This window comes from Pithys albifrons, chromosome 31 (assembly GCF_047495875.1).
Source record: "Pithys albifrons albifrons isolate INPA30051 chromosome 31, PitAlb_v1, whole genome shotgun sequence".
Taxonomy (NCBI): Eukaryota; Metazoa; Chordata; class Aves; order Passeriformes; family Thamnophilidae; genus Pithys; species Pithys albifrons.
The window spans coordinates 1,320,933-1,384,748 of NC_092488.1; the positions used below are offsets into that span (position 1 = coordinate 1,320,933).

Sequence of the window (63,816 nt, forward strand, 5' to 3'; positions counted from 1 at the left end):
GAAAAGTGACACTGATGATGAGTTTAAGGCACAGTGTGGTGGTTGGAGAGATTTCCTTAAAGTAAAATGATTGAAGATTCAGAGCTTTCTCATGAACTGAGAAATTAATTTCTGTGTCCCACTGCCCACACAGAAACCTTGGAGCAAAAGATAGAAAGGACATAAAGAACACGCAGCCCCCGACTTCCAATGTTTCATTTAAACTTCCCTGTTTTAATGCCTTTAGTGATCTGCAGCTGTGAACAGCTGTGAAACCTGCCCTCACCTGCCAGAGATTGCTCCTTTCCCACAGCCCTGTGAGCAGCTCCCTGGGCCAGCTGAGAGCTGACCCTGGCAGGCAGCAGAGTCCCTGCCCCAGCACAGCGCCCTGGGCTGCAGGACCCTGCTCTGCACCAGTCCTGGCCACCCCTGGCTGCACCCCCCAGCTCCAAAGCTATTCCAAAGTGCCCCCTAATAGCCCTCTCCTGACACATCCCAGCAGCTGGGGCTGTGCCAGCCTTAGGAGATGCCTCCAGGAGCTGCCCCTGCACTGCCCTGCACCCACAGACTCACCGTATCCAGCACTGCAAAGATTTCTCCTCCAAGAGCTCTCAGTCATCCTGCCAATCCTGAGCACATTTAAGCTCTGTCTGTGCCCCACTCGTGTCCCTGAGATGCCCTGTCAGTGCCCAGATCCCTTCTGGGCTGTGCACAGGAGCTGCTCCTGGGCAGAGCTGTCTCTCTGCAGCACTGCCCGCTTGCCAGGATCTCCCTGTGTGCCAGGAGCCCGGCCCAGCTCAGCAGCACAGCAACAGCCCCTGGCATTTAATGACCCTCTGGGGGCACTGATGTTGTTTACATTAGACTCAGTCCATATGAGTAAGTTTAAACAACTTCTCAAGAAGTCAAAGTGAGATTGAAACACTGAACCATCTTGTAGTCCTAATGGGTCCCACTGAGGAACAGGACTGAGAAAGTGTCCCCAGATTCCAGTTAGAGCAGAAAACTGACACAGTAATGACAAGTATGGACAAAAGAAAGATGGCTCTGATACTGAGGAAACTTGGACGTGTTTCACAATCTAAAGGACTGAACCCTGACACCCAGCCCCTGGGAAGTAGGATCCTGTTCCTGCCTCATTCCTCAGGGCTCTTCCTGGGGCACTGGGATGTGGGGATGTGAAATGCCAAGGGCAGGAGGATGGGGTGGCACCTCCCAGGCTGCTGAACAGGGACAAGGAGGCAATGAGGCCCCAGGGCTGCAATGGTCACTTGTCTTCTCATGCCATCAGGGGCACACACAGCAGCCATGGCCAAAGGCCTGCACAAGTTGGCTCTGTCAGGGCCTTTCAGCTTCTGCACATCCCTGTCTCCTCTCCAGCCCAGGCTGTCCTATGGTGTCCATGCCCTGCCCCTTTCCCTGCAGGCTGTTGTCATCCCCCTGACTGCCCCACCTGGCTGGCACCTTCCTGCACTGACATCTCTCCCTCCTCCCTGGCTCTTCCATAAAGCCTTGGGCTGATCCAGGCTCCTTCTGGGGGATGTGTTTCACCACACCTTGACCTTGGAAAGAAATTCCTTTCTCCCTGTTTCCAGTCTGCACCTCCTCCATTGTCCTTGGTGACCTTTTTTCTTTCTCATTCTATTTCCAACTGCAAAGGGAAAAAAAGCTCCACCATCTCTGAAACCACCACTGTGTCACTGCTGAACCTCATGGAATGAAGGGTCCATTTTGGCTTTGTGGGGCCTCATGGAATGAAAAGAAACCTGAGATACTGTGGAAATTCATGGAATCAGGGGACCATAGTGACATTGGGCAAGCCCATGGAACCAAAGGTGTCTTGAGACTTTGTGGAATCTCATTGTGTCACAGAAAATATGGAAGGCTTAGACAAAGTTTATTAGAGAAGGCACCTCATTGAGCTATGAGGTGCAGAAAGGACCCCATTGCTTTCTAAACCCTTCTTAGAGAGGAGCCTGAGTGTGACAGGGTCCAATCTTAGACTCAGGTTTACTTTGGGGTTAAAATTTAGGGAATTATAGAGATGTGATTGAATCACTTTCTCCTGCAGGTTTTAATGATGGCATATCAGATGTACTTATATCTAATGTATTATTTATTATGATAAATGGACAGAGAAAGAAACAGATAAGTGAACAGATTAAAGATCTAAATCAGAATTATTTACTACACTGTGGAAAGGCTAAAAACCTCCTAGTATAGTATATTATAGCCTAAAATAGTGCAGTGCACTGTATCAAAAGAATTCTTTTAAAGCAGTTGTATCAAAGCCAGCAAAAAGAAACAATCATTCAGCAGGGATTGTTGTAATTTACCACACAGATAAAGAGGGCAGATCTCTGTCCCTCCCTTAACCCCTGGGCGGTGAACATGAAGAACCCTCCTTCTTCATGGGAGAAGCTCCACACACTTCAAGGCAGTCTGTGGAAGGATGTGCCATATGAAAGTTGGACTGGGCTTTTCTAGTTACACAGTGAGGGATTGCAGGTCCTGTATTTCCAGGCCAGTGAGCAGCTTATCTGTCAGCTCCTGTTTCAAAAAGCAGGATGTGTATTTGCAGTTTGGTGAACCAGGCTGGTTTTAGCAGAATTCAACACCAAACCAGCACCTTGGTGCCAGCAGTAACTCAGCACAGAGAGCCTGCACTGTTTGCATTCTCTGAGCAGATTCTGGGCCTGATCAGGGTACAACATCCCGTCACTGTCCATAAGGCTCTGCAGAGCCACAGTGGCACCTTGATGCCATGAGGTTCCAAAATGTCCTGGGGTTGATCTGGTTCCAGGAGGCCCCACAAAAGACAAAGGCCCCTTGGTTCAATGAGATTCTGAAAAGTCTCAGTGTTCCCTGTGTTCCCTGAGGCCCTGCAGTGTCATGGTGGCCCCGTATCTCCAAGAGGTTCCAAAGTGTCTCTGTGTACACTTCCAGAGAGTCCTCCACCTCCCTGGGTAACCCACTGCAATACGTAAACACTCTCTTGGGGTTGAAAGAAATTTGTTTTAATATCTGATCTGAACTGCATCCAATGCAATTTATGGACATTTCCTCTCTTCCTCTCACTAGGTGCTTGGTAGAATAGACCGACCCCCACCTCACTAAAACCTTCTTTTCAGTCTTTGTAGAGAGCAATGAGGCTCCTCCCTGAGCCTCCTCTTCTCCATTCTCAAAAGCACCAGTTCTGTCAGCCGTTCTGTTTCGCAGTGACAGGCCCAGAACTGGACACAGCACTCCTGGTGGGGCCTCACCAGTGCCCAGTGTAGAGGCACAATCACTTTCCTGACCATGTGGGCCACACTGTTCTCAATAAAGGCCAGGATGCCATTGGCCTTCTTGCCCACCTGGGCACACTCTGGCTCATATCCAGCCACTGTCAAGCAGCACCTGCAAGTCCATTCCTGCTGAGCAGCTCTCAAGCCACTCTGCCCTCAGCCTGGAGCATTCCATGAGGTTGTTGTGACCCAAGGGCAGGATCTGGCACTTGGCCTTATTGATGCAGCCAGTCCAGGTCCCTCTGCAGAGCCTTCCTGACCTCCAGCAGATCCACAATCACCCCCACCTTGGTGCTGTCTATGATCTTACTGAGGGTGCACTGGATCCCGTTGGCCAAATCATCAAGAATGATGTTAAAAAGGACCAGCCCCAACACTGAGCCCTGGAGAACCCCACTAGTGACCAGCCCCACCTGGATTTAGTTCCATCCCCCACCACTCTCTGGGCCATCAGCCAGTTTTTCACCCAGCAAAGAGTTCCCTCATCCAAGTCATGAACAGCCAGTTTCTGCAGGAGATGCTGTGGGAGGTGGTGCCAAAGGCTTTACTGAATCGTAGAGAGACGCATCCACAGCCGTTCCCTCATCTCCTGAGTGGGTCATTCTGTCATGGAAGGAGATCAGGGTGGTCAGGCAGGACCTGCCTTTCCCAAACCCAGACTGTCTAGGCCTTGTCCTCTGGTTCTTCTGCAAATGCCATGTGATGACACTCAAGGTGATCTGCTCCATGGCCTTCCCTGGCATCAAGGACAGGCTGACTGCCTTGGAGTTGCCCAGATCCTCCTTCACACACTTCCTGTGGTTGGGCATCACATTTGCTGATTTTGAGTCAGCTGAGACTTCTGCAGTTCATCAGGACTGCTGGGCAATGAGTGGAAGAGACTTGGCCAGTTCTTTCTCCAGCTCCCTCAGTACTCTGGGGTGCATCCCCTCTGGGCACAGGGAGTTGTATTGGTGTCATTAGGACAGGTCACTGCCCATTTCTGCCTGGATTATGGGGGCTTCACTCAGCTCCCCATCACCAACTTCCAGCCCTGGGATCGGGGTATCCTGAGGATGACTGGGTTTGGTGTTAAAGACTGAGCAAAGAAGTCACTAACACCTTCAGCCTCTCCCTCCTCCCCTTACACTGTGCTGCCTCTGCATCCAGAAAAGGATAGAGACTCTCCTGAGCCCTCCTTTTGCTGTCCAGGGATTTAGAGGCACGTTTTTTGTTGGTTTTAAGTGCAGTGAACAAATTCAGTTCCTGCTTGTCTTTGGCCTTTCAAGTTTTTCCCCTCCATAACTTCATCACATCCTCGTAGTCCCTTTCAACTTTCCTGGCCCTTCTTTCAGAGGTGGTCCACTCTCTTTTAGCCTTTGAGTTACAGCCTAAGTTCTCTGTTTAACCAGGTAGGTCTTTTCTACACCTGCTTTTCTGAGGACCATTTGGCACAGCCTGCTCATGGAGCTTTGAGATTTCCTTCTTTAAGCACCTCCAGCCTGCCAGAACTGTTTTTTCCTTCGGGACTGACTCCCAAGGAACTCCTTCAAACATTCTCCCAGACAGGCCAAAGTCTGCCCTCCAGCAGTCCAAGGCATCAGTTCTGCTGTCCCCTCCTTCCTTCACCCACAATGGAAAACACCACTATTTCATGGTGTCTGTACCCAGACAGCCCCAACCACCACATCACCCACCAGTCTCAGAATCACAGAATTTTGGGGTGTGAAGGGCCCTTAAAGAGTATTTAATTCCAGCCCCCTGCCATGGACAGGGACACCTTCCACTGGACTGGGCTTCGCATCCAACCTGGCCTTGAAGAACTTCCAGAGATGGGGCAGCCAGAACTTCTCTGCACAACCTGTACCAGGGCCTCACCACCCTAACCATGAGGAATTTCTTCCTAATATCTCATTTAACCCTCCCCTCTATCAATGTGAAGCCATTTCTCCTTGTCCTGTCACTCCAGGCCCATGTAAATAGTCTCTCTCCATCGTTCTTGTTGGGTCCCTTCAGGTCTGGAAGGGCACAATTAGGTCACCCCAAAGCCTTCTCTTCTCCATGTTGAACAATCCCAGTTCTCTCAGCCTTTCCTCATGGCAGAGCTGCTCCATCCCTTTGATGATCTTGGTGTCTCCTCTGGACTCTCTCCAACAGCTCCATGTCCTTGCTGTGCTGGGACCCCAGAGCTGGAGGCAGCTCTGCAGGTGGGGCAACATCCACCCATGTGTGTTCCTGCAAGTGCAGTGTGGAACCTCATGGAACCAAAGGGACATTGTGACACCACAGAACCTCATGGAACCAAAGGGACATTGTGACACCACAGAACCTCATGGAACTAAACGGACATTGTGACAACACAGAACCTCATGGAACCAAAGGGCCATTGTGACACCACAGAACCTCATGGAACCAAAGAGACATTGTGACACCACAGAACCTCATGGAACCAAAGGGACATTGTGACACCACAGAACCTCATGGAACCAAAGGGACATTGTGACACCACAGAACCTCATGGAACCAAAGGGGACATTGTGACACTTCAGATTCTCATCGAACCAAAGGAAATCTGGACCATTTCTGAACGTCAAGGAGTCAATGGGCCACTGTGACACTTGAGGCCTCACCAAACCAAATGGACACAGGGACACCGTGGAACCTCTTGGAGATATGGGGCCACCATGACACTGCAGGGCCTCAGGGAACACAGGGAACACTGAGACTTTTCAGAATCTCATTGAACCAAGAGGCCTTTTTCTTTTGTGGGGCCTCCTGGAACCAGATCAACCCCAGGACATTTTGGAACCTCATGGCATCAAGGTGCCACTGTGGCTCTGCAGAGCCTTATGGACAGTGACGGGATGTTGTACCCTGATCAGGCCCAGAATCTGCTCAGAGAATGCAAACAGTGCAGGCTCTCTGTGCTGAGTTACTGCTGGCACCAAGGTGCTGGTTTGGTGTTGAATTCTGCTAAAACCAGCCTGGTTCACCAAACTGCAAATACACATCCTGCTTTTTGAAACAGGAGCTGACAGATAAGCTGCTCAGTGGCCTGGAAATACAGGACCTGCAATCCCTCACTGTGTAACTTTAAATCCCAGCCCAACTCTCATATGGCACATCCTTCCACAGACTGCCTTGAAGTGTGTGGAGCTTCTCCCATGAAGAAGGAGGGTTCTTCATGGTCACTGTCAAGGGGTTAAGGGAAGAAGAGAGATGCCCCTTCTTTAATTGAGTGGTGAGAAATGTCATTTTCTATTTAATGATTTTTTTCTTTTGCTGGCTCTGTTACAACTGCTTTAAAATAATTGCTTTGATACAGAGCAGTGCAATTTTTTATGCTATAAAATACTCTACTGGTAGGGTTTTAGTTTTCCACAGTGTAGTAAATATTGAAGTAAATGATTAAGAATTTTCATCTGTTCACTTGTCTGTTGTTTTGTCTATTCATTTCTCATAAGAAATAGTTATTTTGATACAGGTGTATCTGATTTGCCATCATTAAAACCTGCAGGAGAATGTGATTTGATCAGACTTCTTTAATTCCTTAAATTTCAACCACAGAGTAAACCTGAGGCTAAGATTGGATCCTGTCACACTCAGGCTGCTTTCTCAGAAGGAGTGTGGAAAGCAAGGGGGCCTTTTCTGCACCTCTCAGCTCAATGAGACAGCTTCTCTAATAAACTCTGTCTGATACTTCTATTTCCCCCATGACACCACGAGATTCCACAGTGTCCCAAGACTCCTTTCATTCCATGAGCTTCCACAATGTCCCAGAATTCCTTTGGTTCTACGACCTCCTGCAGTGTCACAATGACCCTTGGATTCCATGAGGTTGCACACAGTGACAATGATCCCTTTGGATCAATAAGACTCTGCAGTGTCACACTGGGCCGTTCATCCCATGAGGTTCCACAGTGTCACACTGGTCCTTTATGCTCCACAAGGCCCTGTCCTGTGACAATGGCCCCTTAAATCCATGAGATTTCACAGTGACCCTGTGACTCCAAGAGGTTCTGCAGTGTCACAATGGTGGTTTCAGCAATAGTGAAGCTTTTATTTTAATAATACAAAATAGAAAGAAAAAGAAATAAGGTCACCAAGGGCATCCAAGAAGGTCCAGACTGGACAGATGGAGAAAGGAATTTCACTCCCAAAACAAGTCCACTGACACAAAACATCACCAAGGACTCTATATCAGTTGAAAGCTTTGTATTCCAAAGAAGAGCCAGTGAGGAGGGAGAGATGTCAGTGCAGGAAGGTGCCAGCCAGGTGGGGCAGTCAGGGGGATGACAACAGCCTGCAGGGAAAGGGGCAGGGCATGGACACTGTAGGACAGCCTGGGCTGGAGAGGAGACAGGGATGTGCAGAAGCTGAAAGGCCCTGACAGAGCCAAACTTGTGCAGGCCTTTGGCCATGGCTGCTGTGTGTGCCACTGATGGCATGAGGAGACAAGTGAGCCTTGCAGCCCTGGGGCCTCATTGCCTCCTTGTCCCTCTTCAGCAGCCTGGGAGGTGCCACCCCATCGTCCTGCCCTTGGCATTTCACATCCCCACATCCCAGTGCCCCAGGAAGAGCCCTGAGGAATGAGAGGGAGGGACAGGATCTCCCTTTCCAGAGACTGGGTGGCATGGCTGTGACATTTCCTTAACGTGGTCAAGGCTTAGACCTCTGGATTAGTGAAACACATCCAGGTTTATTCAGCATTAGAGCCAACTTTACTTTGCCTGTCCCCAGCTGTCAGCACTACCTCCAGTTTTCTGCTCTAACTGGAGCCTGGGGACATTTTCTCCTTTGTTTCCCTCAGTGAGACCCATTCAAACTACAAGAAACTTTGGAGTTGCAACACGACTTTGAATTCCTGTGAGGTTTCCTCAAGTTCCACTCAGGGCCTGATGTTCAGGGAGTCAGGACCAAACTCCCCCCAGAGTTTGTTGTTTTGATGCTGAGCTGGGCAGGGCTCCTGGCACCCAGGGAGCTCCTGGCAAGCGGGCAGTGCTGCAGAGAGACAGCTCTGCCCAGGAGCAGCTCCTGTGCACAGCCCAGCAGGGCTCAGGGCACTGCCTGCAGACACCCAGGGCACAGGAGAGCAGTGAGAGGCAAGTTAAGCACAGTTTGGAAGAAGACAGAGGAGAGCTTGCTTATATCTCACTAGAGGAGAAATTATCACTCTGAAACAGTCAAACTTTAAGGAGGATAAACTTCAGTTCCTGGAGGGATCTCCTAAACTGGCACATCCCACAGCTTTTAGGACCTTTCTGGAGGACTCTCCCAGTTCCTCCAGTACAGAGGAGGTGGCCACACAGCAGAGCTGGGTTTGCCTCCTGCACCATCCGAGGGACAGAGCAAGGCAATCCCTGTCCCCATTGTGTGCTGCAGGTCTGTGAAGGTGGGTGTGCAGCCAGGGGTGCCCAGGGCTGTGGTGCAGAGCAGGGTCCTGCAGCCCAGGGTGCTGTGCTGGGGCAGGGACTCTGCTGCCTGCCAGGGTCAGCTCTCAGCCAGCCCGGGGAGCTGCTCACAGGTCTGGGGAGAAGCTGTGGGAGGAAGGAGCAGCTCTGAGCAGGGCAGGGTCCTGCTGCTGAGAGGGTGCTGTGTGGGTCAGGGCTGCTCACAACTCCAGATCCACCTGGGAATGGCTCTGGATGACACTTCCTGAGAAGATGGTTAAACAGGGATTATTGTAATAAGGTGCTTTCCTGAGTGTGTTTTCAATTTACTCCTTGGAGCAGGGTGAGATTGTTGGGGGATGAGAGACGCACAATAGGACGTGGAAGGGACACACAAGGACCATCAGCACAATGTTTGAGCATGTACTGAGACTGCTGATGTGTAACTCTGAGTCAGTCTGTCTTCTGGGATCCTCCTGAAGTGCCTCAGCTATGGACAGCACCAGGATCACCTTTCCTGGGCCCATCAGGGTTGTTGTGACCTGCCCTTTCCCACCTGCAAAGAGAACATGCCCCAGGCAGTGCCCTGCAGACAGGCAGGTTTCTGTAGGGCTGGGGTGAGTGCACAGAGGGTGGGATGGGACTGGGAGTGCTGAGAGGGAAAAGGCACCTGCCAGGAGGAAAATGTCCAGGCAGCAGGGATATGATCAGGGAATGAAGGGGAGCTAAAAGGAGAACTGCTGTGGGAAGGAGGGCACTGTTGGTGTCTGTGAGGTGGCACAGCTGGGTCAGGGTAACACTGTCCTCAGTGCCTGCTGTCTCTGCCCTGGCCTCTCAGAGAAGGCACCACAATATTTTTCCTTCTTTCTCCACTACTCTGATACTGTTCTTGTCTTGTTCTCTCAGTGAGGCTCTGGGATTTGCAGCATCTGAGTCAGGCACTGCCCTTGTGATTCCTGTCATGCAGGTGTGTCCTTAGGAATGCAATGTTAAAGCTTTCCTCTAACCTGTGGGCTGTGGGCAGTGTGTGTGACAGGGGAATGAGCTGACTCTCCCTTAATGAGCCACCATCCCCAGGGCACTCAGGGATCTCCTTGTCCTGTCCTTCCAAGCACTGAGCTGCCCTCCTGGATGCAAATCTCTCCTACAGCATATTTGTGCTACCAGAATTCCCCATGGAGAAGCACAGAGATGTTATAACTGAGGAAACACTGTTGGGTTTGTCAAATGAACTGTGTCTTTGGCAGAACTGATTCTTCCCCAAAGACCTTAAGAAAGGCTGAGACATTCAGTGATCCCTCTGCTCTCAGCAGGGTCTGGTTTCTTCTCAGGGTTACATGGAGGAGGTGATTGTCCTCTGATCCCCAAAGGTGCAAACACAGGGCAATGGGGAAGAAGACTGTCCAGTTCTTTACCTTGCCCTGAGCTACAGGAATCCCTTTACCTCCCAGACCTGGCTGTGGCTCATTCTGTGTACAGCAGAAATGCTGGGGATTTCTGACCTCAGAGAAGCAGGCATGGAAAGTGGCCAGGAAAAGTATTCCCTAAATCCCCTTCCTGCCATCCCTGTCCTTTAGAACTGAGAGTGTAGATGCTAATAAGTTTTCTGCATTAGGAATGATTCCATCTGACAAATCCAGAATATGCCACATGTCCCCAAAGGCACCGCAGTGGGGCAGGGATGGCTTCTCCAGAGCCCACACACACAGGCCTGGCTGCTCTTGGCACACTCAGACAGCCAAAAGGGAGCTCAAGTCAGGGACTGAGATGAGGCTTTTCCTCAGAGAAGGAACAAGGGTGGTTGAGACAAAGGGGGACAGTCTACAGGAAATGGCACCAGTTTAGCTCGAAGCAGCCTGTCCTGACTTGTCCCTGCCTTTTTCTCCATCAACAGATAACCATACCCTGAGGCAGCAAATGTCCAACAGCAGCTCCATCAGCCACTTCCTCCTGCTGCCATTGGCAGACACGCGGCAGCTGCAGCTCCTGCTCTTGTGGCTCTTCCTGGGCACCTTCCTGGCTGCCCTCCTGGGCAACGGCCTCATCATCAGCGCCGTAGCCTCTGACCACCACCTGCACACCCCCATGCACTTCTTCCTGCTCAACCTGTCCCTCATAGACCTGGGCTCCATCTGCACCACTGTCCCCAAGGCCATGCACAACTCCCTCTGGAACATCAGAACCATCTCTTATAAGGGATGTGTTGCACAGTTCTTTCTGATGTTCCTCTTAGTTGGAGTAGAGTATTCCCTTCTCACCATCATGTGCTACGACCGCTACGTTGCCATCTGCAAACCCCTGCACTACGGGACCCTCCTGGGCAGCAGAGCTTGTGCCCACATGGCAGCAGCTGCCTGGGCCAGTGGGTTTCTTTATGGTTTCCTGCACACGGCCAATACATTTTCCCTGCCCTTATGCCATGGCAATGTCCTGGGCCAGTTCTTCTGTGAAGTGCCCCAGATCCTCAAGCTCTCCTGCTCACACTCCTACCTGAGAGAACTTCGTCTTCTTGTGGGTAGTGGGGTTTCTTTTCTGGGATGTTTCATTTTCATAGTTTTCTCCTATGTGCAGATCTTCAGGGCTGTGCTGAGGATCCCCTCTGAGCAGGGACGGCACAAAGCCTTTTCCACGTGCCTCCCTCACCTGGCTGTGGTCTCCCTGTTTCTCACCACTGCCTTATTTGCCTACCTAAAGCCCCTTTCTGTCTCCTCCCCAGCCCTGGACCTGGTCCTGGCAGTTCTGTACTCGGTGCTGCCTCCAACACTCAACCCCTTCATCTACAGCCTGAGGAACCAAGAACTCAAGGATGCTGTGAAGAAAAAGATCACTGGATGCTTTTCAGCAACCAGACACTGCTTGCTTTCCTCTGTCAATGGCCTGTAGTTTATGTCATGAGAGATGAATCTAACCTCATTTATCATTGTTTTTTCCCTTTCTAATATTATTGTCTTCAATGATATTTCATTATTAACTTCATTCTACTATTTAGCTCCCCCATTTTCTGTAACCCAGTGTTGTTAGAGTAAAATCAAAAGTGAGCAATTCAGATCTATAGAACACCCTGTGAGACTGAGCTATCAGCCAGAGGCAGCAAGGAGCTCAGCTGCTGCTGGCTGATAGGGAGGTGGTTTACTCCACAAGAAATCCCATAGTAGGAATTCACAGGACTCTGCAAAAACACCAAAACAGCCATGATAAATAATATAAACATGGGACTTGTGAGAGATAGGTTTTAACCAATTGAAGTATCTGGAGTGGTGGTGTGTAAACTGTTTTAGCCAATAAGCTGTAGTCCTAACCCTATATAAACTGTGTGCTTTGTGTAATAAAAGGACTTCACTATAAACTTCATAAGCTTGTTGGTGAAGTCCTTTCTCTCCACCGTTTATAAATTGTTTATTTTAACCCAGCCCAGGGACTGCCCTGAGCATCCCATCATAGGGGCTGTTCCCCACCCTGGATGCTCCTGACCTGGGCTGGGGCTGCACAGGGGGCTGTGGGACCAACTGTGGGGCACTGGGGCACAAAGGGGCCACAGAGTCACTGCCAGGGGGTGGGAGCAAGGCCAGGCACAGACAAGGAATTCCTGGGCATGGCCTGAGCTGTGCACGTGGGACTGTGGGAAAGGCAAAGCTCCCCTGGAGTTGGTGGCTGCAGGAAAAGTCAAGAGCCAAAAGAGCCTCAGTGGCTGTACTGGAGACCAAGGCTGAAGGAGGGAAATGCTGGGCTGCTGTAGGATGGGGAGGGGGATTTAATTCCAGCAGACACTGCTGTGGTGCTGAGGGACTCCATGGCTTCTCTGCCTGAGTCTTTACTGGAAAGGTCTCTCAGGCCTCTGTGCTCAGGGAAAGCTTGAGGGAGGAGGAGAGCCCATCTTGGCAGGAACCTCCTGCAATGCCAGAGGACAAATGGCAGTGTGTGCCCCTGCAGGGGCCTCCCCTGGCCATGGCACAGGCTGGGAGCTGCCTGGCTGGGAGCAGCCCTGTAAGGCAGCTGTGGGTGGGCAGGAGCTGGGCAGGAGGCAGCCGTGTGCCCTGGCAGCAAGGGAGGCCAGGAGCACCCTGGGCTGTGTGACCAGCACAGCAAGGACGTGGGTCATCCAGGTTGCTGAGGCTGAGGAAAGCTGAGGAAACTGCTGTGGTGTTTAGAAATATTACTGTGTTTATTTTTTCTCTGGGCATTGAAGGGACTGTGCCTCTAAGCATCACCAGTTCCCAACCTCCCAAAGAACACAAACCTGATGAGTTTTGGTTCCTACTTCAGTGGCACTTGGATCTCCCTCCATGCTCAGAGCACAGAGCTGCCTTTTCTCACAAAGTTCTTGGAAATGAAGAGACTGAGGACACAGGACAGGCTGTGGGGATCAGTTGCAGAGCATTGCCACGGACTGGGGGTACTTGTGACCCCAGTGCAGGACCTGGCACTTGGTCTTGTTCAACCACATCCAGGTGGCCTGGGCCCATTGATCCAGCCTGTCCAGAGCCCTCTGCAGAGCCTTCCTGCCCTCCAGCAGGTCAGCAATCCCCCTCAGCCTGGTGTGATCTGCAAACTGACTAAGGGTGCACTCAATGCCCTTGTCAAGGTCGTTTATAACAATAATTGAACTAAGCTGACCCCAACACTGAGCCCTGGGAACACCCCTCGATGTAACTTGATTCCCCCCCACTCCCTTGGCTTGATCATCCAGCCAGATTTTTACCCAGTAAAGAGATGCTGCAGAAAATGTTTGATTAAGTTCCTGGAACCCCAGAATATTTGGGATTAAAGCATTGCTGATGCCGAGGAAAATTCTTAACCCCTCAACAAACACACTCCTCCAGGTGCCACCCTTGTCTCTTGGGAAACACAAAGGGATTGGATGGGAGTGTTTCACTGACAACAAGGAGAATTTTGGATGGGTACCTTTACACACACAGATATTGATGTGTCCACTCATCTCTGCCTGTGAGTGTGTGTGAATTGAGTGTGGTGTGAATGTTGTTATTGTGACTCTGCAGTTGAGTCACTGTTAAAATTGCTAATCAATGCTATTGAAGCAGATGGTAACTGTCAAATTGGTCAATGGTTAAGGGCTGCTAATCTCTTTTGCCCTATTTTGTATCTGATTCCTTTTCACCCTGGCCCTCTTGCATTTGAAGTGTCTGTGTAAATCATCCCCATTCATTAAAAAATAAATATTTTTCTGAGGTCCATATTGAAATTTTCCTTCTTAACTAAACTCCAAATAATACAAGTCTTGAAGACTTGAAGTCAATTAAAGGAAGAGAAAGAAATTGATTTTTCTGTGCTTTAATGAGCCCTACTGTGTATTTGGAGATGAGTTCATGGTCCTCAGGAACTGATAAAACAATGAAGAAGTTCTCAAGAAGTCAGAAGCCAAACTCCAAGTCTCCTGAAGCATCAATGGGCCCCACTGAGGGCAGGCACTGACAAAGCCTCCCCAGGGGCTCGTTAGAGCAGATCCTTGGAGGCCCTGATTGCAGGGAGACAAAGGCTCTGTGCAGGCACCTGGAAAGCTGAGAAAACCCTGGGTTTCTTTGAGGAAGCACAAAGGCCAAGGCCTGAGTCTCAGGCCCTGGGCCAACAGGTCCTGTCCCTCACTGGTGGCTCAGGGCTGTTTGTGGGGCAGGAGGGGGTGAGGGTGTGAAATGACAAATGTCAAAATTTCTGCAACCCCTCCCAGTCTCCAAAGGGAGGGGTTAGGGAGAAACAAGGTCCAGACCCTCAAAGGAAAGTTCCTTGTGGTGGCCTCAGTGGCAGAGGTACCTGTCAGAGTGCTGGGGACAAAGCCCTGGGTGCCTTTGTGCCTTCCAGCCCTGCCAGAGCCCTTGGCCATCTCTCCTGCAGCCTGTCCTGCCCTGTCCCTGCTGCTCCTCTGGCCTTGCAGGCTGCACACACCCATCCTGCTTTGCCTCCCAGCCCTCCCAGCAGCATTTCTGTGCCCTCACTGATGTCTGTGCACCCATCACTGTCTGTTCCCTGGAACACAAAGCCATGGCATGGTCCAGACTCTCTCTGCGTGACCTCTTGCACCACAAGGCTCCACTTGGAGGGATATTTCTATTTCCTCACCTCCACTCTGAACATTCCAAATCTGTCTATGTGGCTTTCTTTCTCATTCCACCACCAAGAACATCTCCATCCTGCCTGATCTCCTCTGGCCCAGCTCCAGTTCTTCTTCATTCCTCCCCAAGGATGGGCCTCATAGACAGACAGACCAGTCCAGAAGTGTTACCCCAGGGCTGAGTCCAGAGGGGTGACAACTTCCCTGTCTGGGTGGCCACACTGCCCCCAAGTCAGCCCCACATCCTGTTGTCCTTATTAACTTTCATCCCGAGCCCCTGTGCCTCAGGACATCCCTCACAGAGCCCAGGCCCTTCTCCTCAGGGTCACTCCAGAGCTGTTCATGTCCCTGCCCTCATCTCTGGGTCATTGTGCCCCCAGGGCAGGACTGGCCTCTTTCCCTTCCAAAACTCCATGAGGTTTGTATTGCCAGAGCCCAGAGCTCCTCAGGGCCCCTGAGAGGGACTCTCAGCTGGGGCAGCTCTCAGTGTGTGTGCACAGGGGGCTCAGCTGCCTCTGGGTGCCCAAGGCTGCTGCTGCCTGGCAGGGAGGTGACAGATGGCACCTGGCAGCCCCTTCCCAGCCACAGGCCCCCTGGAGATGCTGAGGCACAGCTGACTCCTCACACCATTGCCACCCATCTGCTCCTTGTGTCCCACAAGCTGATCAGGTCCAGGTCACCTCACATTCCTCTCCCAACACCTTGTGCCTGCTCTGGACCCTCAAGGTCCCTGCCCAGCTCCCAAGGGCTGTGTGGGGGTCGTTAATTGTCAGGGGTTGGTGTTTAGAGGTTCGTGTCAGGATTAGGTAGAAGTTTAGGGAGGTTTGGTGCTGTGCTGACAGGGTTGGAGTCATGTTTAGGGGAGGAACTTTTTGGTCCTGTTTAGGATTAAAGCTTGGGTTTCTACTAAGAATGCAGGTTTGGGATTGGGGCATTAGAGTCTAAATAAGAGTCTGGAGTTCTGTGTTTAGGCTTTTCCTTCGAGGTCAGGTTGAGGTTGGCATTGAGCAGTGGATTCCTTTCACTGGGAGAGGCAGCACTTTTAGGTTGGGGCTTGAGGTTGGAAATTGGGTAAAGGTCTATCAGAGGTGTTTGCACAGTCAGTGTTTCAGCACTCTCAGCATGACCTGAACCTGTTTGGAAATCATCAAAATGTTTCCTCTCTTTTATCCAAGCTCCCCTTTCCTTCCCCAACTGTCCCAGTTCCTCCCAATCTCCCCAGAACTTCCAACTGGATGGTTTCAGCTTTGTGATGACACTGCAACCTCATGGAGTCAAGGGGCCATTGTCACACTTGCAGGGCCTTATGAAGCCAAAGGGACCCTGGGACACTGCAGGAGCTCATGGAATCAAGGGGCCATTGTGACATGCGGGGCCTCATGGACAAAAATAAGCCTGAAATGTTTCACAACCTCATGGAATCAAGGGGTCATTTTGACACTGCTGAGTGTCATGGAAATAAAGTGACCCTGGGACACTGAGGAGCCTTTTCAGATCAAGGGGCAGTTGTGACACCACAGGACCTGATGGAGCCAGAGGAACCTGGGGACACTGTTCAACCTCATAACTCAAGATGGCATAGGGACACTGTGGAACCTCATGGAAACAAGGGGCCACTGTGACAGTGCAGGACTTCATGGAACCAAAGGAACCCAGGAACACTGTGGAAAAGCATGGGACCAAGAGGCCATTGGACATTCAGGGCCTCAGGGAACCCAAGGGGACCTGTGACATGGAGTAACCTCATGGAATCAAGGGGCCATTCTGACAGTGAGGAACTTTATGGACTCAAGGGGCCACTGTGCCCCTGCACAGTCTCATGGAACAAAATGAACCCTGGGACACAGTGGAACCTCATGACATCAACAGTCCATTGTGACACTGCAGGGGCTCATTGAACCAAAGGAGTATGGGGACAGTGAGATATCCCATGGAATCAAGGGGCCATTGTGACATGTGAGTCCTCGTGGAACCAAAGGAACCCTGAGGCATTTCAGAACCTCAGGAGCCAAGGGGCCAGTGTCATCCTAGAACTCCAAGGGATCAGCAGACCCGCTGCCTCCCCCCCCACCACATGGACCGGAGTCGTGGCTGCTCCTTGGGCACCTCTGGAGTCAGCGTTTGCTTTGGCAGCAGAACTTGTCTTGGATGAGATACTTTCCAGATTTTGCTTTGCCCCCTCTCTCCCATGGTTTTATTTTTTTATCTGGTTCCCCCAGGGGAAAAGGGGAATGGGAAGCACATGTTGATAACCATCTATACATAAAAGGGAGTTGAGGGCGGAGAGACAAAGTGATTTCTCTCTCTTGTTGCTTTGAACTCTTGATATTGTTGTCTTTGCTGCTGTATTTCTTCTCACTAAACTCTACTTTTTCACTTAATACCTCCTCTTATTTTGTCTCTCTGTACTGGTGGGGAATAAAAGGGGAGTGAATTAATTTAATAGGATTTTCCATCACAATATTTGTCTTTAAGCCCAGACAGGTTGCTCAAGGCCTCCCTGAAAGGTGGCATCAACCATAAAGGACTTGAAAATCATTTGGTCCCATTGTATAGAGAGATAATTAGATGTTCTACAGTGGTATTCAAGTGCTGATCACTGGGACATCTCACCAGGATGTTTCTGCCAACTGGACTTTTTTCTGTTGATTTTATTTGACACTCTTTGTTCAGCCAAATTCCCACCCACCACAGGTTCCACTTCTTCACTCCAGCTCTCACCAATCTGGTGAGAGCTAAGGACACCATAGAAGACCATGTCAAAGCTCTTGCTAAAGTCTTGGCACACAACACCCCCTTTTTTCCATCCCACATGGGTTCTGCAATTCCTCCCTTGTCCTTCCAAAACCTGGAGATGGCTGCAGAGGACTTGCCATATCCCCTTCTCTGCTGAGCCTGACCAGTCTGGAACTCTCTCAGTCCTCCTCCCTGCCCTGTTTGCAAACTGGTTCCATGTCTGCTTTTCCCAAGTCCCCAGGAATCTCTATGATGGCTCTGGCCTTCCCAAGGTGTGTGAGAGAGGACTCACAATGACACTGCCCACCCTCCTCAATATCCCTGAAACCAAAGCCCTTTTCCATATCCCACAGTTCCAGTTTAGTGCCCACAACACAACACAGGCCTGTTCAGCTCCTTGGGGCCATTCAGAAGGGAGGTAGCAGGGATTTCTTCCTACAGGAACACCACCCTCTGTGCACTCCATGGCTGCCCAGAGCACTTTCCCTGGTGCCTTCCTGCCCTGAATGTTTCTGGCCATCAGGCTGTAGGTGAGAGGGGTGAGCAGGTGCTGAGGATGATGTAGAACAAGGGCTGTGTCAGACTCTCTCAGGAGGGCTGTGCTGGGCAAGGCTGAGGGTGCTGCAGAAAACAGTGGCACTGTTGAGGTGAGAGGGGCAGGTGGAGAGACCTTGTGGCTGCCTGTGCTGCGCAGGAGCTGCCCCAGGATGGCAGCTCTGAAGCACACACAGGTTGCCAGTGTGATCAGGAAGGGGAAGGCTGGATCAGAAAATCAGGCTTGGAACACAAAGAGCAGCAGTGACATGGTGTCACTGCAGGAGAGTTCCAGCACTGGAGCAAGAATGCAGAAGTGGTGCAGTATGTCAGGGCCATAAAGGTGTCTGGGACAAGAAGGAAATGATGACTGTGGGTGACAGGACTCCCAAAGGCCAGGGTGCAGCTCTGCTGGAGACAGAAATTCCTTGTTTATGTCTGGCCTTGCTGTCACCTCCTGCCAGTGGATCCATGGCCCCTTTGTGTCCCACTGCCCAACAGATGGTGCCACAGCCCCCTGTACAGCCCCAGCCCAGGGCAAGGGCAACCAGGGTGGGGAATGGCCCCTCTGGTAGGATGCCCAGGGCAGTCCTTGGGCTTGGTGACAGAGATGGGTGTCCAAGTAGAAAAATGAATTTAATAATGACATTTCATTGAAAACAGTAACATCAGAAGACGAAAAAAAGTTATAAATGAGGACAGACTTGGTCTCTCATGACATACACTATAAGCCATTGACAGAGCAAAGCAGGGAGGTTTTGGCAGCTGAAAAGCATCCATTGATCATTTTCCTCACAGCATCCTTGAGCTCCTGGTTCCTCAGGCTGTAGATGAGGGGGTTGAGTGTTGGAGGCACCATCGTGTACAGAACTGACACCACCAGGTCCAGGGATGGGGAAGAGATAGAAGGAGGCTTCAAATAGGCAAAGAAGACAATGGTGAGAAACAGGGAGACCACAGCCAGGTGAGGGAGGCAAGTGGAGAAGGCTTTGCTCTGTCCCTGCTCAGAGGGGATCCTCAGCACAGCCCTGAAGATCTGCACATAGGAGAAAACAATGAAAATGAAACATCCCAATAAAAGAAAACCACTAACCACAAGGAGACCAAGTTCCCTGAGGTCAGAGTGTGAGCAGGAGAGCTTGAGGATGTGGGGGATTTCACAGAAGAACTGGCCCAGGGCATTGCCCTGGCACAGGGGCAGGGAAAATGTATTGGCTGTGTGCAGCAGAGCATAGAGACAGGCACTGGCCCAGGCAGCTGCTGCCATGTGGGCACAGGCTCTGCTGCCCAGAAGGGTCCCGTAGTGCAGGGGTTTGCAGATGGCAACGTAGCGGTCGTAGCACATGATGGTGAGGAGAGAGAATTCTGTTTCAAAGAAGAAGAGAAGCAGAAAGATTTGAGCAGCACATCCCATGTAGGAGATGTCCCTGGTGTCCCAGAGGGAATTGTGCACGGCCTTGGGGACAGTGGTGCAGATGCAGCCCAGGTCTGTGAGGGACAGGTTGAGCAGGAAGAAGTGCATGGGGGTGTGCAGGTGGTGGTCAGAGGCTACGGCGCTGATGATGAGGCCGTTGCCCAGGAGGGCAGCCAGGAAGATGACCAGGAAGAGCCACAAGAGCAGGAGCTGCAGCTGCCGCGTGTCTGCCAATGGCAGGAGGAGGAAGTGGCTGATGGAGCTGCTGTTGGACATTTGCTGCCTCTGGGTATGGGGACCTGTTGATGGAGAAAAAGACAGGGACAAGTCAGGACAGACTGCTTTGACCTACACTGATGCCATTTCCCATAGACTGTCTCACTTTGACTCATCTACCCTTGTTCCTTCTCTGGGAAAATCCTTCATCCAGGTTTCTGATTTGAGCTCCCCTTGCACTGTTTGGGTGTGCCATGAGCAGTCAGGCCTGTGTGTGTTGGGCCTGGAGGAGCCATCTCTGCCCCACTGCAGTGGGTTTGTGTTCATGTGGCAGAAGGACTGGCTTGAACAGTCAGGATTTTTCAATGCAATCACTCCTAATGCAGAAAGGCTTGTTGGCATCTGCACTTCCAATTTTAAAGGACTGTTTTTCCTACCCACATTCCATGCCTGGTTCTCTGAGGTCAGACATTCCCAGCCTTTCTGCTGCACTCGGACTGAGCCACTGAGAGGTGTGGGAGGCAAAGGGATTCCTGTGGCTCAGGGCAAGGTAAAGAACTGGACAGTCTTCTTCCCCATTGCCCTGTGTTTGCACCTTTGGGGATCAGAGGACAATCACCTCCTCCATGTTACCCTGAGAAGAAACCAGAATGTGCTGAGAGCAGAGGGATCACTAAATGTCTCAGTCCTTCTGAAGGTCTCTGATGAAGACTGACTTCTGACAGAGACACACAGAGTTCATTTGACAAACCCAACAGCATTTCCTCAGTTATAACATCTCTGTGCTTCTCCATGGGGCATTCAGGTAACACCAGTGTGCTATAGGAGAGATTTGCATGCAGGAGGGCAGCTCAGTGCTTGGAAGGACAGGACAAGGAGACCCCTGAGTGCCTTGAGGATGGTGGCTAATTAAGGGAGAGTCAGCTCATTCCCCTGTCACACACACTGATTTGCCTGCAGCCAAGAGGGCCAAGGAAAAGGTTGAACATTCCATTGCAAGGACACACCTGCATGACAGGAATCACAAGGGCAGTGCCTGACTCAGATGCTGCAAATCCCAGAGCCTCACTGAGAGAACAAGACAATAAGAAGAAGATCAGAATTGCAGAGAAACAAAGGAAAATATTGTGGTGGCTTCTCTGAGAGGCCAGGGCAGAGAGAGCAGGCACTGAGGACAGTGTTACCCTGACCCAGCTGTGCCACCTCACAGACACCAACAGTGCCCTCCTTCCCACAGCATTTCTCCTTTTACCTCCCCTTCATTCCCTGATCATATCCCTGCTGCCTGGATATTTTCCTCCTGGCAGGTGCCTTTTCCCTCTCAGCACTCCCAGTCCCATCCCACCCTCTGTGCACTCACCCCAGCCCTACAGAAACCTGCCTGTCTGCAGGGCACTGCCTGGGGCATGTTCTCTTTGCAGGTGGGAAAGGGCAGGTCACAACAACCCTGATGGGCCCAGGAAAGGTGATCCTGGTGCTGTCCATAGCTGAGGCACTTCAGGAGGATCCCAGAAGACAGACTGACTCAGAGTTACACATCAGCAGTCTCAGTACATGTTCAGACATTGTGTGGATGGTCCTTGTGTGTCCCTTCCAAGTCAGAAGATTCTGTGATTCTGTTACTACAACTTTTATTCTGCTTCTCTCATCCCCCAACAATCTCACTCTGCTCCAAGGAGGAGACGGAAAACACACTCAAGAAAACTTCTTATCATTACAGTAATCCCTGACTTACCTTGTTCTCGGGAAGTGTCCTCCAGAGCAGTCCCCAGGCAGATCTGGAGCTGTGAGCAGCCCTGACCCACACAGCCTGCTCTCAGCAGCAGGACCCTGCCCTGCTCAGAGCTGCTCCTTCCTCCCACAGCTTCTCCCCAGACCTGTGAGCAGCTCCCCGGGCTGGCTGAGAGCTGACCCTGGCAGGCAGCAGAGTCCCTGCCCCAGCACAGCACCCTGGGCTGCAGGACCCTGCTCTGCACCACAGCCCTGGGCCCCCCTGGCTGCACACCCACCTTCACAGACCTGCAGCACACAATGGGGACAGGGATTGCCTTGCTCTGTCCCTCGGATGGTGCAGGAGGCAAACCCAGCTCTGCTGTGTGGCCACCTCCTCTGTACTGGAGGAACTGTGAGAGTCCTCCAGAAAGGTTTTAAAGGCTGTAGGATGTACCAGCTTTAGGAGATCCCTCCAGGAACTGAAGTTTATCCTCCTTAAAGTTTGACTGTTTCAGAGTGATGATTTCTCCTCTAGTGAGATATAAGCCAGCTCTCCTCTGTCTTCTTCCAAACTGTGCTTAACTTCCCTCTCACTTCTCTGCTGTGCCCTGGGTGTCTGCAGGCAGTGCCCTGAGCCCTGCTGGGCTGTGCACAGGAGCTGCTCCTGGGCAGAGCTGTCTCTCTGCAGCACTGCCCCCTTGCCAGGAGCTCCCTGTGTGCCAGGAGCCCGGCCCAGCTCAGCATCAAAACAACAAACCCTGGGGGGAGTTTGGTCCTGACTCCCTGAACATCAGGCTCTGAGTGGAAACTGAGGAAACCTCACAGGAATTCAAAGTCGTGTTGCAACTCCAAAGTTTCTTGTAGTTTGAATGGGTCTCACTGAGGGACACAAAGGAGAAAATGTCCCCAGGCTCCAGTTAGAGCAGAAAACTGGAGGTAGTGCTGGCAGCTGGGGACAGGCAAAGTAAAGTTGGCTCTGATGCTGAATAAACCTGGATGTGTTTCACTAATCCAGAAGTCTAAGCCTTGACCATGTTAAGGAAATGTCACAGCCATGCCACCCAGTCCCTGGAAAGGGAGATCCTGTCCCTCCCTCTCATTCCTCAGGGCTCTTCCTGGGGCACTGGGATGTGGGGATGTGAAATGCCAAGGACAGGACGATGGGGTGGCACCTCCCAGGCTGCTGAACAGGGACAAGGAGGCAATGAGGCCCCAGGGCTGCAAGGCTCACTTGTCTCCTCATGCCATCAGTGGCACACACAGCAGCCATGGCCAAAGGCCTGCACAAGTTGGCTCTGTTGGGGCCTTTCAGCTTCTGCACACCCCTGTCTCCTCTCCAGCCCAGGCTGTCCTACAGTGTCCATGCCCTGCCCCTTTCCCTGCAGGCTGTTGTCATCCCCCTGACTGCCCCACCTGGCTGGCACCTTCCTGCACTGACATCTCTCCCTCCTCCCTGGCTCTTCCTTGGAATACAAAGCTTTCAACTGATCTAGAGTCCTTGGTGATGTTTTGTATCAGTGGACTTGTTTTGGGAGTGAAATTCCTTTCTCCATCTGTCCAGTCTGGACCTTCTTGGATGCCCTTGGTGACCTTATTTCTTTCTCTTTCTATTTTGTATTATTAAAATAAAAGCTCCCCTATTGCTGAAACCACCATTGTGACACTGCAGAACCTCTTGGAGTCACAGGGTCACTGTGAAATCTCATGGATTTAAGGGGCCATTGTCACAGGACAGGGCCTTGTGGAGCATAAAGGACCAGTGTGACACTGTGGAACCTCATGGGATGAACGGCCCAGTGTGACACTGCAGAGTCTTATTGATCCAAAGGGATCATTGTCACTGTGTGCAACCTCATGGAATCCAAGGGTCATTGGGACACTGCAAGAGGTCATAGAACCAAAGGAATTCTGGGACATTGTGGAAGCTCATGGAATGAAAGGAGTCTTGGGACACTGTGGAATCTCGTGGTGTCACGGGGGAAATAGAAGTATCAGACAGAGTTTATTAGAGAAGCTGTCTCATTGAGCTGAGAGGTGCAGAAAAGGCCCCCTTGCTTTCCACACTCCTTCTGAGAAAGCAGCCTGAGTGTGACAGGATCCAATCTTAGCCTCAGGTTTACTCTGTGGTTGAAATTTAAGGAATTAAAGAAGTCTGATCAAATCACATTCTCCTGCAGGTTTTAATGATGGCAAATCAGATACACCTGTATCAAAATAACTATTTCTTATGAAAAATGAATAGAAAAAACAACAGACAAGTGAACAGATGAAAATTCTTAATCATTTACTTCAATATTTACTACACTGTGGAAAACTAAAACCCTACCAGTAGAGTATTTTATAGCATAAAACATTGCAGTGCTCTGTATCAAAGCAATTATTTTAAAGCAGTTGTAACAAAGCCAGCAAAAAGAAACAATCATTAAACAGAAAATGACATTTCTCACCACTCAATTAAAGAAGGGGCATCTCTCTTCTTCCCTTAACCCCTGGGCAGTGACCATGAAGAACCCTCCTTCTTCATGGGAGAAGCTCCACACACTTCAAGGCAGTCTGTGGAAGGATGTGCCATATGAGAGTTGGGCTGGGATTTAAAGTTACACAGTGAGGGATTGCAGGTCCTGTATTTCCAGGCCAGTGAGCAGCTTATCTGTCAGATCTTGTTTCAAAAAGCAGGATGTGTATTTGCAGTTTGGTGAACCAGGCTGGTTTTAGCAGAATTCAACACCAAACCAGCACCTTGGTGCCAGCAGTAACTCAGCACAGAGAGCCTGCACTGTTTGCATTCTCTGAGCAGATTCTGGGCCTGATCAGGGTACAACATCCCATCACTGTCCATAAGGCTCTGCAGAGCCACAGTGGCACCTTGATGCCATGAGGTTCCAAAATGTCCTGGGGTTGATCTGGTTCCAGGAGGCCCCACAAAAGACAAAGGCCCCTTGGTTCAATGAGATTCTGAAAAGTCTCAGTGTTCTCTGTGTTCCCTGAGGCCCTGCAGTGTCATGGTGGCCCCGTATCTCCAAGAGGTTCCACAGTGTCCCTGTGTCCATTTGGTTTGGTGAGGCCTCAGGTGTCACAGTGGCCCATTGACTCCTTGACGTTCAGAAATGTTCCAGATTTCCTTTGTTTCTATGAGAATCTGAAGTGTCACAATGTCCCTTTGGTTCCATGAGGATCTGTGGTGTCACAATGTCCCTTTGGTTCCATGAGGTTCTGTGGTGTCACAATGTCCCTTTGGTTCCATGAGGTTCTGTGGTGTCACAATGTCCCTTTGGTTCCATGAGGTTCTGTGGTGTCACAATGGCCCTTTGGTTCCATGAGGTTCCACACTGCACTTGCAGGAACACACATGGGTGGATGTTGCCCCACCTGCAGAGCTGCCTCCAGCTCTGGGGTCCCAGCACAGGGAGGACATGGAGCTGTTGGAGAGAGTCCAGAGGAGGCACCAAGATCATCAAAGGGATGGAGCAGCTCTGCCATGAGGAAATGCTGAGAGAACTGGGATTGTTCAACATGGAGAAGAGAAGGCTTTGGGGTGACCTATTTGTGTCCTTCCGGACGTGAAGGGACCCAACAAGAAAGGTGGAGAGAGACTATTTACATGGGCCTTGAGTGACAGGACAAGGAGAAATGGCTTCACATTGATAGAGGGGAGGGTTAAATGAGATATTAGGAAGAAATTCCTTATGGTTAGGGTGGTGAGGCCCTGGTCCAGGTTGTGCAGAGAAGTTCTGGCTGCCCCATCTCTGGAAGTTCTTCAAGGCCAGGTTGGATGCGAAGCCCAGTCCAGTGGAAGGTGTCCCTGTCCATGGCAGGGGGCTGGAATTAAATACTCTTTAAGGGCCCTTCACACCCCAAAATTCTGTGATTCTGAGACTGGTGGGTGATGTGGTGGTTGGGGCTGTCTGGGTACAGACACCATGAAATAGTGGTGTTTTCCATTGTGGGTGAAGGAAGGAGGGGACAGCAGAACTGACACCTTGGACTGCTGGTGGGCAGACTTTGGCCTGTCTGGGAGAATGTTTGAAGGAGTTCCTTGGGAGTCAGTCCCGAAGGAAAAAACAGTTCTGGCAGGCTGGAGGTGCTTAAAGAAGGAAATCTCAAAGCTCCATGAGCAGGCTGTGCCAAATGGCCCTCAGAAAAGCAGGTGTAGAAAAGACCTACCTGGTTAAACAGAGAACTTAGGCTGTAACTCAAAGGATAAAAGAGAGTGGACCACCTCTGAAAGAAGGGCCAGGAAAGTTGAAGGGACTACGAGGATGTGGTGAAGTTATGGAGGGGAAAAACTTGAAAGGCCAAAGACAAGCAGGAACAGAATTTGTTCACTGCACTTAAAACCAACAAAAAACGTGCCTCTAAATCCCTGGACAGCAAAAGGAGGGCTCAGGAGAGTCTCTCTCCTTTTCTGGATGCAGAGGCAGCACAGTGTCAGGGGAGGAGGGAGAGGCTGAAGGTGTTAGTGACTTCTTTCCTCAGTCTTTAACACCAAACCCAGTCATCCTCAGGATACCCAGATCCCAGGGCTGGAAGTTGGTGATGGGGAGCTGAGTGAAGCCCCCATAATCCAGGCAGAAATGGGCAGTGACCTGTCCTAATGACACCAATACAACTCCCTGTGCCCAGAGGGGATGCACCCCAGAGTACTGAGGGAGCTGGAGAAAGAACTGGCCAAGTCTCTTCCACTCATTGCCCAGCAGTCCTGATGAACTGCAGAAGTCTCAGCTGACTCAAAATCAGCAAATGTGATGCCCAACCACAGGAAGTGTGTGAAGGAGGATCTGGGCAACTCCAAGGCAGTCAGCCTGTCCTTGATGCCAGGGAAGGCCATGGAGCAGATCACCTTGAGTGTCATCACATGGCATTTGCAGAAGAACCAGAGGACAAGGCCTAGACAGTCTGGGTTTGGGAAAGGCAGGTCCTGCCTGACCACCCTGATCTCCTTCCATGACAGAATGAGCCACTCAGGAGATGAGGGAACGGCTGTGGATGCGTCTCTCTACGATTCAGTAAAGCCTTTGGCACCACCTCCCACAGCATCTCCTGCAGAAACTGGCTGTTCATGACTTGGATGAGGGAACTCTTTGCTGGGTGAAAAACTGGCTGATGGCCCAGAGAGTGGTGGGGGATGGAACTAAATGCAGGTGGGGCTGGTCACTAGTGGGGTTCCCCAGGGCTCAGTGTTGGGGCTGGTCCTTTTTAACATCAGTATTGATGATTTGGCCAACGGGATCCAGTGCACCCTCAGTAAGATCATAGACAGCACCAAGGTGGGGGTGATTGTGGATCTGCTGGAGCTGAGGAAGGCTCTGCAGAGGGACCTGGACTGGCTGCATCAATAAGGCCAAGTGCCAGATCCTGCCCTTGGGTCACAACAACCTCATGGAATGCTCCAGGCTGAGGGCAGAGTGGCTTGAGAGCTGCTCAGCAGGAATGGACTTGCAGGTGCTGCTTGACAGTGGCTGGATATGAGCCAGAGTGTGCCCAGGTGGGCAAGAAGGCCAGTGGCATCCTGGCCTTTATTGAGAACAGTGTGGCCCACATGATCAGGAAAGTGATTGTGCCTCTACACTGGGCACTGGTGAGGCCCCACCAGGAGTGCTGTGTCCAGTTCTGGGCCTGTCACTGCGAAACAGAACGGCTGACAGAACTGGTGCTTTTGAGTCTGGAGAAGAGGAGGCTCAGGGAGGAGCCTCGTTGCTCTCTACAAAGACTGAAAAGAAGGTTTTAGTGAGGTGGGGGTCGGTCTATTCTATCAAGCATATAGTGAGAGGAAGAGAGGAAATGTCCATAAATTCATTGGATGCAGTTCAGATCAGATATTAAAACAAATTTCTTTCAACCCCAAGAGAGTGTTTATGTATTGCAGTGGGTTACCCAGGGAGGTGGAGGACTCTCTGGAAGTGTTCACCTGGCATCTGGATATGGACATCTCACTCTAGCATATGGGATATGGGTAATTATGGTGGTGCTGGGTTCAGAGCTGGACTAGAAGATCTTGAAGGTCTCTTTCAATGCTGATAATTCTGTGATTCTCTTACCTGTCATGAATGTTTCCAAGTTTGTGCTCCAAAAAACTCCTGGAGATGCTTTCTCAGTCAAGTGTCTCAGTGAGACCCATTAGCAATACAAGAAACTTTACAGTCTAAATCTGACTTCGGTTTCTCAAGAGGTTCCTGCAACTTTCCTCAGGGACTGAGGCTCAGAGACTCAGCACCAACACCCCACACCTCCCACCCCGAGGGTCACTAAATGCCCTGGGCTGTTGCTGTGCTGCTGAGCTGGGCCGGGCTCCTGGCACACAGGGAGCTCCTGGCAAGCGGGCAGTGCTGCAGAGAGACAGCTCTGCCCAGGAGCAGCTCCTGTGCACAGCCCAGCAGGGCTCAGGGCACTGCCAGGGCAGCTCACGGAAATGGTCAGGGCACACACAGAGCTTTAAGGGCTCAGGATTGGCAGGAAGACTGAGAGCTCTTGGAAGAGAAATCCTTGCAGTTCTCGACAGAGTGAGTCTGTGGGTGCAGGGCATGCAGGGGCAGTTCCTGGAGGCATCTCCTAAAGCTGGCACAGCCCCAGCTGATGGGATGTGTCAGGAGGGGGCCATTGGGGGGCACTTTGGAATAATCGTGGAGCCTGGGGATGCAGCCAGGGGTGGCCAGGGCTGTGGTGCAGAGCAGGGTCCTGCAGCCCAGGGCGCTGTGCTGGGGCAGGGACTCTGCTGCCTGCCAGGGTCAGCTCTCAGCCAGCCTGGGGAGCTGCTCACAGGGCTGGAGGGAAGGGCTGTGGGGAAGGAGCAAACGATGGCAGGTGAGGGCAGGTTCCTACCACTTTCAGAGTGCTGCAGGGCACAGGGCTTCTTACACCTCGAAATCACAACAGAACCATCAAAAATGGTGTATCAAAGCGGCAGAAAACATCTTGGGCTACATGACTGGAGTGGGTCCTGCTCCTTTTATATTCTGCTCTGGATTTCTGAGTAGGCAATGGGATAGAGAAATTAATTTCTAAATCCAGGAGAAGGCACAGAAATTTCACAAATTTTACTCTGAGATCAGAGAAAAACAAAAAATATTAGAAATCAGCTTTCTGTGCCTCAGAGGCAGCATCAGTGTTGCTTTTCCAATATCCTCGGGCTGGGTCTGACATTACCATCTGTTGCAGTAGTCTGCACAGCCAGAACTGCCCCTGGGAAGTGCCCTATGCTGGGAGGGCTCTGCAGGGCAGAGCTGAGCACCCAGGGCTGGGATGGGCTCTGGGAGCACTGCCAGGGCACAGCCCTGGGCACAGGGAAGCAGCTGCTGTCAGGGACAGCTCCAGGCAGCAGAGCCCTGTGCAGGGAGTGGGGGAATGTGCCCCCAAGGCAGCCCTGGGGTAGTGGGTATTCAGGCAGTTCTGGGGATCCTTCCTTTAATGGTTTGATGAACTTTTCCATTACAAATGGTTTATATTTGACATAACTCATGATGTTCAGAGCTGTCACAAACCAGCTCCATGTTTCCACTGCAACAGCGAGGAACTCACTCCTTAATAGCACATGGGCAGAGCTCCTGCTTCTCACATCATCCTCAGCCAGCACAAACCAGAAAAAGGAAATGCATTTAAGTCAGGGTGACATCTATGAAAAATGAAGTTTGTAGTCTGAAATTTTACGCCTTTATTTTAAATTTTTTTTTTCAAATGGGACCCATTGTCAAAAGTAAGTAAATGTCCAACAGCAGCTCCATCAGCCACTTCCTCCTCCTGCCATTGGCAGACACGCGGCAGCTGCAGCTCCTGCTCTTGTGGCTCTTCCTGGGCATCTCCCTGGCTGCCCTCCTGGGCAACGGCCTCATCATCAGCGCCGTAGCCTCTGACCACCACCTGCACACCCCCATGCACTTCTTCCTGCTCAACCTGTCCCTCATAGACCTGGGCTCCATCTGTACCACTGTCCCCAAAGCCGTGCACAGCTCCCTCTGGAACATCAGAACCATCTCCTATGCAGGGTGTCCTGCACAGCTCTTTCTCTATGTCTGTTTTATGTCAGCAGAATTCTCTCTCCTCACCATCATGTGCTACGACCGCTACGTTGCCATCTGCAAACCCCTGCACTATGGGACCGTCCTGGGCAGCAGAGCTTGTGCCCACATGGCAGCAGCTGCCTGGGCCAGTGCCTGTCTCTATGCTCTGCTGCACACAGACAATACATTTTCCCTGCCCCTGTGCCAGGGCAATGCCCTGGGCCAGTTCTTCTGTGAAATCCCCCACACCCTCAAGCTCTCCTGCTCAAATCCTTACCTCAGGGAACTTGGGCTTATTGTTGTTTGTACCTGTGTAGTGTTTTGTTCTTTTGTTTTCATAGTTTTCTCCTATGTGCAGATCTTCAGGGCTGTGCTGAGGATCCCCTCGGAGCAGGGACGGCACAAAGCCTTTTCCACGTGCCTCCCTCACCTGGCTGTGCTCTCCCTGTTTCTCAGCACTGCAGCATTTGCTGACTGGAAGCCTCCCTCCATCTCCTCCCCATCCCTGGATCTGGCACTGTCAGTTCTGTACTCGGTGGTGCCTCCGGCCCTGAACCCCCTCATCTACAGCCTGAGGAACCAGGAGCTCAAGGATGCCATGAGGAAAATGATCACTGGATAGATTTCAGAAGCAATAAACTGCCTGATTTCTTCTCCAGAGAATATAATGTAACTCATTACAGGCTCAGTCTTTACTTCTGAAGTTTTTCATGGAGGCTGTTTGTGGGGTGATTCCTTTCTTCTGTGTGTCTTAACATTGGGCACAATGAAATTTCACTATTTATCCCATTTCTAATTCACATTTTATGCCCTAAATTTTACTCACAGACTGTGGAAATGAGGAATCATCTTCTCTGTGCATTTTAGCAAAAGAAAGGATCCTGCATTCTTGTTTGCCAAAACTCATTCCCTGAAAGCTCCTGTGAATCTGGACGGGCAGAGCCTCTGTGCAGAGAGGGACAGAAACAGAGTATCAGCCCAGCAGCACTGCCAGGCAGCACCAGCACTGGGTCTTTTCAGAGCTGCTCTTTCCACTTCCCCACTCTCCATCTGTGCCCTTGTGTTTGCCCTCAGCTCTCTGGCTGCTCAGTGTGTGTCCTGCTGTGTAGCAGTGTTGGGACCACAGCAGGTGGGCCACAGTTTCTGTTCTTTGAAAGTTGACAGAAGTGGCTGGAATTGTTAGACAGATTATTGATGTTTTTCAGAATTTGATGGCTGTGTTGTGAAAGGCTAAGATGGATCATAGGGAATCTGGAGGTGACAATCTAAACATCAATAAGTTAATGGAAAAGCTGAATCTTAAATATTGCTTAAAAATTCACAGCTGGTATTGACAGCTCAGAGATCCTGGACTGGGAGCTGTAACAACCACATCACAACAGGATGAAAATCTCACCAAAACCCACCTCAGGGGTATGAAGGTGACCCTGTTGTAATAGAGAAGTGATCAATATAAAATTTCCTTGTTAAATTGAGTTAATGATTCAATATAAAGTTTTTGTATTACTTTTAATAAAGCAAAGTTTGTTATGTCATTGTGACTGTGCTCGCCCCTTTGAGGAACTTGCAAGGCTTAAACCACAGAATGGACTGTTTTTAGCATATTGTGCAATGCTTGGTACAGGCGTATCATACATGTGAACTGTGCATGAGAAGAAGAGCCTGAAGCCACCCTAAGACCACTCTATGTCCAATCAAAAGAAAGCAACCCCCCAGCAACAGAGCCAAACCTACGCAGAGGTGAACATCATGAGCTATCACGAGCCTGATGAGATGAAGATCAAGAGCCATCACAAGCCAAGGCTGGGAGGGACTAATTAAAAATACAGACTAAGACATTATCAATAATGAAAAAACCTAAGCTAAAAAGAGGAACTATTGCAGACCAGGCACTAGTGAGACTGCACACACCAGTCTGATGTACAAGCAGGATCCCAAGTTTATTCAAAAATACAGGTAATATATCACCTTAAGTGGCCCCGCCCCAGGTACGGAGGTCTGATTCCATAGGCTGAGGCTGGGAACATGTCCTTTTAAGGTGAAAACGAAACTTGTAGGCTGGTCCTTCAGACCCACCTGAATTAGGGGCGACATCATCTCCCCCTTTTGTTTCAAAGAACAAAATGAAAATACAGACAACATAATACAAAACTAACACAGTAATTTGTCATAAATTACAATCAGTGCAAAACAAGAAAACTTTTCTCATGTGAGACTTCTTGGTCCTTTCGTGTGGCCGTCACCACACTGACCATGGTAAACAAAACAACACATTTAATGAATTGTGTCTGAGTGCAGTGACTTCACTTATCAAGGGTTAGCTTCAGTCCAGCTGAGCTAATTCCCTATGCTACTTCACAAGAGCAATTCTCAGTTCTACGTGGCCATCGTAGACTGAGAAAAGCCTTGAGATTCAGTCACTTCAGGCACTTTGTGAACTTATTTGAACAGTGAAATTAAACTTTTGGTCAGAAGTTAGACTTTTTAACTAGTACTCAGATTCATGTGTCAGCATTATTGGTTAAGTGAGCTGTGGATCCTCTGCCATCTGTAGGGTTAACAGGCATGTTGTTCCCTGCAGATTTGGCTGGGTCTTTTCAGATCCAGGGCTTTACCCATTTTGCTGGTATCCACTCACTGCCTTGATCCGAAGATACTCAAGCGTATCCACGGCCCCACGTTATCAGCTGAAAGGGACCTTTCCATATGTTCGAGGCAGGTTGATACACTGCAACTTGAACATCTGAGGCTGAGAAATTGTGTAAATTTTCTGAGAAGCATGAAAAAATTGGGGGATCATTAGTCTCCCTTGGGTTTAACCAATTTAAAACATAACAAGCTTTCATCAGCACATTCTGTGGGCTACGCATCTCCATTTCCCCCTCTCTTTTTAAAACTGACACCATGCGTTTTAAATCTTGGTGGTGGCGTTCAATGATTGCTTGTCCTCCAGAGTTATGGGGGATGCCAGTGACATGATTAATCTGCCATTGATTAAAAAAGGTGCCACATATTTTGCCTTTATATGCTGGAGCATTATCTGTTTTGATAATGTCAGGCTTACCCAATGCTGCAAAAGCACTAAGCCAATGTTTAATACATGCCTTGGCAGCAGTGGAGACGTCAGCACTGGCCCACATTGCTTTAGAACAGGTGTCAGCTGACACATGAACGTACCTTAAATGTCCAAAAGACACAATTTCAGTGACATCAGTTTGCCAAATTTTCCGAGCTTCTAACCCTCGTGGGTTCACTCCTCCAGATTGAATGGGTGCTATTTTGGCACAGTCAGGGCAGGAAGCAATAATAGCCCTGGCTTGTGATCGTGACAGAGAAAATTCATTATGTATGGCTTTAGCTGATTGGTGGGAAAAGGAATGTGACCGGGTAGCTTGTTCAAAAGGAGTTGGTGTTGTGACTGCAGCAGCAGAAACAGCCTGATCAATAAATGCATTACCTTGAACAAGTATGCCTTCTCCATCTGTGTGACTGTGAATGTGAGTACACAGAAAGGGTGCTGACGATGTTCAACTAAATTCCATAATGTGATGAACAAGGGTTGCAGTTTTGAATTTGAAACGTACCCTAATAAGGAACGGGAAATTCTAGTAACAATTCCTGCTACATACAGAGAATCGACAACAAGGTTAACGGGCTGATGAGAGAAATGCTGAAATACCAAAATTACAGCTTTTAGGATTTGTTTGTAACTTGGAGAGACAGACTAAGCAACATGCTCTTGAACTGGACTGTTCTTGTTTGATTGGACAGTCAATGACTAGTCCTAGGCTACTACTGCTTGTGGTTGTGGTTGCCATATGGGGAAGGCAGCTTGGCTCCAGTTTCTATGAGGTATTTGACTGGCTGTGCCCCATGGCCTGTAGCCCCTCTGGTTTTCTGGAGGCCCAGCTCCCCATCCCATGTTTGTTGAGGAATGCCATCCTTTTTATATCTAGAATGACAATCCTGGGCCCTGTGGCCAAGCCTGTGACAACGGTTACATTTCCCGGTGAAGCTTTGAGTTCTGCTATATTTTGGTTGTGCTGGACTAGATTTTGTTGTTAAACTCCAGGGTCTTTTCCCCCTTTTTTGGGTAGATTGTTTGTTAAGAGCTGTGGCTAGGGCAGAGGCATGTAGCTTTGCTTTTTCTTCCTCCTCTACCCAGGGCAATCTGGCACAGGCTTCAATTAACTGTACCAAAGTAGCTGTGGCAGGGAGAGAGGCTATGAGCTGTTTGCATTGAGGATTGGCATTATTAATTACCAGATCTTTCAATAATACTGGTTTCATTTCAGGGGTAAGATTTGGAGCCATGTCCAGGGCTTCTTTTACTTTGTCTACAAATTCCATACATGTTTGTCCAGGTTTCTGCATTATTTGCATATAAGGTATAGAAGGTTTTCCCTTCTTAGGCAGATTAGAGAATGCGGTCAAAGCAGCATTCTTTGACTGTTGCAGAATATGAAAATGTAATGCAGCTTGTGTTTGTGGGTCTTCATAAGCTCCTGATCCCATTAGCTGGTCTAAAGATGCTAATCTTAAGGGATGTCCAGTTTCTAAGTGTATATTTTTTTCCTGTTCCTCCATTAGCTGCTCTTTCCATTTCTGTAGAAATAACATATAAGCAGTAGGAGGTAGAATAAACTCCATTAATTAGTGTCTGCTGGAACTATGTTATTCTATTTTATGAAGGCAGTGATTTGGTTTTTTACTAAGGCATTGTCATAGCCGTATTGAAAGACTATAGTGTGTATTTTTTGTGCAATTTTCCAATCACGTGGTTCCCATTTTGAGCCTTGTGTAGTGTTCATCAGAGGCGCAGAAACCAGAGGTCGCAGGGAAGATGAAGGTGTGCCTGTGTCAGCCGCCAAAGAGACTCTTTGTACCTTTGCTGGCTGTTAAATGTGAGGTCGCGAGGTGGCGCTGTTGCTCCATCTACCGAATCTGGTACCTGGGTATCAGAAGGCTTTGAAATTAAGTTAACTACCTCGCGATTCCCGGCTCCCGCCATCATGTCCCAAACAGAGGCTTCTTCCTGCGCCATTGCTGCTGGGATGCAGCTGGTGGGTGTGGCTGTCAATGATGAAGACTGCAGGTACTGGGTTGCCGGTGCAGGGGAAGCCCCTGCCGGCGCTGCAGGGCCTGGGTCCCGCGCGCCCGTCGCTGTGGGAACTTGCTCTCGGGACGCACGCACTGTGGACGGCGCACAGTGGATGGAACGCGCAGGGTGGGCTTTGCTGGCTCCGCTCCACTGGGGAGGGGCCTCTCCCCTCTCCATGACGCAATCTATCCACGCTGGAGGTGGTGGGGGTGGCGCGGGAACTGATCTGCCGTGGGGGCGGGCCGATTCCTCCCGTTGAGCCGACGTGGAGCCGACCCCGGCACCTGCGGGCTGCGGGGGGACCTGCGCCTCGCGCATGCGCCTTGATGGGCATACTGTAGGGAGGGGAATGGGGCGGTCCTGGCGCCTCGTGGTAAGCGCGCGCAATCCCTTTGTTTGATTTCGCGGGCATTTCCATGAGGTTTTCAAAGCCTCTCATGGTTTCGGTTTCAAACTCAGCTATGGCGCGCAGCTCTACCGCGGACTTGGAACATGAATTAAAATCACTTACTCCTTGGTACTGTTGGATATCTCTGCTGTTTGCGGCGACGAACGGCGTGGAAAAGCCTTGGTCCCATGGCTGGTGTGGTCTCGTCGGATCTCCCGGAGCGGGGGCGGGCGGCAACGACGGGCATGGCACAGCGCTGGCTCCGCGGCTCGGCTCCGGGCTCCGCGCTTGCGGATAGGGCGGTGGCGATGCCGAAGGGAACGGCAGCGGGGGTCCGACGGGCGGCACGGGCGGTGCAGAAGGGTACCGCGGTGGGGGCTCCGCGAACGGCGGCGCCCACGGCGGTGCAGAAGGGTGCTCAGGGGAAAAGTCGCTCTGCAAAAGGAGACTCTTTTCCCTTCTCTCAGGTAGCTTGAGTTTTTTCGGGCTCGATCTACCTCTAACAGCATTTTCCTTATAGCTGTATGTGACGGGATAAGCGGCAAGAGATCTTCGGGGGCAATTTGTGATAAATTCCACAAATCTGCCCCGATATTGTCACACAATTCTATGGAAAGCGTGGAGCTGGCATCGGTTAAATGCCCTGACTAAAGCACCAGTCCAAAAATTTTTGTAAGGCTTGTCTTTCAATGTTTTTGTAACAAGAGCTAATTTTTCAAATTTATCAAGCAATAAGTTCGTCTTAGTCAACTTGGAATTCCCCATGTTGAACTCACTGGTTTGAAGGTCATGGTTTTTTCTTTCAGTCCACGTTCTTCCAGCAGCTCTCAAAGGCCACTTCCAAAAAACTGTTTGAAGGTCATGGTTTTTTCTTTCAGTCCACGTTCTTCCAGCAGCTCTCAAAGGCCACTTCCAAAACCTCCCGAGTTTACAGGAGACAGAAGCTCTCGGGGGCCTATACACAAAGCTCCCAGAAAATTGGGGAACAGCAGCTCTCAGGGGCCACTACTTAAGGGTCTAGGCAGGTCTGCAGATGGCTTTCATGTCTTGAATCACGTCGAGGTCCACCAGATGTTACAGACCAGGCGCTAGTGAGACCGCACACACCAGTATGATGTGCAAGCAAGATCCAAAGTTTATTCAAAAATACAGGTATATATCTCCTTAAGTGACCCCGCCCCAGGTACGGAGGTCTGATTCCATAGGCTGAGGCTGGAAACATGTCCTTTTAAGGTGAAAACAAAACTTGTAGGCTGGTCCTTCAGACCCACCTGAATTAGGGGCGACAACAAGGAACAATCACAGTCTATAAAAACCAAGCCTATAACTTGTATCCTTTGCGAGCCAGCTGGGAGCACTGGGCTCCTAAGCTGGTCGCCCAGGGCATTTCCTAGGATGTCCTGTTTGCTTCTTTGTCTAATAGTTGCTGCCGTGAATTATTTGTCTATTGTTGCTGCAATAAATGACTAAAAATTAAGTTTTGAATGTTGGCCTCAATAATTCGGTCAGTTTTACCAATAACCCTGTGACAAACACTTGGCAACAAAACAGCAAATCCATTGCAGAGTGACAAGACCTCAGCTGCTGATATTTCTATTGGTGCAGACTGTTGTGTGCAGGATGGGCAGTTTAGATCGTAAGGGTGGACCTGCCCAGGGATTTCTTTGTTCAGGTCCCTCTGCTGAGGCACCAGCTCGAGCTACCAAGTATTGGGATTGATCTGAGCCACTAAACCCACCAGATGGAATGAGAGCCTGTACGGTGGTCTGTATTAGGAGACTTAATCCAACTGCTGGCAAATACTTTATTAGCAACTACACAACTGTCCTAGTTCAGCAAACTGAGACCAGTTTATCACTGTCTGGGTGTGACCAAAGCTGTGTATTCTAAACCCCCTGTGTCATTTCTCATGAACTGTTAATAATGGACCATTTGCAGCAGCTCCCCAGGGCACACCCCCCAGGATCTGTGCTGGGTGTGAAAGACACCTGTGAGAGAGGAGCTGTGATAACTCCCCTCTGGGGAGTCCTTAGTGCCTTCACACCCAGCCTGAGGGGTCATGTCTGCTAATGGGCCATCAATGACTCCAAATATACCCCATGACTGACACAGCCAGATCACCCATTGTGGAACTCCCCTCCCTGGGGGACATATTGGGTGTTCCCATCTGAACCAGAGGGTATAGAATCTTGGGGTTTGGGGACTTCTGGGACCACCTTTCAGATCCAGAGGAGAACCAGAACCTCGACAGGACTGAGACCACCACTCATGTCCAGACTGTGACTGTCATCTGCACCAACAGGTTTTTCTCTTCCTTTTTTTTTAGACGCAGAGGAATCAAGTGGGACTCAGCACAGGGGCCAACAAACACCATTCTGTTTGTGCCCCAGGGTGCTGGGTTATACTTCTGGGGTTTTTGGGTCAAAACCAATTTCTCTTTGCATCATTGCATTCATTGTCATATTTTTATTAAATTGTAACTCTCTCTCATGTTGGTTTCATTTCTCCTCTTGGTTTACCTTTAAACCAGCACATCTTTTAAAGCCCAATGTGGGGCACGAGAGAGAAGTCAGACTTACAATTTCATTTTAAACATCTGTGTATTTGGATACAGAAACTCCCTGATTACCATGTTGCTTGATGTATTCCCATGGATGTGTCTCTCAGCCTGTTCATATTTCAACATATGGGAACTTTTTGCCTATTTGATGCCACTTTTAAGACCAGGGAGAGGGACCAAAATTCTGTTATTAATACATTATTTTTATATCATCATAACATCAGAAGCAGTGAGCTTCATTGTGAATGTGTATTCAGTCCTGTTTGCCTGTCCTAGCTTGGGTTGCTGCCTCTGGGGCCTCATTAAAAATAGCACCCAGCCTGTGGGGTAACAGAAGGGAATGGTTCTTTCCACTCTTTCACCTTTTTCTCCCCCTTCAGACGTGCTACAACAGTCTTTGAGAATATTGAGTTTCCTTTTGATATTAAGGACAGTGTAATACTGTTGTTAGTGTTGCTTTGTCTCCTCTGTACTGTACACACCATGCTTAGGGGTCAGCACAGGGCCTTCTAGGGAGGTTGTTTGGAGGCCTACCCTGAGAGTGGATAATGCTGAGTGGCACGGGAAGTGGGAGGACATGGGCCAGTATTTGGAGAGTTTCTCTCCTCCAATGATGAGGAAATTCAACCCTGAACAACTGCAGGACCCTGCTGGAATAATAAGCCACGAGAAAGGGAAATGCTCTGGCAGATCCAGAGATGGACAGCTCACAGCAACCTGCTGGGCCCTTTCACGGGCCTACCGGGCACTGCTTGGTGTGGAACAGCCCCATCAGGAGGAGGAGAAGAGAAGCAATTGCACAGGCAGCGTGTCCACCCAAACCATGGCTGAGCCAGAGAGATAAAGAAATACATCAACCAACATCATGTCCACGCAAACTGCTGAGGAGCCAGAAGGGAACTGAAACTAATAGCCATTATCCCTGTCCAGAACAGAAAATCAAAGACCAAATCACTTTGTATAGGGAATGACAAGGAAGAGGCAGGACCTTCACATCAAGCAGAAGAAACGGAGCCAGAACTAATCAGCCGGTCCCTATCCCTGGGTGAGCTGTGTGAGCTCCGGAGAGAGTTCACACGACAGGCGAATGAGTCCATCTTGACCTGGCTGCTTCGAATCTGGGACACCGTGGCCAATGATACAATTCTAGATGGGAGTGAGGCAAGGCAGCTGGGATCCCTGTCTCGGGATGTCGTCATTGACCAGGAGATTGGAAAAAGGCAGGAAACTCTCAGCCTCTGGTGGCGACTGTTGTCAAGTGTAACGGAGAGATATCTTTGCAAGGAGGACCTCCATGTAGAGCAAGGACAGTGGAACATGTTGGAACAAGGTGTCCAGTGCTTAAGGGAATTAGCCACACTGGAGATAATCTTTTCAGAGGACGAGAGATGCCCTAAAAGTTCGGATGCTGTACAGTGCACATCCCAGATGTGGTTAAAGTTTGCACGGCTTGGGGCAGAACTGTATTCTCGCTACCTTGCAATGTGGCAGTGGAGAGAAGGAGAGGACAAGGTGGGCGTGCTGGTAAAGCAAACTGGAGATTTATGAAGACACTGTCACTGCCCCATTATGAGCCCACATCTCAGCTCTGGAAACAAAACTGGTCGAACTGGAAGAGAAGATTAAGGAAGGAATCTTCCATATCTTGCCAGGACAAATAAGAGTCTCTGCCATCAGGAGCAGGCATCCCCCAGCCAAGTAGAAAGGGTACACTCCACATGGCAATCTATGTTTTTTCCTCATGAGCATGGAGAAGATATGAGGAAGTGGGATGGAAAACTCAGCTCTTTTTAGGAGCACGGGGACGTGAACTGAAAAGAGGCACAACTACCACAAGAAACTCTTCAAGGTTAAATGCTGCTCCGGTCTCTTGTGGGCAAGACTCCAGATGGTATAGGAGTGATGTCATGTCCGTTCCTCTTGACTGGGAAGGAATGGCATAGACACCCCATTGTGACTGGTCCAGAGGCCCCGTGTATCCTTGGCATAGACTACCTGAGAGTGGGTATTTCAAAGACCCAAAAAGACTTTTTTGGGCTTTTGGCATAGCTGCTGTGCAGACAGGAAATCAGACAGCTGAGCACCTTGTCTGGCCTCTCAGAGGACCCTTCTGCTGTGGGACTGCTGAAAGTTGAAGAACAGTTGGTACCGCTGGCCACAGCCACAGTGCACCGTCGGCAATACCGCACTGACCGAGACTCTGTGACCCCCATACACAAGATGATTCCTGAGCTGGAGAGCCAAGGGGTGGTCAGCAATACTCACTCACCCTTTAATAGCCCCATATGGCCAGCGTGGAAATCCAGTGGAGAGTGGAGGATGACGGTGGATTACCGTGGCCTCAATGAGGTCACACCCCCCCGAGTGCCGCTGTGCCGGACATGCTGGAGCTTCAGTATGAGCTGGAGTCCAAGGCAGCCAAGAGGTGCCACCATCGACATTGCCAATGCCTTTTTCTCTATTCCTTTGGCAGCACAGTGCAGGTCACAGTTTATTTTCATCTGGAGGGGTGTGCAGTACACCAAGAATAGACTGCCCCGGGATGGAAACACAGTCCCACCATTTGCCATGGACTGATCCAGACTGCATTGGAAAAGGGTGAGGCTCCAGAACATCTACAGTACATCAATGACATCATTGTATGGGGGAACACAGCAGGGGAAGTTTTCGAGAAAGGAAAGAAATAATCGAGATTCTCCTAAGAGCTGGTTTTGCCAATGAACAAAGTAAGGTCAAGGGACCTGCTCAGGAAATTCAGTTCCTAGGAGTGAAGTGGCAAGACGGACATGGCCAGGTTCCATCAGAGGTGATCAACAAAACAGCAGCTGTGTCCCCACCGACCAGCAAGAAGGAAACTCAGGCTTTCCTAGGCACCGTGGGCTTTTGGAAGATGCCTATTGCTGAGTACAGTCAGATTGTAAGCCCTCTCTACCTTGTGACATGGAAGAGAAATGATTTCCAGTGGGGCCCTAAACAACAACAAGCCTTTGAACAGATTAAACAGGAGATTGCCCACACAGTAGCTCTTGGGCCAATCAGGACAGGACAGGATGTGAAGAATGTCCTCTACACTGCAGCCAGGGAGAATGGCCCATCCTGGAGCCTCTGGCAGAAAGTACCTGGGGAGACCCGAGAACAACCGCAGGGATTCTGGAGTTGGGGATACAAAGGATCTGAAGCCAGCTATACCCCAACTGAGAAAGAGATCCTGGCAGCTTATGAGGAAGTTCAAGCAGCCTCAGAAGTGATTGGCACTGAGGCACAGCTCCTCCTGGCACCCTGACTACCAGTACTGGGCTGGATGTTCAAAAGAGAAGCTCCTTCTAACCATCACACCACTGATGCCACATGGAGTAAGTGGATCGCTCTGATTACACAGCAAACCCGGATTGGGGAATCCTAATCGCTCTGGGATTTTGGAATTCATCAGGAACTGGTTGGAAGGTGAGAGTTTTGGACTATCCTCTGGAGAAGAAGAGGAGCAGGTGACACGAGCTGAAGAGGCTCCACCATTATAACCAGCTACCAGAAGAGGAAAAGTGATATGCTGTCCTCACGGATGGCTCCTGCCGCATTGTAGGGACAAGCTGGAAATGGAAAGCAGCTGTATGGAGTCCTACACGGCGAGTTGCAGAAGCGACTGAAGGACAGGGTGGATCAAGTCAGGTTGCAGAGCTGAAAGCCATTCAGCTGGCTTTGGATATCGCTGAACGAGAGAAGTGGCCAAGACTCTACCTCTACACTGACTCGTGGATGGTGGCCAGTGCTCTGTGGGGATGGCTGGAGCGATGGAGAAAGGCCGGCTGGCAGCGCAAAGGGAAACCCATCTGGGCGGCTGAGATGTGGCAGGACATCACTGCCCGGGTAGAGAAGCTGAGTGTGAAGGTCCGTCACGTAGATGCTCATGTACCCAAGAGCCGGGCTAATGAGGAGCATCGTAACAACGAGCAGGTGGATCGAGCTGCCAGGATTAAAGTCTCTCAGGTAGATCTGGATTGGCAGCATAAAGGTGAATTTTTTCTAGCCCGATGGGCCCATGATGCCTCTGGTCATCAGGGCAGAGATGCGACATACAGATGGGCTCGGGGCCGAGGGGTGGATCTAACCATGGACAGAGTCTCACAGGTTATCTGTGACTGTGACACATGTGCTGCCATCAAGCAGGCCAAGCGGGTGAAGCCTCTGTGGTATGGTGGATGGTGGTCGAAATACAGGTATGGGGAAGCCTGGCAAGTTGACTACATCACACTTCCCCAAACACACCAAGGCAAGCGCCACGTGCTGACCATGGTAGAGACAACCACTGGATGGCTGCAGACATACCCCGTGCCTCACGTCACTGCCCAGAATACCATCCTGGGCCTTGAGAAACAAGTCCTGTGGAGACACGGCACCCCAGAGAGAACAGAGTCTGACAATGGCACCCATTTCTAGAATTGCCTCATAGACATCTGGGCCAGAGAGCACGGCCTTGAGTGGGTGTATCATGTCCCCTCCCATGCACCAGCTGCCGGGAAAGTTGAGCGGTGCAATGGACTGCTGAAAACCACCTTGAAGATGCTGAGTGGGGGAAATTACAAACACTGGGAGCTGCATTTACCAAAGGCCACCTGCTTGGTCACCACCTGAGGCTCCACCAATTGAGCTGGCCCTGTCCAATAAGAACTCTTGAATACTGTAGATGAGGTCCCTGTGGTACATATGGGAGGCATGTTAGGAAAGACTGTTTGGATTAATCCCACCTCAAGCAAATGCAAACCCATCTGAGGGATTGTTTTTGTTCAAGGACCTGGTTGCACTTGCTGGGTAAGGCAAAAAGATGGGGAAACATGTTGTGTACCACAAGGGGAGCTAATTTGGAGTGAGAACTTTCTGTACTTTTTCATTTTATATATAGATATATATCTGCATGAATATAGTTGTGGTAGTTCTGGCTTTAGTTTTAGCTGGGCCTCAGTATCAGCAGGCCCAGCTAAAAAGAAAAGATATTAATTTTTGCATGAAATTGTTTGTTATTAATTCATCACCTGCATTACAAACTATACTTATCTGGTAAATATTTACAAATATTAAACAGAATTCTCCATTTCCAGGAACTACAAGCTGTGATCACACACAAGACATTTGTCATTCTTTGGTTTGCAAAAGCATGGGCAGCTTTTTCCTTTCTGAACTCATATTTTCCCTTTTTTTCTCTTCCTCTGCTCAGACCTTTCCTGTGGTTTATTCCTCTTTGGGTTCTCTGGTCCTTCCTCGGCACTGACAGGGATGCAGCTCTTGCAACTTGTATTTATTACATTTTATTTTGTTTTGATTTAAACTATGTTAAGATGATGAAATGTGTATTTTACATTACCTTGAACTGCAAATTTATTACACTATTAAAGGAAAACCTATAGAAAAAAGGTTTGAAATGCATACTTTGAAAAAACCAGTTTCATTACCTGTCCAGTTGCTACAAAGTAAATCTGTCCCTGTCATCTAAAAATCAAAAAAGCTTTTGCTGTATTTTCCCGGGGGAAGAGCAGGGGCTGGACCAGGCTGGGAGCTCCGCGGCACCAGTGACATGGACACGGGGAGCACTGGGAGACACTGGGATGGGCTGGGCGGGGCACTGGGAGAGAGGAGAGAGACTGGGCTGGGCTGGGAGGGTAGTGGGAGAGAGAGGGGAAAGACTGGGATGGGCTGGGGGGCCATTGAGAGACAGCCGGGACAGGTCTGTGCCCCTTTCCTGCGCACTGGAACCTGCCCCCAATCCCCCCGATTCCCATTCCCGGCCATCCCGGTTTGCTCCCCCCACCACCTCCAGCAATGAACAGGTTTTGAGGCTCCCTCGTGCGCTGCAGCCAATAGGATGGCGCTGTTTTGTGACGTCACCAGTTGCTGGGAGGAATCTGCTCGTCCCTCTACCCGCCTTTGGTGTGACACATCCAATAGAACGTCGCGATTTCAGTGACGTCATCGGTTGCCAGGCGGTCTCGGGGTGGGGCGCCGTCGCCATCGATCCCGATCGGTGCTGATTGATCCCGGCCTCGCCCACGTGCGGCCCCAGCGAGGCCATGGCGGTGTCGAGCGAGGTCGGGGGTCCCCCCAAATTCTCCCCAAAACTTCTGGAGATCCCCCGACCTCCCCCTGCGATTCCTGGGTTCCCCTGGGCCCCCTCCTGACGGGTCCCCCCAACCCTTCCAAAATCTTCTTGGAACAGCCCTAGACCCCTCAAATCCCGTCCTGGGGGACCCCCCAACCCCCTCCTGGGCCCCTCGCAACCCCCTCCAAAACTCTCTCTGGTCTTCCCCAACCCCTTCCTGGGGGTTCCCTGAGCTGTTTTTCCCCCCGGGATTCCTGGGGGGCCCCTCACTTCCCCAAAGAAAGTACTAAGAGCCCCCCAATACCCCCCCCCATCGCACAGGCACCCCCCAAAAAACCAAATCCCCTCCGGAACCCCCAACCCCCTGCGAGCTCCACTGTGAGAATAAACGGGGAGTGGTGTTGCCCTTTTAAGGAGGAGGGTATAGAATGGCCCGCCTGAAGGGAGGTCTTAAAGTGGAGATGGTAAAGGGAACCCCAAACATACACCCTGGGTGATAAAACACCCCTAAAAGGGCTTCAGGGTGGTGGAGTCCCCTCAAAAAGACTCTTAAAGGGGTCAGGCCCCTTTGTAAGGGGCTTGTGTGGGGAGGGGCCTCTTCCCAAAGCGACCTAAAGGGGCAAGACCCCCTTAAAAGGGGCATATGGGGTGAGGGGTCTCCCCAAACACTCTTAAATGGGAAGGATGCACCCCCTTAAAAGGGCTTGTAGTGGGGGGATCCTCCTGTAGGAGCAAACAAGTCAAAAATATGTTTCTCCATTGTTTTCTGCCTCTCAATACATTCTGCTAACATCTCTGTCAGCTTTAGTGGAAAAGCTTTCTCAAGGAAATATTTCCTGCCAGAAGATCCTGCCTTTGTGATCGGTTTCCCACATCTGGACTTGACTACGTGCCAAAAAGCATGTGTAGAAGTTGGAAAAGCTTTATAAAAACCTGAAGATGAATTCAGAAGTTGGAGGAACAAGAGACAAGGAGAAACTAGGAAGCCTTGCCTGGTTTTCTCTGATCTCTCCTCTCAGCTCCTCTTACCTTCCTTCCAACACCACCAGCTGTCATCTGCCTCGACAGAGAGACTGCTTGTAACCCTGGGGAGGGCATCGGCCTGGAGTGAGACTGCCTGGCAGTCTGAATAGTCTGTGACTGTGTGTGAGGTATAACCTTTCGCTGAATCTTTCTCTTACAGGCTAAAATAAAGCACCCTCTTTTGCAGCTACACCAGAAGCCAGCTGGTCTGGTTGTGAGGGGAAATAACAGACATTTGGCATTTCAAAGACTCACCATCCTCTTGCAGCTAACAGATACAAAGAGAGAAACTGCGTTTTCCTCCCCCTGCTCCTCTCTGTTACATCCATAAGGCACTCAAGTAGTTTCTCATGGTGGTGTCTTTTCTCTGCTTCTATAAATAATCTTAAGCATTTTCCTAACTTTTCTTATTTTTCCACTTTTCCTTTCGCATCTCTCTACCAATCAATTAATAAAAATCAGTTTTTGGTATTTACAGATAACTTGTTTGAGTTTTAATTTTGCTTAAGAGAATGATTCGAACTTGTAGTTCAATCTGCATCAAAATTAAGCAGATCCGAACGTCACACAAGGGCATCCAGGGTGGGGAACAGCCCCTCTGGTAGGATGCCCAGGGCAGTCCTTGGGCTTGGTGACAGAAATGGATGTCTAAGTAGAAAAATGAATTTAATAATGACATTTCATTCAAAACAAAAACATCAGAAGATCAAAAAACAGTTATAAATGAGGACAGACTTGGTCTCTCATGACATACACTATAAGCCATTGACAGAGCAAAGCAGGGAGTCTTTGGCAGCTGAAAAGCATCCAGTGATCATTTTCCTCACAGCATCCTTGAGCTCCTGGTTCCTCAGGCTATAGATGAGGGGGTTCAGTGTTGGAGGCACCACCAAGTAGAGATCTGCAAGGACCAGGTCCAGGGATGGGGAAGACATAGAAGGAGGCTTCAATAAGGCAAATGTGCCAGTGCTGAGAAACATGGAGACCACAGCCAGGTGAGGGAGGCAAGTGGAGAAGGCTTTGTGCCGTCCCTGCTCCGAGGGGATCCTCAGCACAGCCCTGAAGATCTGCACATAGGAGAAAACAATGAAAATGAAACATCCCAATAACAGAAAAGCAGTAACTATCATAAGCCCAAGTTCCCTGAGGTCAGAGTGTGAGCAGGAGAGCTTGAGGATGTGGGGGATTTCACAGAAGAACTGGCCCAATGCATTGCCATGGCACAGGGGCAGGGAAAATGTATTGGCTGTGTGCAGCAGAGCATAGAGACAGGCACTGGCCCAGGCAGCTGCTGCCATGTGGGCACAAGCTCTGCTGCCCAGGAGGGTCCCGTAGTGCAGGGGTTTGCAGATGGCAACGTAGCGGTCGTAGCACATGATGGTGAGGAGGGAAAACTCTACTCCAAAGAAGAAGAGAAGCAGAAAGATTTGAGCAGCACAACCTGCATAAGAGATGTCCCTGGTGTCCCAGAGGGAGTTGTGCATGGCCTTGGGGACAGTGGTGCAGATGGAGCCCAGGTCTGTGAGGGACAGGTTGAGCAGGAAGAAGTGCATGGGGGTGTGCAGGTGGTGGTCAGAGGCTACGGCGCTGATGATGAGGCCGTTGCCCAGGAGGGCAGCCAGGGAGATGCCCAGGAAGAGCCACAAGAGCAGGAGCTGCAGCTGCCGCGTGTCTGCCAATGGCAGGAGGAGGAAGTGGCTGATGGAGCTGCTGTTGGACATTTGCTGCCTATGCATATGGGGACCTGTTCCTTAATTCCTCTTAAAATCTCCAGAATTTCATCCCAAATCCCACCAATTTCACCCCAAATCTCCAAGATTCCTCTAAAATCCTATTAATTCCATGGAAAATTCCATTAAATCTACTGAAAACTTTCCTGAATTACACCTGAAGTCTCCTTTATTCCACCCAGAATTCTTTTAATTCCACCTAAAATTCCCTTAAATCCACTCAAAATTCCTCTAGTTCCACTTCAAATCTGCCTGATTTGACCCCAAATATGACAGTGTGTGACTGCTGCAATGGTTTCTGTGCTGGACACCCGAGGCACGGAAGGAGTCCGGACACCAGAGTGGGATGGTAGAAAAGCAATTTATTGAGGGAGCACCAGACTTATATAGGGTTCCTTAGGGAAGGATCTGGAAACTGGGAGGGAACAGAAACCAATAGAAAAGCAGCAGTCAACCAACCAATGAAAAACAGGGATTAGGCCAAAGGTGGGAAGAGAACCCTAAGGGATTATGGGAACGAGACAACATGGATGGGATGACTAAGGGAAAAATAGAACAGGACAGCCATGTTAGAATAATTAAATGTTCGGGGGTGATATCAGAACAACAAAATATTTGAACCTGTACAATTCCATGTGCACTATTAAACACCTGAGGTCATTAATTTACTGTCCGTCACCGGTGCTGACGGCTCTAATCCTTCTTGGTCATCAGAAATCCACTGGCGGTGATATCTCTGCCACTCCTGATAGGGGAGCTGTTCTCTCACAGCTCCTCCTTTTTCTAATGCCATGAAATTAGAAACAGTATTGTGAACAAAAAGCCATTGAAAGCAACCAAAAATGCAAGGGAGGATGAGTAAGAAAAGGAATATGATAAACAAAGCAAGCAAACCAAAGAGTGCAAATTTCTTAAATGGAAGGGAGAAACCATCCAATGAAAAGTCAAACACATCATCCCAGAAGTATCCTCCTCCTGCATGATCTGCTCTACTAATTCCTGCAGCTCATTGATACGATTATGGATTGATTTGGAGTGGTCAGGAAAGTTAAGGCAGTATAAACCTTCCAATTCACTGCATCCATGGCCACTAACTAAAAGAAGGAAGTCGATGGCAGCCCTGTTTTGGAGGGTGGCCTTTTTAATCATTGGTGTGTCTAGGAGCAAACCCTCCAAAGCAAGGCTGGTGGCATTGGCCTCCTTGGCCAGCCAGTACCCGTTTGCATTAACAGGTCAAGTGCATGACGGGTGCCCATATATGGAATAATTGCACTTGCCCAGAATTTTTGCTGCGAGACCAAATGTGTGTGTCAGAACCACAATTTTTCTGAAACTCATGGATTGGTTAAGTGGATGCACAGGAGGACATTTAAGGTTGATGTTCTTCTTTGCCAGAGAACACTTGTTGATTTGTTGTTTGAAAGGGGATGTATTGCACTCCATGACTTGGAGAAGGATGCTGGCTGAATCTTGCACCCAGTTTATCATAGGTAGGGTAACTTTTCCATTGCTTTAATTTAAATGTCTTGCCCTGTAAGTCTGAAAAAATGTGCTTTTGTTTTTAATGTGATAGGAGCTTACAATTTTTGTAGGGTCAAAAATAGTAAACTTGCCCAGTGTACATGGGCCTCCATTGCCACGTTTGGGGATAACTTTCCACACTTTCAGATCAGGGATTAGAAACCTTTTAGGAGGTAAAACAACAGAGTTAGGTGGTACTCTGAACTCAACAGGAATGTACTGATGACACCAACACAAGTAATTTCTCTAAGTGTCCTTAGGGGATAGATCTGTATTTCTATGGTCAATTACATCATCCAGAGCAAAATGAAAGCAGTACCTTGCAACAGGGTGTCTTGGGTTGAGATGGCAAAATGCCAACTGCCCAACACAGACTGACAGAGGCTCCCTCCCCCCGACCCCCCTTCCACTGCTGAGAAAAGGGAGAAAGGAAAAACCCTCTGGAAACTCCAACTAAATTTATGCTTAAACTAACTATATGCCTTTATACAGAAAAGAGAAAATTAAAAGAAAACTGCAGTATAACACCCACTTACACAAGTTAGAAATAACAACAGTTTTCTACCTCCCACCAAAACTGGATTTCATTGCTCCAGATCCATAAAATACTCTAAAAGACACCCAGCAAGGCAAAAGAGACCCAGGAAGGCCAAAGAGAGAGCAAAACAATAAAATGTTTCTACTGCCCTGAAACTAAAACAAAATAGGATGTAGCAGCAGCAGGAGCAAGTCCCAGCACAGCAGGACACACGTCCTGCCTCCACTGCAGACATGATGGAACCGAACAAGCCACTCCTACACCGGCTCCTCCACTTTAAGATGGTGTCGGAATATGGTGTGGGATACGACTGGCTAGAAGAAGTCAGCTGTTAGTTAGCTCAGCCCAGCTCAAGTCAGCCAACAGGCCCAGGCCTAGCCTGAAATCCAAAGCCTAATTTAGGCTTACCTAGCTAAGCCCATAACAAAATTTCTAATGGATCAGGAAAGTCACATAGGCAGGTAAATTTAAGAGGTTTCAGTCCAGGGTTAGGAGCATTGCAAGTAGCAATGGGATTATTGAAATGCTCCAGGTCATCACAAAAAGTCATATAGAGTCACAAGAACTCATGCCAGTTGGGATACTCCCATGGGAGAGAAATTAAAGATGTTTTAGAAGGGTTAGCAGGATCAGAAGTTGATGGGCAAAGAGAGTTTGATCCAATAGACTTAGCAAGAGAATACCAGCTATTTTCATGCTGGGAAATGAGCCAAGGGCCTGGAACTTGAGGAGTAGGTGTGAGAGGAGGCCAAGGCCACAACAGCTCTTGACAGGCAGTGGGCAGTGACAAAATAATAACTAGAGCTGTGATGACATAAATCAGTTGTCTCAAGAGGTTTCTCCAGAGCGTGGCAAGGGATGATTTCCTTGATGCAGTTTCACGCATCCCGAGAGTATCCATTGTGGGCTGGACCCTGTGGAGACACAGCCATGGCCTCTCCCCCAGGTGATGAGGGGGACAGGGCCGACCCATTCTCCAGTTAATAAATCTTTATAAATAGCTTTTGCCTTTGTTATTTTTCCTTCAGTTTTAGACTCAAAATGTCGTTGTATGGGGAGAGATCTCTCTCTACCCTATTAAGAAAGTGAAGTACCTGTAGGGCCTTGCTGATTTTCTCTTGAGGTGTGAGCCTCACTGTGGCATTTTGTTGTTTCTTTAGCATATTTTTAAGTGGTTGATGTGCACACACAGTTGTGCCTTACCCTTGTGGAGAATGAGGGATTCCAGTGCTATGGGTGATCCTCCAGAAATTAAAGAATTCTTTCAAAGGTTGCGAGACATAAGCTGGGCCATTGTCTGTTTTTATTTTTCTAGGAATGCCAAAGATCAAAATAGCTGTTAAAAATGTCTTTTGGCATCCCCAGCCTTTTCTCCTGCATGGGCCGGAGCCACTCTCAGCCCGGAACATCTGTCTGTCGACACAGGTCTGTATTTCAGCTTCCTGAAAAGCAGATAGGGGGTGACGTCCGACTGCCAAAGGTTGAGGGGAGTGATCCCTCTGGGATTCCCTCCTTCGGGTGGTACAGCAGTTACTCTTTGACAGTCGGAACACACAGAGACAATAGGCCGTGTCTGAGAGGCACTAAGATGAAATGATTTCTGTAAAGACCTGGCGTTTTGGTGGAAGAACTCGTGAGCACCCCTTGCTTTTTCGAAATTATTTGGAACTACCACTGTTGGCACCATTGCCAAATCATTTGCAAAGTTCTCCGCCATTCTGTTCCCTTCCATAATTGGTCCTGGGAGGGATGTGTAGGAATGGACATGTATAATGTCAAGGGGAATCTTTCTGGTTGAATTTTATAAAGCAAATTTCCAAATCAATGAAGCAAAGTTTGGTTAGTAACCTCCTTTAGATACGAGTTTTCTGTTCTTGATACTATTCTCACTACAAACCCCACATCAGAAACAGTATTTAAGGGCTCTGAAAATAGTTGAAATGCCCAAACTGCAGCTGACAGTTCAGCTGTCTGAGAGGACCCCTGAACCTGATGAATATCCTTCTTCCACTCCTGTCCTTCCTTCCATGCTGCCACCCCTTGGCAGGTCCTCCCAGAGCCATCAGTAAAAACTGTTCTTGCCTTACTTAGTGGAGTAGGTGAATAATTATTTTTTAATCTTGGTTGTGTAGCTGCTAAAAACTGAAGAAAGGGAACAGAAGGAAGAAGAGTTACTAATTGTCCAGAGAAATCTGCCATGGAGACCTGAAAATCAATAGCATGTAAATTAAAATACTGCAATTGAGACTTGAAAAGAGGAATACAGGTAGATCCAGAATTCTTCCAGAGAGCTCCCAAAGCCACAGTCTGCCTTTATGGCAGACCTTGGCAAGCACCTCTGGGTAGGTGGTGATAGTTTTTTGAAACTGAAAACTGAGAAATACCCATACCCATAACCAAAATTTTTTTCTCTGAAATCACCTTGTCCAATAACTGCAAATGTTTGTTTCGGTCCATGGAAGACAAGCAAACAAGCAGGTTTCCCAATTATTTTCCTCGTGCATTGGTATTTGTTAAGTTTCTTGTTCATTTCTTTTAATATAACAAGCACTTCTCTTGTAAGGTGACGTGGGGAATTTCAGTCTGCATCTCCCTTGAGTAATTGAAAAAGGGGTGCCAATGTATCGGTGCTTAGACTGAGAATAGGCCGAATCCAATTTACTTGTCCCAGAAATGACTGAAAGTCATTAAGTGTCCAGACTCCTGGTGACTTTGGAATAAGTTTCCCAAGGAGCTCAGGAAGTCTCTAGAAGTATTTGGGTGGGGTCTAGAGGTAGCTCTTTAGGATATGATTTAGGGATGATTATGGTGGTTCTGGGTTCACAGTTGGACTGGAAGATCAGTAAAGGGCTCATCCAACCTTGATAATTCTGTGATTCTGTGACCTGCCATCAATGTTTCCAGGTTTGGGCTCCAACAACATCCTGGGGATGTTTTCTCAGTTGTGTCCCGCAGTGGGACCCATTAGCACTACAAGAAACTTCACAGTTTGAATCTGACTTTGGTTTCTCAAGAGGATCCTGCAACTTTCCTCAAGGACTGATGTTCAGGGACTCAGCACCAACACCCCCCAGAGAGTCATTAAATGCCCTGGGCTGTTGCTGTGCTGCTGAGCTGGGCCGGGCTCCTGGCACACAGGGAGCTCCTGGCAAGCGGGCAGTGCTGCAGAGAGACAGCTCTGCCCAGGAGCAGCTCCTGTGCACAGCCCAGCAGGGCTCAGGGCACTGCCTGCAGACACCCAGGGCACAGCAGAGAAGTGAGAGAGAAGTTAAGCACAGTTTGGAAGAAGACAGAGGAGAGCTTGCTTATATCTCACTAGAGGAGAAATTATCACTCTGAAACAGTCAAACTTTAAGGAGGATAAACTTCAGTTCCTGGAGGGATCTCCTAAACTGGCACATCCCACAGCTTTTAGGACCTTCCTGGAGGACTCTCCCAGTTCCTCCAGTGCAGAGGAGGTGGCCACACAGCAGAGCTGGGTTTGCCTCCTGCACCATCCGAGGGACAGAGCAAGGCAATCCCTGTCCCCATTGTGTGCTGCAGGTCTGTGAAGGTGGGTGTGCAGCCAGGGGGGCCCAGGGCTGTGGTGCAGAGCAGGGTCCTGCAACCCAGGGTGCTGTGCTGGGGCAGGGACTCTGCTGCCTGCCAGGGTCAGCTCTCAGCCAGCCCGGGGAGCTGCTCACAGGTCTGGGGAGAAGCTGTGGGAGGAAGGAGCAGCCCTGAGCAGGGCAGGGTCCTGCTGCTGAGAAGGTGCTCTGTGGGTCAGGGCTGCTCACAGCTCCAGATCTGCCTGGGGACTGCTCTGGAGGACACTTCCCCAGAACAAGGTAAGTCAGGGATTGCTGTAATGATAAGAAGTTTTCCTGAGTGTGTTTTCAATCTCCTCCTTGGAGCAGAGTGAGATGGTTGGGGGATGAGAGAAGGAGCATAAAATTGTAGTCACAGAATCACAGAATCTTCTGGATTGGAAGGAACACACCAGGACCACCAACACAATGGTTGAACATGTACTGAGACTGCTGATGTGTAACACTGAGTCAGTCTGTCTTCTGGGATCCTCCTGAAGTGCCTCAGCTATGGACAGCACCAGGATCACCTTTCCTGGGCCCATCAGGGTTGTTGTGACCTGCCCTTTCCCACCTGCAAAGAGAACATGCCCCAGGCAGTGCCCTGCAGACAGGCAGGTTTCTGTAGGGTTGGGGTGAGTGCACAGAGGGTGGGATGGGACTGGGAGTGCTGAGAGGGAAAAGGCACCTGCCAGGAGGAAAATGTCCAGGCAGCAGGGATATGATCAGGGAATGAAGGGGAGCTAAAAGGAGAAATGCTGTGGGAAGGAGGGCACTGTTGGTGTCTGTGAGGTGGCACAGCTGGGTCAGGGTAACACTGTCCTCAGTGCCTGCTGTCTCTGCCCTGGCCTCTCAGAGAAGGCACCACAATATTTTTCCTTCTTTCTCCACTACTCTGATACTGTTCTTGTCTTGTTCTCTTAGTGAGGCTCTGGGATTTGCAGCATCTGAGTCAGGCACTGCCCTTGTGATTCCTGTCATGCAGGTGTGTCCTTAGGAATGCAATGTTAAAGCTTTCCTCTAACCTGTGGGCTGTGGGCAGTGTGTGTGACAGGGGAATGAGCTGACTCTCCCTTAATGAGCCACCATCCCCAGGGCACTCAGGGATCTCCTTGTCATGTCCTTCCAAGCACTGAGCTGCAAATCCTGGATGCAAATCTCTCCTACAGCATATTTCTGCTACCAGAATTCCCCATGGAGAAGCACAGAGATGTTATAACTGAGGAAACACTGTTGGGTTTGTCAAATGAACTGTGTCTTTGGCAGAATTGATTCTTCCCCAAAGACCTTAAGAAAGGCTGAGACATTCAGTGATCCCTCTGCTCTCAGCAGGGTCTGGTTTCTTCTCAGGGTAACATGGAGGAGGTGATTGTCCTCTGATCCCCAAAGGTGCAACCACAGGGCAGTGGGGAAGAAGACTGTCCAGTTCTTTACCTTGCCCTGAGCTACAGGAATCCCTTTACCTCCCAGACCTGGCTGTGGCTCATTCTGTGTGCAGCAGAAATGCTGGGGATTTCTGACCTCAGAGAAGCAGGCATGGAAAGTGGCCAGGAAAAGTATTCCCTAAATCCCCTTCCTGCCATCCCTGTCCTTTAGAACTGAGAGTGTAGATGCTAATAAGTTTTCTGCATTAGGAATGATTCCATCTGACAAATCCAGAATATGCCACATGTCCCCAAAGGCACCGCAGTGGGGCAGGGATGGCTTCTCCAGAGCCCACACACACAGGCCTGGCTGCTCTTGGCACACTCAGACAGCCAAAAGGGAGCTCAAGTCAGGGACTGAGATGAGGGTTTTCCTCAGAGAAGGAACAAGGGTGGTTGAGACAAAGGGGGACAGTGTACAGGAAATGGCACCAGTTTAGCTCGAAGCAGCCTGTCCTGACTTGTCCCTGTCTTTTTCTCCATCAACAGGTCCCCATATCCAGAGGCAGCAAATGTTCAACAGCAGCTCCATCAGCCACTTCCTCCTCCTGCCATTGGCAGACACGCGGCAGCTGCAGCTCCTGCTCTTGTGGCTCTTCCTGGGCATCTCCCTGGCTGCCCTCCTGGGCAACGGCCTCATCATCAGCGCCGTAGCCTCTGACCACCACCTGCACACCCCCATGCACTTCTTCCTGCTCAACCTGTCCCTCATAGACCTGGGCTCCATCTGCACCACTGTCCCCAAGGCCATGCACAACTCCCTCTGGAACATCAGAACCATCTCCTATAAGGGATGTGTTGCACAGTTCTTTCTGATGTTCCTCTTAGTTGGAGTAGAGTTTTCCCTCCTCACCATCATGTGCTACGACCGCTACGTTGCCATCTGCAAACCCCTGCACTACGGGACCCTCCTGGGCAGCAGAGCTTGTGCCCACATGGCAGCAGCTGCCTGGGCCAGTGGCTTTCTTTATGGTTTCCTGCACACAGCCAATACATTTTCCCTGCCCTTATGCCATGGCAATGCCCTGGGGCAGTTCTTCTGTGAAGTGCCCCAGATCCTCAAGCTCTCCTGCTCACACTCCTACCTGAGAGAACTTGGGCTTCTTGTGCTTAGTGTGGGTTTTTTTGTGGGATGTTTCATTTTCATTGTTTTCTCCTATGTGCAGATCTTCAGGGCTGTGCTGAGGATCCCCTCTGAGCAGGGACGGCACAAAGCCTTTTCCACGTGCCTCCCTCACCTGGCTGTGGTCTCCCTGTTTCTCAGCACTGCCTTCTGTGCCTACCTAAAGCCCCTTTCTCTCTCCTCCCCAGCCCTGGACCTGATCCTGGCAGTTCTGTACTCGGTGCTGCCTCCAACACTCAACCCCTTCATCTACAGCCTGAGGAACCAAGAACTCAGGGATGCCGTAAAGAAAAAGATGACTGGATGCTTTTCAGCAACCAGACACTGCTTGCTTTCCTCTGTCAATGGTCTGTAATTTATGTCATGAGAGATGAAGTCTGTCCTCATTTATAATTGTTTTTTCCCTTTCTAATATTATTGTCTTCAATGATATTTCATTATTAACTTCATTCTACTATTTAGCTCCCCCATTTTCTGTAACCCAGTGTTGTTAGAGTAAAATCAAAAGTGAGCAATTCAGATCTATAGAACACCCTGTGAGACTGAGCTATCAGCCAGAGGCAGCAAGGAGCTCAGCTGCTGCTGGCTGATAGGGAGGTGGTTTACTCCGCAAGAAATCACAGAGTAGGAATTCACAGGACTCTGCAAAAACACCAAAACAGCCATGATAAATAATATAAACATGGGACTTGTGAGAGATAGGTTTTAACCAATTGAAGTATCTGGAGTGGTGATGTGTAAATTGTTTTAGCCAATAAGCTGTAGTCCTAACCCTATATAAACTGTGTGCTTTGTGTAATAAAAGGACTTCTCTATAAACTTCATAAGCTTGTTGGTGAAGTCCTTTCTCTCCACTGTTTATAAATTGTTTATTTTAACCCAGCCCAGGGACTGCCCTGGGCATTCCATCATAGGGGCTGTTCCCCACCCTGGATGCTCCTGCCCTGGGCTGGGGCTGCACAGGGGGTTGTGGGACCAACTGTGGGGCAGTGGGGCACAAAGGGGCCACAGAGTCACTGCCAGGGGGTGGGAGCAAGGCCAGGCACAGACAAGGAATTCCTGGGCATGGCCTGAGCTGTGCACGTGGGACTGTGGCAAAGGCAAAGCTCCCCTGGAGTTGGTGGCTGCAGGAAAAGTCAGGAGCCAAAAGAGCCTCAGTGGCTGTACTGGAGACCAAGGCTGAAGGAGGGAAATGCTGGGCTGCTGTGGGATGGGGAGGGGGATTTAATTCCAGCAGACACTGCTGTGGTGCTGAGGGACTCCATGGCTTCTCTGCCTGAGTCTTTACTGGAAAGGTCTCTCAGGCCTCTGTGCTCAGGGAAAGCTTGAGGGAGGAGGAGAGCCCATCTTGGCAGGAACCTCCTGCAATGCCAGAGGACAAATGGCAGTGTGTGCCCCTGCAGGGGCCTCCCCTGGCCATGGCACAGGCTGGGAGCTGCCTGGCTGGGAGCAGCCCTGTAAGGCAGCTGTGGGTGGGCAGGAGCTGGGCAGGAGGCAGCCGTGTGCCCTGGCAGCAAGGGAGGCCAGGAGCACCCTGGGCTGTGTGACCAGCACAGCAAGGACGTGGGTCATCCAGGTTGCTGAGGCTGAGGAAAGCTGCACAAAGAGCTGTGATGTTTAGAAATGTTACTGTGTTTATTTTTTCTCTGGGCAATGAAGGGACTGTGCCTCTAAGCATCACCAGTTCCCAACCTCCCAAAGAACACAAACCTGATGAGTTTTGGTTCCTACTTCAGTGGCACTTGGATCTCCCTCCATGCTCAGAGCACAGAGCTCCCTTTTCTCACAAAGTTCTTGGAAATGAAGAGACTGAGGACACAGGACAGGCTGTGGGGATCAGTTGCAGAGCATTGCCACGGACTGGGGGTACTTGTGACCCCAGTGCAGGACCTGGCACTTGGCCTTGTTCAACCACATCCAGGTGGCCTGGGCCCATCGATCCAGCCTGTCCAGAGCCCTCTGCAGAGCCTTCCTGCCCTCCAGCAGGTCAGCAATCCCACCCAGCCTGGTGTGATCTGCAAACTGACTAAGGGTGCACTCAATGCCCCTGTCAAGGTCGTTTATAACAATAATTGAACTAAGCTGACCCCAACACTGAGCCCTGGGAACACCCCTCGATGTAACTTGATTCCCCCCCACTCCCTTGGCTTGATCATCCAACCAGATTTTTACCCAGTAAAGAGATGCTGCAGAAAATGTTTGATTAAGTTCCTGGAACCCCAGAATATTTGGGATTAGAGCATTGCTGATGCCCAGGACAATTCTTATCCCCTCTCAACAAACACACTCCTCCAGGTGCCACCCTTGTCTCTTGGGAAACACAAAGGGATTGGACGGGAGTGTTTCACTGACAACAAGGAGAATTTTGGATGGGTACCTTTACACACACAGATATTGATGTGTCCACTCATCTCTGCCTGTGAGTGTGTGTGAATTGAGTGTGGTGTGAATGTTGTTATTGTGACTCTGCAGTTGAGTCACTGTTAAAATTGCTAATCAATGCTATTGAAGCAGATGGTAACTGTCAAATTGGTCAATGGTTAAGGGCTGCTAATCTCTTTTGCCCTATTTTGTATCTGATTCCTTTTCACCCTGGCCCTCTTGCATTTGAAGTGTCTGTGTAAATCATCCCCATTCATTAAAAAATAAATATTTTTGTCAGGTCCATATTGAAATTTTCCTCCTTAACTAAACTCTAAATAATACAATTCTTGAAGTCTTGAAGTCAATTACAGGAAGAGAAAGAAATTGATTTTTCTGTGCTTTAATGAGCCCTACTGTGTATTTGGAGATGAGTTCATGGTCCTCAGGAACTAATAAAACAATGAAGAAGCTCTCAAGAAGTCAGAAGCCAAACTCCAAGTCTCCTGAAGCATCAATGGGCCCCACTGAGGGCAGGCACTGACAAAGCCTCCCCAGGGACTCGTTAGAGCAGATCCTTGGAGGCCCTGATTGCAGGGAGACAAAGGCTCTGTGCAGGCACCTGGAAAGCTGAGAAAACCCTGGGTTTCTTTGAGGAAGCACAAAGGCCAAGGCCTGAGTCTCAGGCCCTGGGCCAACAGGTCCTGTCCCTCACTGGTGGCTCAGGGCTGTTTGTGGGGCAGGAGGGGGTGAGGGTGTGAAATGACAAATGTCAAAATTTCTGCAACCCCTCCCAGTCTCCAAAGGGAGGGGTTAGGGAGAAACAAGGTGCAGACCCTCAAAGGAAAGTTCCTTGTGGTGGCCTCAGTGGCAGAGGTACCTGTCAGAGTGCTGGGGACAAAGCCCTGGGTGCCTTTGTGCCTTCCAGCCCTGCCAGAGCCCTTGGCCATCTCTCCTGCAGCCTGTCCTGCCCTGTCCCTGCTGCTCCTCTGGCCTTGCAGGCTGCACACACCCATCCTGCTTTGCCTCCGAGCCCTCCCAGCAGAGTTTCTGTGCCCTCACTGATGTCTGTGCAACCATCACTGATGTCTGTGCACCCATCACTGGCTGTTCCCTGGAACACAAAGCCATGGCATGGTCCAGACTCTCTCTGCGTGACCTCTTGCACCACAAGGCTCCCCTTTGAGGGATATTTCTGTCTCCTCACCTCCACTCTGAACATTCCAAATCTGACTATGTGGCTTTCTTTCTCATTCCACCACCAAGAACATCTCCATCCTGCCTGATCTCCTCTGGCCCAACTCCAGTTCTTCTTCATTCCTCCCCAAGATGAGCCTCATAGACAGACAGACCAGTCCAGAAGTGTTACCCCAGGGCTGAGTCCAGAGGGGTGACAACTTCCCTGTCTGGGTGGCCACACTCCCCCCAAGTCAGCCCCACATCCTGTTGTCCTTATTAACTTTCATCCCGAGCCCCTGTGCCTCAGGACATCCCTCACAGAGCCCAGGGCCTTCTCCTCAGGGTCACTCCAGAGCTGTTCATGTCCCTGTCCTCAGCTCTGGGTCATTGTGCCCCCAGGGCAGGACTGGCCTCTTTCCCTTCCAAAACTCCATGAGGTTTGTATTGCCAGAGCCCAGAGCTCCTCAGGGCCCCTGAGAGGGACTCTCAGCTGGGGCAGCTCTCAGTGTGTGTGCACAGGGGGCTCAGCTGCCTCTGGGTGCCCAAGGCTGCTGCTGCCTGGCAGGGAGGTGACAGATGGCACCTGGCAGCCCCTTCCCAGCCACAGGCCCCCTGGAGATGCTGAGGCACAGCTGACTCCTCACAGCATTGCCACCCATCTGCTCCTTGTGTCCCACAAGCTGATCAGGTGCAGGTCACCTCACATTCCTCTCCCAACACCTTGTGCCTGCTCTGGGCCCTCAAGGTCCCTGCCCAGCTCCCAAGGGCTGTGTGGGGGTCGTTAATTGTCAGGGGTTGGTGTTTAGAGGTTCGTGTCAGGATTAGGTAGAAGTTTAGGGAGGTTTGGTGTTGTGCTGACAGGGTTGGAGTCATGTTTAGGAGAGGAGCTTTTTGGTCCTGTTTAGGATTAAAGCTTGGGTTTCATACTAAGAATGCAGGTTTGGGATTGGGGCATTAGAGTCTAAATAAGAGTCTGGAGTTCTGTCTTTGGGCTTTTCCTTCGAGGTCAGATTGAGGTTGGCATCAGAGCAGTGGATCCTTTCACTGGGAGAGGCAGCACTTTTGGGTTGGGGCTTGAGGTTGGAAATCGGGTAAAGGTCTATCAGAGGTGTTTGCACAGTCAGTGTTTCAGCACTCTCAGCATGACCTGAACCTGTTTGGAAATCATCAAAATGTTTCCTCTCTTTTGTCCAAGCTCCTCTTTCCTTCCCCAACTGTCCCAGTTCCTCCCAATCTCCCCAGAACTTCCAAGTGGATGGTCTCAGCTTTGTGATGGCACTGCAACCTCATGGAATCAAGGGGCCATTGTCACACTTGCAGGGCCTTATGAAGCCAAAGGGACCCTGGGGCACTGCAGGAGCTCATGGAATCAAGGGGCCATTGTGACATGCGGGGCCTCATGGACAAAAATAACCCTGAAATGTTTCAGAACCTCATGGAATCAAGGGGTCATTTTGTCACTGCTGAGTGTCATGGAAATAAAGTGACCCTGGGACACTGAGGAGCCTTTTCAGATCAAGGGGCAGTTGTGACACCACAGGACCTGATGGAGCCAGAGGAACCTGGGGACACTGTTCAGCCTCATAACTCAAGATGGCATAGGGACACTGTGGAGCCTCATGGAAACAAGGGGCCACTGTGACAGTGCAGGACTTCATGGAACCAAAGGAACCCAGGAACACTGTGGAAAAGCATGGGACCAAGAGGCCATTGGACATTCAGGGCCTCAGGGAACACAAGGGGCCCTGTGACATGGAGTAACCTCATGGAATCAAGGGGCCATTCTGACAGTGAGGAACTTTATGGACTCAAGGGGCCACTGTGCCCCTGCACAGTCTCATGGAACAAAATGAACCCTGGGACACAGTGGAACCTCATGACATCAACGGTCCATTGTGACACTGCAGGGGCTCATTGAACCAAAGGAGTATGGGGACAGTGAGATATCCCATGGAATCAAGGGGCCATTGTGACATGTGAGTCCTCGTGGAACCAAAGGAACCCTGAGGCATTTCAGAACCTCAGGAGCCAAGGGGCCAGTGTGATCCTAGAACTCCAAGGGATCAGCAGACCCGCTGCCTCCCCCCCACTGCCACATGGACCGGAGTCGTGGCTGCTCCTTGGGCACCTCTGGAGTCAGCGTTTGCTTTGGCAGCAGAACTTGTCTTGGATGAGATACTTTCCAGATTTTGCTTTGCCCCCTCTCTCCCATGGTTTTATTTTTTAATCTTGTTCCCTCAGGGGAAAAGGGGAATGGGAAGCACATGTTGATAACCATCTATACATAAAAGGGAGTTGAGGGCAGAGAGACAAAGTGATTTCTCTCTCTCTTGTTGCTTTGAACTCTTGATATTGTTGTCTTTGCTGCTGTATTTCTTCTCACTAAACTGCTACTTTTTTCACTTAATACCTCTTCTTGTTTTGTCTCTCTGTACTGGTGGGGAATAAAAGGGGAGTGAATTAATTTAATAGGATTTTCCATCACAATATTTGTCTTTAAGCCCAGACAGGTTGCTCAAGGCCTCCCTAAAAGGTGGCATCAACCACAAAGGACTTGAAAAAGCATTTAGTCCCATTGTATAGAGAGATAATAAAGATGTTCTACAGTGGTATTGAAGGGCTGATCACTGGGATATCTCACCAGGATGTTTCTGCCAAGTGGAATTTTTTCTGTTGATTTTATTTGACACTCTTTGTTCAGCCAAATTCCCACCCACCACAGGTTCCACTTCTTCACTCCAGCTCTCACCAATCTGGCCATAAGGACACCATAGAAGAGCATGTCAAAGCTCTTGCTAAAGTCTTGGCACACAACACCCCCTTTTTTCCATCCCACATGGGTTCTGCCATCCCTTCCTTGTCCTTCCAAAACCTGGAGATGGCTGCAGAGGACTTCCCATATCCCCTTCTCTGCTGAGCCTGACCAGTCTGGAACTCTCTCAGTCCTCCTCCATGCCCTGTTTGCAAACTGGTTCCATCTCTGCTTTTCCCAAGTCCCCAGGAATCTCTATGATGGCTCTGGCCTTCCCAAGGTGTTTGAGAGAGGACTCACAATGACACTGCCCACCCTCCTCAATATCCCTGAAACCAAAGGCCTTTTCCATATCCCACAGTTCCAGTTTAGTGCCCACAACACAACACAGGCCTGTCCAGCTCCTTGGGGCCATTCATAAGGGAGGCAGCAGGGATTTCTTCCTACAGGAACACCACCCTCTGTGCACTCCATGGCTGCCCAGAGCACTTTCCCTGGTGCCTCCCTGCCCGGAATGTTTCTGGCCATCAGGCTGTAGGTGAGAGGGGTGAGCAGGTGCTGAGGATGATGTAGAACAAGGGCTGTGTCAGACTCTCTCAGGAGGGCTGTGCTGGGCAAGGCTGAGGGTGCTGCAGAAAACAGTGGCACTGTTGAGGTGAGAGGGGCAGGTGGAGAGACCTTGTGGCTGCCTGTGCTGGGCAGGAGCTGCCCCAGGATGGCAGCTCTGAAGCACACACAGGTTGCCAGTGTGATCAGGAAGGGGAGGGCTGGATCAGAAAATCAGGCTTGGAACACAAAGAGCAGCAGTGACATGGTGTCACTGCAGGAGAGTTCCAGCACTGGAGCAAGAATACAGAAGTGGTGCAGTATGTCATGGCCATAAAGGTGTCTGGGACAAGAAGGAAATGATGACTGTGGGTGACAGGACTCCCAAAGGTCAGGGTGCAGCTTTACTGGAGACAGAAATTCCTTGTTTATGCCTGGCCTTGCTGTCACCTCCTGGCAGTGGCTCCATGGCCCCTTTGTGTCCCACTGCCCATCAGATGGTGCCACAGCCCCCTGTGCAGCCCCAGCCCAGGGCAAGGGCAACCAGGGTGGGGAATGGCCCCTCTGGTAGGATGCCCAGGGCAGTCCTTGGGCTTGGTGACAGAAATGGGTGTCTAAGTAGAAAAATGAATTTAATAAGGACATTTCATTGAAAACAGTAACATCAGAAGAGGAAAAAACAGTTATAAATGAGGACAGACTTGGTCTCTCATGACATACACTATAAGCCATTGACAGAGCAAAGCAGGGAGGTTTTGGCAGCTGAAAAGCATCCAGTCATCCTTTAAAGTAAACAAAATTTCGCAGAGAGAAAGGACTTCACAGCACGAATCTCTGAGATTCAAAGTAAAGACATTTTATTTCACACAGCACACGGTTTATATGGGGTTAGAGGTGCATCTTATTGGCTGAAAAGGTCTCACCCCAACACCCTAGAACTTCTAATTGGTTAAAAGCCCATCTCTCACAAGTCCAGTGTTTGTATTATCTCCTCCCGATGTTTTGAGGTCCATGTCCAGAGATCAGGAAGGCAGTTGAGACGTTCTCATGAAAACACTTGCAAGGAGTGACCGTCGCCTACCGGACAAACAGCAGGTGTGTGTCCTTGCAGGCTGAAGTATCAGCGTGATTCTCATGGAGCTGAAGCAGTTTGGACTGCTCAGAAATTAACTTTTTGCAAGCAATCTCACAACAATCATTTTCCTCACAGCATCCTTGAGCTCCTGGTTCCTCAGGCTGTAGATGAGGGGGTTGAGTGTTGGAGACACCATTGTGTACAGAACTGACACCACCAGGTCCAGGGATGGGGAAAAGATAGAAGGAGGCTTCAAATAGGCCAAGAAGACAGTGCTGAGAAACAGGGAGACCACAGCCAGGTGAGGGAGGCACATGGAAAAGGTTTTGTGCCGTCCCTGCTCAGAGGGGATCCTCAGCACAGCCCTGAAGATCTGCACATAGGAGAAAACAATGAAAATGAAACATCCCAATAATAGAAAACAACTAACAGCAATGAGACCAAGTTCCCTGAGGTAGGAGTGTGAGCAGGAGAGCTTGAGGATGTGGGGGATTTCACAGAAGAACTGGCCCAGGGCATTGCCCTGGCACAGGGGCAGGGAAAATGTATTGACTGTGTGCAGCAGAGCATAGAGACAGGCACTGGCCCAGGCAGCTGCTGCCATGTGGGCACAAGCTCTGCTGCCCAGGAGGGTCCCGTAGTGCAGGGGTTTGCAGATGGCAACGTAGCGGTCGTAGCACATGATGGTGAGGAGAGAGAATTCTGTTGCCAAGAAGAAGATAACCAGAAAAATTTGAGCAGCACATCCTGCGTAAGAGATGTCCCTGGTGTTCCAGAGGGAATTGTGCATGGCCTTGGGGACAGTGGTGCAGATGGAGCCCAGGTCTGTGAGGGACAGGTTGAGCAGGAAGAAGTGCATGGGGGTGTGCAGGTGGTGGTCAGAGGCTACGGCGCTGATGATGAGGCCGTTGCCCAGGAGGGCAGCCAGGAAGATGCCCAGGAAGAGCCACAAGAGCAGGAGCTGCAGCTGCCGCGTGTCTGCCAATGGCAGGAGGAGGAAGTGGCTGATGGAGCTGCTGTTGGACATTTGCTGCCTCTGGGTATGGGGACCTGTTCATGTAGAAAAGACAGGGACAAGTCAGGACAGGCTGCTTTGAACTAAAATGGTGCTATTTCCCGTAGACTGTCTCACTTTGACTCATCTACCCTTGTTCCTTCTCTGGGAAAATCCTTCATCCAGGTTTCTGATTTGAGCTCCCCTTGCACTGTCTGGGTGTGCCATGAGCTGTCAGGCCTGTGTCTGTTGGGCCTGGAGGAGCCATCTCTGCCCCACTACAGTGGGTTTGTGTTCATGTGGCAGAAGGACTGGCTTGAACAGTCAGCATTTTTCAATGCAATCACTCCTAAGGCAGAAAGGCTTGTTGGCATCTGCACTTCCAATTTTAAAGGACTGTTTTTCCTACCCACATTCCATGCCTGGTTCTCTGAGGTCAGAAATTCCCAGCCTTTCTGCTGCACTCGGACTGAGCCACTGAGAGGTGTGGGAGGCAAAGGGATTCCTGTGGCTCAGGGCAAGGTAAAGAACTGGACAGTCT

The 63,816-nt window shown here is 50.0% G+C and overlaps 5 protein-coding genes and 1 pseudogene across 5 annotated transcripts; 3 read left to right on the forward strand and 3 right to left on the reverse strand.

The window, feature by feature from the left end:
• The first annotated feature begins 10,552 nt into the window (after nt 1-10,552).
• On the forward strand, nt 10,553-11,518 carry LOC139684110 (olfactory receptor 14J1-like). The gene has a single exon (XM_071579709.1). It carries the CDS (start codon nt 10,553-10,555, stop codon nt 11,516-11,518), a length of 966 nt encoding a protein of 321 aa, XP_071435810.1.
• Nucleotides 11,519-18,693: 7,175 nt separating this feature from the next.
• Nucleotides 18,694-19,284, reverse strand: LOC139684111 (olfactory receptor 14J1-like; the record flags this gene model as incomplete). Its single annotated transcript, XM_071579711.1, has 1 exon — nt 18,694-19,284. A coding segment is annotated over one exon (591 nt), but the record flags the coding sequence as incomplete, so codon positions are not given.
• A 9,726-nt stretch (nt 19,285-29,010) lies between these two features.
• Nucleotides 29,011-29,928, forward strand: LOC139684037 (olfactory receptor 14J1-like). The gene has a single exon (XM_071579647.1). The coding sequence runs from the start codon at nt 29,011-29,013 to the stop codon at nt 29,926-29,928; it is 918 nt and encodes a 305-aa protein (XP_071435748.1).
• A 15,293-nt stretch (nt 29,929-45,221) lies between these two features.
• On the reverse strand, nt 45,222-46,187 carry LOC139684112 (olfactory receptor 14A16-like). Its single transcript, XM_071579712.1, has one exon. It carries the CDS (start codon nt 46,185-46,187, stop codon nt 45,222-45,224), a length of 966 nt encoding a protein of 321 aa, XP_071435813.1.
• A 2,301-nt stretch (nt 46,188-48,488) lies between these two features.
• On the forward strand, nt 48,489-54,723 carry LOC139684113 (olfactory receptor 14A16-like). Its single transcript, XM_071579713.1, has 2 exons — nt 48,489-48,585; nt 53,735-54,723. The coding sequence occupies exons 1-2, from the start codon at nt 48,489-48,491 to the stop codon at nt 54,721-54,723; spliced, it is 1,086 nt and encodes a 361-aa protein (XP_071435814.1).
• A 7,649-nt stretch (nt 54,724-62,372) lies between these two features.
• Nucleotides 62,373-63,339, reverse strand: LOC139684114 (olfactory receptor 14A16-like; annotated as a pseudogene).
• Nucleotides 63,340-63,816: the final 477 nt, after the last annotated feature.

Bases quoted from the DNA above. Each gene is read 5' to 3' on its own strand.
- LOC139684112 (XM_071579712.1), bottom strand. From the start codon at position 46,187: ATGTCCAACAGCAGCTCCATCAGCCACTTCCTCCTCCTGCCATTGGCA.
- LOC139684110 (XM_071579709.1), top strand. From the start codon at position 10,553: ATGTCCAACAGCAGCTCCATCAGCCACTTCCTCCTGCTGCCATTGGCA.
- LOC139684037 (XM_071579647.1), top strand. From the start codon at position 29,011: ATGTCCAACAGCAGCTCCATCAGCCACTTCCTCCTCCTGCCATTGGCA.
- LOC139684113 (XM_071579713.1), top strand. From the start codon at position 48,489: ATGATGGAACCGAACAAGCCACTCCTACACCGGCTCCTCCACTTTAAG. The intron at 48,586-53,734 runs GTTAGTTAGCTC...CTCCATCAACAG, and splicing joins CTGGCTAGAAGAAGTCAGCT to GTCCCCATATCCAGAGGCAG.